This window comes from Peromyscus maniculatus, chromosome 10 (genome assembly GCF_049852395.1).
Source record: "Peromyscus maniculatus bairdii isolate BWxNUB_F1_BW_parent chromosome 10, HU_Pman_BW_mat_3.1, whole genome shotgun sequence".
Lineage (NCBI taxonomy): Eukaryota > Metazoa > Chordata > Mammalia > Rodentia > Cricetidae > Peromyscus > Peromyscus maniculatus.
This window is the reverse complement of record NC_134861.1, coordinates 5,800,902-5,861,849: the sequence shown is the minus strand read 5'-3', so window position 1 is coordinate 5,861,849 and position 60,948 is coordinate 5,800,902. Positions and strand designations below refer to the sequence as shown.

Here is a 60,948-nt window from a genome sequence, read left to right as displayed (position 1 = left end):
CAAAAGCCCAGAGGCAAACCGTAGATGAAGAGAAACAGGTTAAGTTATAAGAGCTAGTGGGACGAGCATAAAACAAGGCCGAGCATTCATAACTAATAAGTCTCCATGTCATGATTTGGGAGCTAGTTGGTGGCCTCAAAGGAAAAAACTGGTATGTTAACTTCAACTTCTAATATCTTTTTGTTTTGTTTTGTTTGTTTTATTCAAGACAGTTTCTCTGTGTAGCCATGGCTGTCCTGGAACTCACTCTGTAGACCAGGCTGGCCTTGAACTTGGAGATCTTCCTGCCTCTGCCTCTGCCTCATGAGTGCTGGGATTAAAGGTGTACACCACCACTGCCCAGCTCTAATATTTTTTAAATCATAAAATCAACACACATTTATGCATATGTTTTGGTTTATTAAATCAAACGTTATGCAAATTATTTGCCTTCAATTACAATATTTTAAACAAGCTACTTAGCTATGAAGAAATCTTCAAGGTGATTCATTTTAAAGACTCCAACTGAGATAAAGATTAATATTCATACAAAAGCCCATCATGAAACATTTCTATTTGTATCTTCACTGGTCAGTTGGAAATTTTCCTCATGGTCCCATGCAGAAAATAAATAAATAGCTTTAATTTCTTAGTGCTTCATGTGTGATTTTTGAGGAGAAGGTTGCTGTATGCATTCTTGGTATTTAATATTATCCAGTTAATATTGTATAGAAAAGTAGAATATCATTTTCTTTCTTTTTTTTCCTTTTTTTTTCCCCCTGAGACAGGGTTTCTCTGTGTAGCTTTGCACCTTTCCTGGATCTCACTCTGTAGACCAGGCTGGCCTCGAACTCACAAAGATCCGCCTGGCTCTGCCTCCCAAGTGCTGGGATCAAAGGCGTGCACCACCACCGCTCGGCAAATATCATTTTTCTAAGTTGGGATCTGTTATTTAACCCAGTGTGAGACAGCAATTCAACAAAATCTATTCTTTTACTTTGATGTGAAACGCAGGAACTTGATCTGTTGCTTTATACATTTTTCTATTATCAGGCAAACTGTGCATTACTTAATAGTGATAGAATTTTGTCATTTAAGTTTTTATGTTGGGCTCCATGGCACCTACTTGCCTGCCTTGTCTAATGACCTGGTCCTTAGTTGTCAGATGAAGAAACTGAGCCTTGGGGAGACACAAGGCAAGTGAACAGATTTGAGCCCGTGTCTGACCAGGAGCCATTGAGCACGGTGACTCAGAAAACACTTGATGTCATAAGAATGAAGCTGTAATCCTTAATGTGTGCACACTTAGGTCTCTACGGGTGAATGGACACAGTCTGGAAGCAGTCCTTTATTTATCCTGGAAGCTCACACCCTTTACTCCTGGATGAACACTTTGCTAGTAAGTTTGGAGGATGAAAAGACAAATGAGCCTCAGTCTCCTTTCCTAGAGGACCTCATGGTGCCACAGAGAGAAGAAAGATGGCCGACCCCCTTCACCCTGCACTGTTCTAGCTTAGAAAGATTGAGGAATGAGCAGCTCGTTCTTTCCTTGGTCAAAGGTTTTCTGTTGAGAAATGAATTTCTGACAGGAAGAGATCAAATAAGATGGACAGACTGACAGTCTTGTCCTCTGAGTATTTGCTCATTTGTTCAATTAGATGCCGAAGCTTGAAGGTAACCTCACTAACTCTGTCTTTTGCCCGAACAATAGCTGCATCAGGGCCGCGTTCTCAAACTCAATGACGTAAGTGGATGGCTGTATAAACGGAAAAAGTGGGGCCCTGCCGTGCTTTTTAGAATGGTCTCAGTCTCTTCCCTTGCTTCTCTTTGTGCTGTTGTCTTCCCAGTCTCTCTCCCCCTGATTTTCACAAGCGAGGTGTCACACCATCTTCATCTGCCTTTTTGCCCACACTATCAATCTGTTCTCTAGTCTATCCAATAGTCATTCTTATAATAACAATGAATTGTGTGGTAACCCGTTGACCTGGAAGTATATTTACACCTTCATGAACATCAAATTTATGGTCATGTAAATGCCTCTGGTGCTGAGAAAATCTTATGAATGCTCTGGGGAAGTCTCTCTTTACATAGAGCTGAATTGTGTATGCTGAAGTATAGATGCTCTTCATCTGTTCTTAACACATTTAGAAAATAGCCAATCACCCATCTACCGTGTAAGAGTTTTCTTTATTAGAATTCCATTATTAATTCAGCCTTCAGCCTTCACTTGGTTTCAAGCCTGAGTAACCACAGTTCTTTTAACCTTCACTCACAGCTCTTAGTTTTCAAACCCTTTAATCAACTTTATGGCTCTCTTTTGAATGCCTCCCCAGCTCTCCAGCTCCCTCTGTGGTTGCTACACTGAGATCTGGACACAGAACTTTAATAAGTTTCCAGTCAGTCTGAGCGTGATGGCTCTGCATACCAATCTTATGCTTGAATAGCGATATTGTGTTCAGCCACGAGCTACACAGGCATGGAGTCACCAGCCTCCTCCCTCCGAATGACACAAACCATGTAGAATTAGATTCTAAGCAAATGATGTGTTCGCCAGGTGAATGTGAAGTAGAATGTCCCTTGTGCACCATATAACTTGGATAATAACACCAAGGATTGAGAATTTCGACAGTTTATTATTCTCTATTTTCCAGTCTTAATTTTAATAGGTATACTAAAATTATGCACTCCTAAGGAAGAAATAAAATGGTTAATAAAGATGAAAAATATCCATTCTTACAAGTAATAAAAATTCAAACTAGAGTGAAACATCCTTTGTTTGTTGTTGTATAGTTAAGGACTTAAAAATTCTTGAATAATATGGAGAAATAAACACTCTCCAAACACTGTCGGAAAAACTGGGCAACTGTTACAGGCAGTGTTGTGGGATATTTGTACACTATGTGGAGATATATTGCTGTGGTTGTTTTAACAAAGAGCTGAATAGCCAATAGTTAGGCAGGAGGTTGGTGGGATTTCCGGGAAGAGAGAGGAAGTCGGAGGAAATGATCAAGGCACAAAAGAAGCCAGGAGACACAGAAAGGAAATAGGAGAGACAAGATGGGAGAGAGGGAACACCACGTGATAGAACGTTGATTAATATAAATGGGTTAATTTAAAATATAAGAGCTAGTTAGGAACAAGCCTAAGCTATAGGCTGAGCTTTCATAGTTGATAAGAAGTCTCCATATCATTATTTGGGGCTGTCAGCAGAAAAGAAAGTCTGTCTACAGGCAGTTAAGCCATGTATGTTGAAACCTACAAAATATATAATCATTGCCCTAGCAACTTTACCTATAGAAAAGTATTCTCTGAACATGCGCAAGTACACAATATTTACTGTACTACTGTGCTAGCAAAATCGTGGCTTTGAAATAAAGAACAAACAAGCTAAGGAACCGTATGTAACAGCAAAAGAAACCAAGAAACAGGCACCATTACTAAAGATGTCCAGGCACTGGTGCAGGATGTGTGTGCCTCACTGTCCTAGGCTGTCCTCAAACTCTTAATCCTCCATGTCTGCCTCTGCCGGGATTACAGATGCACACCACATACTGATGCACACCATACTGATTTATAGGAAAAGCCTTTATAGGATACTACTTTTATAAAAATCAAAAGCATGCCTTTAATCCCAGCACTCGGGAGGCAGAGGCAAGTGGATTTCTGTGAATTTGAGGCCAGCTTGGGCTACAGAGTGAGTTCCAGGACAGGCTCCAAAGCTACACAGAGAAACCCTGTCTCAGAAAAAAAAAATCATTGTAAAAGTGCACACACACACACACACACACACACACACACACACACCTGTGTGTGTGTGTGTGTGTGTGTGTGTGTGAGAGAGAGAGAGAGAGAGAGAGAGAGAGAGAGAGAGAGAGAGAGAGGGAGAGAGAGAGAGAGAGGGATGTCACGGGGGAGGAGCCCACTAACTTAGGCTTCTCAAATTATCCTCCAAGAGTTGAGCAGAAATATTGCATAAGAAAAGCAAAAACTGAGGGAATTTGTCATGGGTAGAACTGCCCTGTATGAATGTTAAAGGGAGTTCTCCAGAGAGAAGGATGGGGGCAGGCAGGGATAAAAATCTATGTAAGAAAAGGTGAGGATTAGAGCAGGAATTAGTGGAGGTAAAATTAAATTCTTCTTGTTCTTCATTTACCTAACAGATAATAATTTGTTCAGATATTAGCAACAATTTACCTAATCATAATGTATGTATAAGTGAGAATGATATCAAAACCAGGATGATTGGGAATACTTAGCTTATACACGCTTACACATGATGTAAAGTAACAAACTGCTATTTGAAGTGGACTTGGCTTTGTTTTAAATGTGTATTGCCAGTTCTGGGACAACTTAGGAAAGATTTTAAAAGTTGTGTATTGATACACTTCAAAAAGGAGAGGCAGGGCTGCGGAGATGACTTAGCCGTGGAGAGCACTCACTGCTGTTTCAGAGGGGCCAGGTTTGATTCCCAGCACTCACATAGCATCCCACAATCAACCATAACTCCAGGTCCAGGGGATCTGACATCCTCTTCTGGCCTCCAGAGGCACTAGGCACACATGGCAAAACACCCAGGCACATTAAAATTTAAAATAAAAAAATATGGAAGGAACTGACAGGTGGTCAAACGCAGAGAGTGAGTGTGAGGGACTGCTCAGCCAGCAGTGGAACTTTCATATCACATCCCTTCCCTGCAGGACTCAGGTCCAGCATGGAAGAAGGGGCAGAAAGACGAGGAGCCGAAGGTCAGAGGTGACCAGAGGAAAATGAAAGCTTGACATAGCAGTACTGCTCCGCGCATGAACTCACTCAGTGGGTTGCCTGCACAGGACCTGCACAATAGCAAGCCAGTTGACATCCCAGGACAGAGTGAGGCTACTGATGGTTTCTGGGGAAGAGAGAGTCGGTTTTCTTTACGAATGTGGCCATGCTCCAGAGGATGGCTCTCCACCCACGGGTGTGTTGGTAACACAAATTACACTCAGTGGGTTATAAAAAGAAAGAAAAGAGGACACAAAGTTGGGAGGGATGGGTGCGAGAGGAGTTAGGGGAGGAATGGTGATAAATTTAGTCAAAATACAACTTTTACATGTATGAGATTCTCAAGGACTTAATAAAAATATTAAAAGAAGAGGAAATGAGATTCTAGAAAGTGCTATTAAAACCACATAAAACGGTGGGGGGTGGGGCGGGTAGAGGGGAATAAAAATTAGAATGAAGAACAAGGGCAATCATAGAAAACATTAACCTAGTAGATATTAGTCCCAAACTATATCAATAATCACTTTAATTGTCAATGGTCTAAATACATCAATTAAAAAACAAATTGTCGAGAAGCAGAGTCAGGTGGATCTCCATTAGTTCGAGGCCAGCCTGGTCTACAGAGCGAGTTCTAGGACAGCCAGGACTACAAAGAGAAACCCTGTCTCAAAACAAACAAATGAAAAAGGACAAATTGTCAAATGAATGAAAAACAAGACTGGAGAGCTGGCCTGGCGCTTAAGAGCACTTGTTGCTCTCCCAGAAGACTTCGTTTAGATTCCCAAGACTTTGGTTAGAGACCCATATGGCGGCTCACAACCATCCAAACCTCCAGTTCCAAGGGATCCAAAGTCCTATTCTGACTTCTTTGAGCATCAAGAACATGTGTTGTGTACATACATACATGCAGGCCAAACATTCATACACATAAAACCGATCTTTTAAAAATTCCATGTTCATTTGAATTTCTGATATTTTGTTTCATATTTGAGTCTCTATATGGTCCTTTTTCATGAATGCCCAATTCAGTACATACTTTTGAATGCTTATTGTTTTGGTGTGTAAAGAAAGAGCATACTTGGGTTTAAACATTTCAGTGTTGTCATTGTTGACAGAATGACATCACGTAAGTCATTTAACCGCAGACCACAGCTCCCTCTTTACAGTGGGACAGGACTATTGGAAATGGAAATGGAAATCAGATTGTAAGGTTTATATGGTCCATAGCTATTGCTCTTGTTGGCTCTGCTCATCCTTCTTAGCCTGGTTGTTGATCTAATGCCAGAAGAATAAGCAGATGTTCAAGGCTGGAGACAGAATACACTACTCTGAACATGTTGTCCCAAGCAGAAACGGGGTTCTTGGGGGGTAAGATAGACTTTTTTTTTTTTTAAGACAGGCTCTCACAATGTAGGCCTGACTCACCTGGAACTTACTATGTAGACCAGACTAGTCTTAAACTCTTAGGGATCCCCTGCCTCTCCATCTCACCATGCCTGACTTGATAGGACTCTCAAGGGTTCTGAGACTGTAAGAAACATTGAAACTACAGCTGTTACTTGTCATTTTATCTCTAAATGAAGAGAAACTTCCTGGAAAAAATCAGGCCTCTGGAACAAGAATGTTGTCACTATCCTAGTCCAAGAATAGAATTGGGAATGTATTAGGCCTATAATCTATGTTTGTTGAACTATTAACATAACAGATTGAAAAAAAAAATCTCTTTTAGGAGGCAATGTTGTTTCAATCAATTGTGATTATTCTACTTTTTTTTCCCGCTTTTTTTTTCTTTTTTGAGACAAGGTTTCTCTGTGTAGCTTTGTGCCTTTCCTAGAACTCACTTGGTAGCCCAGGCTGGCCTTGAACTCACAGAGATCCACCTGCTTCTGCCTCCCGAGTGCTGGGTTTAAAGGCATGCACCACCACGGCCTGGCTCAAATGTGATTTTTTTTAAAAAGAGTTAGAGGCTTCCTGTGTTTCCCAGGATGACCTTGAGTTTATGGGATCAAACTCTACCTACCTCAGGTTCCTGAGCATCCAAGACTACATGTGCATGCCACCGTACCCAACTCAGGGATCGTGTATTTTAAAGAACTATTCTCTTTTGTCTTTTGAAAATGGTAAACTGGCTTTGATTTTTTTTTTTTAGATCAAGGGAAATAAGTATTGGAGATGCTTTAGGACAGTTTATTCCTGGGGAAGAAGAAGAGAAAACAAGGCTTTGATAGAGCAAGCGACACTGGAGCAGGGAGAAGATGACTGTCGTGACTTGAGTTAGGGAAAAGATGGTCCCAGTGGAACTGTGTCCATAAGGTTAAATGTGCTTAGAAATAGGCCAGGACATTCCTAGTCCATCTTCAGTGTGAACTTGAGGCTGGTGTCCAGTGATATAATTTTTATGTAATGGATAATTAGGTGATCAAATGTGTAGATTGGACTTGGGTCAATTAATGATCTGGTTAGTTTTCATGAGAATGAGACTTTGCCGTTCCTACAAGAGACTTCTTGCTCTCTAGAGAGACAGCTGTCCTGTTCCACGAAAGCTCAGCTGCATCCTGCTACCTCTGAACACAGCTGCAGCACAACTGTGCATGAGTTGTGACTGAGCCATGCAGAGCCTTTGGGCTGGCACAGCTGTGAAGTGGCGGTCGCTGTTACAGCCCTCATATCGACAAGGCTTTCTAATGACTGTAATTGTCGGTGACAATCAGCATGTAAACTCGGCCCTGACTCCAGATCTGCATCTGTCAACCATGATGACTTTTATGTTCTTCTACTGGCTCCCACCAAGGAAGAGCTGTATGACCAGCCATCCAGAGGCTGCTGCCGTGCTCAGGAAGGAGTCTCTTGAATGATAGAAAGGAGACAGGAAGGAGTCTCTTGAATGATAGAAAGGAGACAGGAAGGAGTCTCTTGAACGATAGAAAGGAGACAGGAAGGAGTCTCTTGAATGATAGAAAGGAGACAGGAAGGAGTCTCTTGAATGATAGAAAGGAGACAGGAAGGAGTCTCTTGAACGATAGAAAGGAGACAGGAAGGAGTCTCTTGAATGATAGAAAGGAGACAGGAAGGAGTCTCTTGAATGACAGAAAGGAGACAGGAAGGAGTCTCTTGAATGATAGAAAGGAGACAGGAAGGAGTCTATTGAATGACAGAAAGGTGTTTGGTGTGACTGTCCTGCTTCAGTGGGGCAGCAGCTCTCGCAAAGCTGACGGGGCCTCATGCATCACAGTGACCTGTGTGAGTTTACCATTTGATTTCTCAAGTCACCTGGAGGGTAGGCTCCTTCTGCATTTTTGTTACATCTGTCTGTCTATCTATCTATCTATCTATCTATCTATCTATCTATCTATCTATCTACCTACCTACCTATCTTCTATCTGTCTGTCTGTCCGTCTATCTGTCTATCTACCTACCTATCCTCTATCTATCTATCTACCTATCATCTATCTATCTACCTACCTATCATCTATCTACCTATCTATCTACTTATCTATCTACCTATCATCTATTTATCTACTTATCTATCTATCATCTATCTACCTATGTAACTACTTATCTATCTACTTACCTATCTATCATCTATCTATCTACCTGTCTATCTATCATCTATCTACTTATCTATCTATCTATCTATCTATCTATCTATCTATCTATCTATCTATCCATGCCATGAAGTGTGAAGGTCAGAGGACCTTACCAGGAGTTGATTCTTTCCTTCCACCATGTGGGTCCCAGAGGACAAACTTGGGTTTTCTGGCCTGGCAGCCAGTGCCCTTCGCCCCCTGAGCCATCTCTGACCCTCTTTCTGCATTTTGTGTCGTGCTTTTATTCAGTACTATGTCAAAGACTGTAAATGCCAACTGATGCTCGGGTAGAGTTTTTATAGCTAGAGTCAGGGACATGGCAGGTGGATCTTCAGAAAGTGAACAATGGAAAAGGGTATTTTACTAGTCATTGTAGGTTGTCAATAGGCACAAACATTCCCAAACAAGGAACAGGTCCGAAAAAGTCATGTCTGTCTGTGTCCCACTGCTGTATCTTGAAAGCCCTTGGAACAAAAATACAATTAGAAGACACAGGAAATAGGTGATTACTGCCAAGTTGAATTTATTTATATCTTTCAATTTGTGTGCACTGTCAAATACTGTTAGTTTAAACAGCTTATGCTACCTTGGTGCCTGGGTGGCCTAGCAGAGTAGAATAGATTTCACTCTCGTTGACTGACTGTTTCACCATTCAGCCTCAGTTTCCTATTTTGAAAAATGAGGATAATACCCATTTACACTTTAGAGTTATGGGGACTGTTGAAGTCTATGAGCCACGTGTAATGGCTCATGCTTGTAATCACAACACTTGGAAAGGTGAAGCAGGAGGATTGCCATGAGTCTGAAGCCATCTGAGCTACGTTAGTAAGTCTCAGGCCAGCCTGGGCTACAAAGTGAGACCTTTTATCAAAGCAAACCAAACAAAAGCCAGGGCCGGGGAGGTGGCTCCCTCGGTAAAGTACTGGCTGTGCAACGAGGACCTGTGTTTGATCGCTAGCAGTGGTGTGAAAAGCCAGGTATGGTAGTATAGACTTATAATCCCCGTGCTAGGGGAGCAGAGACAGGAGGGGCCCAGGCTCACAGCTCGTCTAATTGGCATAATGCAGGCTAATGAGCGACCCTGTCTCAAACAAACAAGCAAACAAACAGGTGGACAACACCTAAGAAACAGCATTCAAGGTTGCTTTCTGACCTTTACATACTAGAACACATGGACACGCATACACACCAAAGGTTTATTGCACTTTTCTACATGGGGTGTAAGCTCCATGTAGGCCAACATGGAGACACGGTAACTCCTGAACTGTCCAGTATCTCTGGTGATTTGCCATTTATAACTAAACTCCACACCAGAGTCATAGCATCATACTTAAAATGCCCAATTTAGAGTTGCTCACCCTGTGAAGGACCAGGAAAATCTCAACCTGAATGAGAAAAGGCACTTACACAACACCAGCACCAAGATGACACTGCTGTTGGAATAACCTGACATGGATGTTAAAGCAGCTGTCATAATTGCTTTAAACATCACTACAGACAGTCACGAAATAAACGGAAAAACAGAAATTATGAAAAGAACAAGATTAGTGAGGCTGGGAAGAATGGCACACACCTTTAGTCCCAGCACCTGGGAGACAGAGGCAGGTGAATCTCTGTGAGTTTGAATCCAGCCTGGTCTACAGAGTGAGACCCTGTCTCAAAAACAAAAACAAAACAATAGAATAGTGCCTTATTCAATCATCACCAAAGAAGCTTCCTGCAGCAGACTGGAACAGATGCAGAGAATCAAAGCCAGACATGAGAGAGAGAGAGAGAGAGAGAGAGAGAGAGAGAGAGAGAGAGAGAGAGAGAGAGAGAGTTTGGAACATATGCCTCTATGTGGGATGTCTCCATTAAATCCCTCCCACCAAAGCTTAGGAAAGCCAATGCAAGAGGAGGCAGAAAGAGTGTAAAAGCCAGAGGAGATGGGGATGGAGGACACCAGGAGAACAAGGTTCTTTGGATTATCTGAACAAAGTTCATGTGAACTCACAGAGACGGATAGCATGCACAGGGCCAACACAGGTCTCAACGAGATCCTCTGTGTATATATTATAACTTTCAGCTTAATATTGTTATAGATATATGTGAATGAGTGTGTGAATGAGTGGGTCTCTGATTCTTGTGCCTGATCTTGGGGCTCTTTTCCTTCTGTTAAGTTGCCTGGTCCAGCCTCAGTGTGATAGTTTTTGTTTTATCTTATTATGTTTTCTGTTGTCATATTTGGTTGTTATCTCTTAGAAACCTATTCTTTCTAATAAGAGACAGAAAGGGAGTGGATCGGGAGGGGAGGGAGAAACTGGGAGGCGTAAAGTAAGGGGAAACTGTAAACAGGATACATTGGAAGAGAAAATAATACATTTTCAATAAAAAGATAAAATAAAGAACAAAATAAACATATTAAAAAAGAAAAAAGTATTTAAATTTAGGAAAACTTTACCCTCCTGAGTAGACCCAATGATGATGAGAAAGAACCAGTGAGGAAAACTGGACCAGTGCAGGAGTGGGGTGGGGTGGAGGGAAGAAGTCACATCTTAATGATAGAGAACAGTGTTTTCATAGAGCCTCACAGACTATGGAATAATGATCAAAGGTTTAAAATTTCTGAAGCCCCAGGGGACAAAAAAAAAAAAAGAGTGTAAATCCAGGGGGAAAATGGAGAAAATAATTACTAAAATCTCTTCGAATTTTGTAAAAGACATAAACTTACAGATTCAAGGTGTTTGGGGAACCTGAACAGGATAAACCTCTAAGACTTCCATCTCCACATGCATCACAACCAGTGTCCAAAGTTAAAGACCAGGGACCACCTGGGAGGAAAGGAGTGCGTGACGAATGAACGGGGCGTCAGAGATGATGAATGACAGACACCAGGAGCATGCGCACCAGCCAGTGTTAGCACATGCTTCGACACCGAAAGAGCCCTACAGACAACACAGTGTCCTGGAGGACAGTCCTAGATCAACGGAAATTTAAGATTAGGAAACTCAAGGACCAAAGAATTGTTTTGTTTTTTTCTTTATTTTTTTATGTACTGGGATGGTCGTGTTGGAGGAGGGAGAGAGTGGGAAAGCAATGAAAGATATATATATTAATAGAGGGAGGCATTATGGGACTAAGGTGAAACCTGATGCTAGGGAAATTCCCAGGAATCCACAAGGATGACCCCAGCTAAGACTCCTAGCAATAGTGGAGAGGGTGCCTGAACTGGCCTTCCCCTGTAATCAGATTGGTGACTAGCTATCCTGTCATCATAGATCCTTCATCCAGTAACTAATGGAAGCAGATGCAGAGATCCACAACCATGCCCCACACTGAGCTCTGGGAGTCCAGTCAAAGAGAAGGAGGAGGGATTATAGGAGCAAAGGGGGGTCAAGATCATGATGGGGAACCCGCAGAAACAGATGACCCAAACTTGTGGGAGCAGATGGACACTAGACCAACAACCGTGGAGCCTTTATGGGACCAACCTAGGCCCTCTGCATGTGGGTGACAGTTTTGTAGCCTGGTCTGTTTGTGGGACCCCTGGCAGTGGGACCAGGATCTATCCCTGGTGCATGAGCTGGCTTTTTGAAACCTATTCCATATGGTAGGATGCCTTGCTCAGCCTTGATGCAGGGAGGTGGGGCTTGGTCCTGCCTCAACTGCATGTGCCAGGCTTTGTTGACTCCCCATGAGAGGCCTTACCCTTTCTGAGGAGTGGATGGGGGTGGGCTGGGGGAGGGGAGGAGCTGAGTGAGGGGAGGGAGGGGGAACTGTGGTTGGTATGTAAAATGAATTTAAAAATTAATTTAATAAAAAAAATTAAAAAGAGAAACTCTCGGACACTTGGGTTAAAATAATGCTTACATTCTTGGTTGTGAGCCTGGCTTTTAAATGACTGAGCCATCTCTCCCAGGCCAAGTTAAAAGAATTCTTAACCAGGCACAGTAGTACATGCCTTCCATCCCAGGATCTCACTGTATAGCCTCGGCTGGCCTGGAACTCACTATGTAGACTAGGTCGGCCCCTAGAGGTCCCCTGATTTTACCTCCCCAGCCCTGTTCCACAGCACCACACCTGCTATTCTCCACTTTTTAAAGTGACTGACAGTTGAAAGCAAAATTGCAATATTGCTGTGCCTTTCTGTGTCTAAGGAGGTAATATTTAAAACAATTAAAAATTATATAGTTAAGGTTTTATTTAAAATGATAAGATATTTATACTAGGAGATACTAATGAAGAACAAAACTATAGAAAGATACAGTGAAAAGCATTATAGATAAAGCAAAGTAAAATATAAAATGTTCAAGCAGCCCACAGATAGGAAATGGAAAACAGGAGACAAAAAAGAATGAAAAGAAAATATAATAAAACGGCAGGCATAACTTCTGCTATTAATAGTTACAAGGTGTGTGGTATAATCTAAACAGGGACGAGACAAAGATTGTTAGAATGGACTTTAATGACATGGCTACAATGCAGTCTATGGGAAAACCATTTTGAGCACAGCGCTGTCAGGAGGCAAAGAAGTAAAAGACTTAAAAAAGCTGGAATGGCTCACATGCAGTGGACATCAGAGCGGAAAGTTACTGGGGATAAGCGACCCCACACAGAGGTAGAAGAGACCGAAGTTCACCAAATGATAGCGCTTCCAAACATACGGGGACCAGTGACAGAATCCAAGAAAGAACCAGGCAAAGTGACGCTTCCGCAGCCCTCTGAGTACTTCATAGACCTGGACAGGAAGCCAACAGGGACAGGGAACCGCAGCAGCAACAGACCCGCTTGACGTGTGGAGATCACTGTGTGCAAGGCCACAGGAGAGCGTGCGTTTCTTCTCAAGTACATGGGGAACACTGGACAATTTAGGCAGCAGGGCCCCGAAGGTGGCAAACCATTCTGCTGAGGGTGTTGACTGCTCCTGGAGAAGAACTCACAGCCAGTGTGGAATTTCACCTGCCAAACATGACCCAGGGGTCTGTTGCCTGTCTGCCATTCCCAGAAACGTCTGTATCTTTCCTACCGAGTCTCGTCCAGAGCCTTGCTGTGTATGGAATCGGGGGTCTCCATTCCTCTAGCACCAAACCCCCCACCCCGTGGCTCACCCTTCTGGCCGCCACCCGTTGGAATGGTTGGAGTGCCACTGTTCTGACAGTGGCCACACCTTATCTTCGCAGGATTTGCTCATTGCTAGTCCCACAACTGCACAAGGAGCTGTCCTTGCCAGCACGTTTGTCTCTGTGCGTGCCTCTTGGGGACAAAGTACGCATTCATCTATGCTCTTGGCAGTGCTAGAGAGCAGGCGACATTTTATTCCCCTTTAGTCTAACCTCCAGCCTTGTAATAAGCCTGGAGCAGGGCTTGGCTATGTGGTAGATGATAGATCAGGGCTTGGCTATGTGGTAGGTGATAGAGCAGGGCTTGGCTATATGGTAGATGATAGGGCAGAGCTTGGCTATGTGGTAGATGATAGAGCAGGCCTTGGCTATGTGGTAGAGGTTCAGTAAATATTTGTGAGTCAAATGAAAGCATGTCCTAAAGCGTATATGCTCAATGAGGGATTCTGAACTGATGAACGCCAGTTTGACCCTCTTGTTAAAATGCCAGTGTTCCTGGAATATCACATTATCAGAAGGAGTAGAGGATAGTTTCTGCTTGGTTTTGCCCCGATTTTTCTGGCCCAAAGCACATTCCACTCCACTCCCCTCCTCAGGCAGGCAAGAGTTAACAGAGGATGGTGCCATACCCTGTGTGGCCAGCAGATGTCAGAAGAGAAGCATTATTTATGGGAGGAGGAAGCCAGGGAGAGAGAGCGCAGAGCGAACCCCTTGAGATAGAAGCTTCCACACACTGTCACCTGTGGACACGGTGCCTTGCCACTGTGCTCACCACATGGCAAGCGCTTCAAAACACATGGAGTAAAAGACACTTTCTCCCCCATACTTTCACACTCTTCTCTGGCTCCCCCCCCACACACACACCCGGTTGCCCTGTCCATTCTTAACAGCTTGAACTATTTAGGAGGCCCCCAGGCAGTGGAGCCGGGACCTGTCCTTGGTACATGAGCTGGCTTGTTGGAACCTAGGGCCTATGCTGAGACACTTTGCTCAGCCTTGGTGCAGAGAGGAGGGGACTGGACTTGCCTTAATTGAATCTACCAGGCTGGCCTGAATCCCCAGGAAAGTCCTTGCCTTAGAGGAGGTGGGAATGTGGGGTGGGAGGAGGGAGGACAGGGGAATCTGTGACTGATATGTAAAATTAAATTAATTATAAAATAAAAATATTTATTAAAAAAAAAGAAATCTCACTGCAACTTGATATACCATGGCTGGTTGATATTCATGGTTGATATCCAAAGCCTGCCCTTTTCTAAAGAGAAACAGTGGAGGAGGAATGGATTGGGGTGGGCGTGGGGGGGATAGGGAAGATGGGGGAGGAACTGGGAGAAGAAGAGGGAGGGGAAACTGCAATGGGGATGTAAAAACAAACAAATATGAAAAAGAAATGAGAAAAGATCTCCAGATCGCAAACAAAGGTGTTTATCTCAGAGGTTCCAGGCAAGGGTTTCTGATGCTGGGCTTGGCTGCAGTTCCCTTAGTCGACAAGTCCTATACTGTCCCCTCTCAGCTGCCAGCAGGTGAGCAGGCTCGAACTTCTCAGACCTCTCTGCACTCAGGGCGGCCTAGCACTGAAGACACACCCGCTTCTCCATCAGGCTTAGAGCAGGAACTCCGAGCCAAGTTAGCGAGGTTGGAGACAAAGCCCAGAGGTGGGAGCCAGCCTTGACAGGGCGCCTGCAGCAGGCCAGAGACATGCCAGGGGCTTTCCTGCCCAAGGCTGCTGGGTCTGCTGCTAACCAAATTGACTCAACGTCACCAGTTACCAGACAAAGTGCCTTTAAAGTAGTTTCTGTTTCTAAAGTGGTAGATTTCTCAGGTCCCTTGTGGTCCGTGTTTAGTCCTAATGAGAAAAACATACTTTGATGACTGGCTCTCAGGTCATCTCATGAACTTTCTAGAACGGCGCATCTCATGAGACTCCACATACAGCTCTTGCTGTATCTGTAGGGCCTTGGGACACAGTCTTAGGTTTCAAAGATTCTAGATCTTTTTTGTTATTGTTTGTTGTTTTTTGGGTTTTGCTGTTGTTATTGATTTCCCCCCCCCCCCCCCCCAGATGAGGTTTCTTTGTGTGTTCTGGCTGTCCTGCAACTCACTTTGTAGACCAGGCTGGCCTTGAACTCACAGAGATCCATCTGCTTCTGCCTCCCGAGTGCTTGGATTAAAGGTGTGCGCCACCACCGCCCGGCAATTCCAGACCATTTTAAACACGCATTTGCATCTCACTAGTAACTTCAAAATTAAGACAGGCGCATATTTGTGATCACGTGCACTATGGAAAGCCAAGGCGTAGCACAGGCTCTGCGTGCTTTCCAGTTCAGTGGAGCAGGGATGTGAGAACACAGAACCTCTGTTGACAGCAGGCGGCATAGGCATGCCTGACCGACTCCAGTCAGCCTGGTGAAGCCGTCCCTGGTGTGTTCACACAGCAAACGGAACTAAGCCAGATCCTAGCTTTAAACACAGGGGTTCATAACATGTCACAAACAACAATGAAAAAAGTAAGCATACAAAAAATGTTTCCATTAAAGGGACTTTTAACACTAAACGTTAGGAACTCTATTTTATAGGACATAAGTAAATTGTCTGGTATATCCGGAAATGCAGTAGTAATTAGAGATATGAAGCTGGGGTGAGCCTTCAGCAGCTGGACTGTAGTGTGCCTGGGTGTGGCTCCCTACATTCACCCTCCTCTGGACTCTCTGAGCTCTTGGAATCCCGTCGGTTTCCAGATCTCTTTGTATATGGCCCCTGTTGCCTTCTCTACCTTTTTCTCCAGGTGGGCTTCAGGCACGAGTGTGGTCGTCTGCCTGGCTCTGCGTCTCTCACACTCTTCTGATTTCTCACTCCTTTTCCTGCTGAGGCCTCTTCCAGCTCGGCAGTCCAACCTCCTTCACTAGGGTCTTCCCGCCGGCTCCTACTGAATCCATGCCGCGAGTTCCTAGTTCCAGATGTTGCTGTTTCCCGTTCTTATGGGTATATGTGAGTTTATCTTAAAGATTCCAATAGTTAAAATTCCCCTTATTTTCATCTGTTTCCCAGTTTTCTTTGAGTGGTTAAAACTCTTTAAGTCCCTTTCTGAATTGTCTGTATATCTTTCTCTATTGCCTGTTTGTTTTTGGGGTCTTGTAATTTGATGTTTTTCTAAGCATGCCTCATGCCTCATGACCTGATGCATTTCAAAGTTTCCTATAGTAAACATTGAGTTGCAGAAGCTGAACTCAGTGTTCAACCTTCATGGAGTGGTGCCTGGTGTGTGTGTGCGTGTGTGCGTGTGTGTGTGCGCGCGCGCGCGCGCGCGTGTGTGTGTGTGTGTGTGTGTGTGTGTGTGTGCGCGCGCGCGCTGCACCAGAGTTGAGAAAAGAGAGGTTTGAAGGCAAGGGAGGTTAGCTGGGGCGTGAGAAGAGCCAGCGCGGTGAAAGAGGACTCCTGGACAAGCATGCAGCAGTCAGAGCACTGAGCAGCACACTGGTCTTGCCTCTCCAACCACTCCAGGCGCCCAGGGACCCTTCAGCTTGTTGTCACAAGCGTGGGCAGCAGGCAGGATGGACAGATTACTCATCCCTCTTATTCCTTCATGGCTCCTTGACATCCAAGTTGAAAATTCACGACTTACTAGGGAACTGGTCAGCGTGCCAGGATTTTCCCAGGTGTGCACCTGCCCAGAGCACACTGAGCAGACACTGGCGTCTCCTGTGTGCTAGGCTCAGCCTCATAATCCAAAGGCGTATCCGCTGTCACATGGTCTCCATTGTTTTTCAAGCCCAGAGAAGAGGTAGAGGGACATGCTCAGTGTTAGATGGCAGGACTGAGATCTGGAACCAGGGTCGTGATCAAAGTCCCTGGCCTAACGCGCAGCATCTTCCCTCAGTGGCTGACAGGAAAACTGAACTGTTCAGCTGTCTTCCGTTGTGTGCCTTCCCGTTTTGCATGCTCCGAGCTCTGCTCCCATGCTTGTTGCATTTGCTTAATATTTTCAAACCAGATTTTAGTCTTGGAAACAGAACACTGAATGATGATCAAGGTGAACTGAAAGAATTTAATATTAATTAATAGAAGAGAGTATGAAAATACGTAATCAGTATTTGTGAAGACTCATGCTACATTTAAATTCTATTTTCTCCTTGCATGCAAATCGGGAAATTTGGTGTTGATTCTGACTTGCATGTTGGGAGACTTGTAGGACTTTCTATATGATGTTGAAACTGCTGGATGCTTGTGTCCCTCTCAGAAGCAGAGTGAGGCTCACCTGTGTAGAAATGCGCTTGCATCTGGGAGCACACAGAAATCAATGTGGTGACAGGTAGATGGCCAAGTCTGGTTCTGTGAGGCATGCCTCCCTCGTGGGACTCCCTCCCCACTGGTACAGTAGGCTCCAGAAGGCTGAGTGCTTGTAGACTCAGCTGGTGGCCTGCTTTACAGGACAGGTCAGAATTCCCCACATACACTCTGCGTATTCAACCACAATTAGCAAGCTAAGTGACATCAGAGATTTTCTGCTTGAGGGGAAATCTGACAGCCCAGAAAACAAATCAAGCTTGGATTCCAAGGTGTCAGAGTAGGCTTCCTGTATTATAAATTATATAATTCACCCTCAAGGCAATTTTCATGTCAGTTTTTCGTAACTCGATAAACTATCACAGGAAGAAACATTTAGTGTTATGCCCACTGCTGAATAATACAGACTTTGAGAGATTAGTGTGATGCCATAAAACGACGTTGTATCTCAGCCTGCAGTAGAAGAATCCATCTTACCCACCTGCTATCAGCATGTCCCTTGGAATGTCTCCTCTTGCTCTCCAGCATGGAAATAAAAAGCAGCTGAAAATAGAAAGCTAAAACATACATGTGTCTGCATTTCCATCTCTATAACCTTAACCACTCCTGGTGGCCCTTTCTTTGAAATGGACCAGTTCCAAGGGACTGCTTATTAGGCGTTTGTATTTCACTGAGTAATTCTGTCAAGTTGATTTGTGTAAGAAGTGACATATAGTACCTACACTCGGGCAGATAATTGCTGCGAACCCCAGTGAGCCAGAGAAAAAGATATTTGGACCTCGGGGCCTTTGCAGAGATGATGATGTCAGAGGTCCTTGCAGCCTGCTGGCTTTTAAGGATGTTGAGGTGTGCTGATAGAGTGACAGTTATTGTCAGATCAGTCGGCTGGGGGAAGCCTGGGTACCCTGCTTTACAAGGATCCTAAGGTGGAGCCCAGAGCTGGCCTTAGTGGCCAGCCTGAAGTTTTTTGGTTGCCCCCACTGCGTGGCAGGAGGTGGAGGGGGGATGAGCAGAGGGAAAGGGAGACTGATGTGGGGTGTGGGAAGAGGACGTGGAAGTGTGGAGAGAGGAAGGAGCCATTGTTTCTGGGACTAGAGTGTTTGAGAAACTCCCTAGCTTGGCAGCATCCTGGGACCCTTCTAATCCCCCGGGCTGATAGTCCCATCTCTCTGCACTGAGAAGTGGGAAGAGCCTGGATTTTCAATTTTTTTTGTTTTGTTTTGTTTTAGAGTTGTTGTTTTTTTATTTGTTTTTCGTTTGTTTTGTTGGTTTTTTGTTTTGTTTTGTTGAGACAGGATTCTCTCTACATAGCCCTGCCTACCTGTCCTGGAACTCACTCTGTAGACCAGGCTGGACTCAAATTCATAGAGGTCTGCCTGCCTCTGCCTCCTGGGTGCCGCCATGCCCAGAAAGAGCCTGGATTTTACTCATAAGACAGTCAGTGACAGTCCCTTAGTGAACTCTGCTGTAGGTGCCCTAGAGAAACAGCTCTTGATTTTGTTTGTATGGCTTTTAGAAGGAAGTGTGCCAGGCCTCTCTTGGCAGCCCTCCTTCCTATTGTCCCCATCACTACTGTTTCTGAAAGTCACATTGCCTCTCTTGACCAGTAGCAGCTCCTTCTCTCTGACTCCTGTCCTTGTGATATAATAACATTAATTCTTTAATATAAAAATGTCAGTGGAGCCAAGGGGATGATTCAGTTGCTGAAAGCGCTCAGCACGCAGGACACAGGATTTGAGTTCAATCCCCGGGTTTCACGGAAGAAAATCAGCTTCCAGAAATGGTCACCTGACCTCCACACACGTCACCATGCCGTGTGTGCGCCTCCCCATCCACACACACTTGCTACTAGTAGTAAATCAAACTTGAAGGGAGTATCGATGAAGGTGTTTGCTTTCTCAAGTGTCATTGCTATAAACTTCTTCAGAGGAAAAAGCCAGTTTTCTAAAATCACCCAGAAATAAGAATAATGAGTTCATTTCACTCTCTTGTATACATTAAAAATCTAAGAATAGTTTTTCTTAATTTCTTTGATTAGATATTTATGTCTTTTATCTTTAAAAAACATTCTTAAAGATATTATATTATTCAGGGTTCTCCAGAGGGACAGAGCTGATAGAATGAATCTATTAAAAGGGGATTTATTAGAGTGGGCTATAGGTTGTGGTCTGGCTAGTCTAATGGCTGTCTCCTCAGGGAAAGCCCAAGAGTCCGGTTGTTCGGTCCAGGAGGCTGGAGGTCTCAGCTGGTCTTTGGTCTGTGTTCGAGTCCCGAAGACGCAGGCTCTAATACAAGCAAAGGATGCCTCCGCAGCGAGATCGATGAACTTGCCAGTGAGGGTGAGGGCAAGCAGGCCACCAGCGAAAGCTTCCTGCTTCCACAACCTTTTTATTGGCTGACACCAGAAGATTTGGCCCAGATTGCCGGTGGTTCTTCCCACCTCGAAAGATCTGGATTTAGGGTGGGTCGTCTCACCTCAAACAATCCAATCAAGGAAAAATCCTCACAAGTGTGTCCAGCTGCTTGGGTTTTAGCTAATTCCACGTGTAGTCAAGTTGACAATCAAGATTAGCCATCATAGGTATTCATATAATTATTTATTTTATTCTTCCATAGACCTATAATAGTTTCTAGAGAGCCGTGACAGATGGCTAACTGCTAATATTCCTTTGCCATTCTCTTTAAATCTTTACTAATTCCCTTAGAAAGTGTGTGTGTGTGTGTGTGTGTGTGTGTGTGTGTGTGTGTAGTAAAGTTATTCAAGTGATATTTTGCATCCCAAGTACACCTCATTTATTGTGGGTTTCTTGTTGGTGCTAGGAATGGAACCCATGACCTTGCATATGTTGGGAAAATATTCTACCACTGAACTAAGTCTTCAGTCATTTAAGCATGGCTCGGTTATCTCAGTTGTTATCATTATTTAGGGGTTGGACATTTTATCTGTTTGCTTTGTTAATAAGGGGTGGTGAGGTGGCTCAGAGGGTAACAGCACTTGCCGTGCGTGTTTGAATTAAATCTCTGGAACCCACTTGAAGGTGGAAGCAGAGAACCAACTCCCACACCTGCGTTAGGGCACACACACACACAATCACAATGTCCTGGCCTTTTATTTGTTCATTTATTTTTGCTTCTTTTCTTTTTCTCAATTTGACACAAACTGGAGTTATTTGAGAAGAGGAACATCAGTTGAGAAAAACGCCTCCATCAGATCGTCTGTAGGCAAGACTGTGGAGCATTTTCTCCATTGATAACGGACACAGGAGGGCCCAGCTCACTGTGGGTGGGGCCACCTCTGGGCAGGTGGTCCTGGGTTACGGAATAAAGCAGGCTGAGCAAGCCCTAGGGAGCAAGCCAGTAAGCAGTGCCCTCCATGACTTCTGCTTCAGTTCCGGCACCAGGTTCCTGCCCTGCTCGATTTCCTTCACTGACTTACTCGGTGATGAAATGTGACTGAGAATTGTGAGCTAAAACAAACCGTTTCTGCCCCAAATTGCCCTAGGTCATAGTGTTCTGTCACAGCAACGGAAACCTGAACTAAGACACCATCCCTGCTTCAGTTCTGTGGCTTTCTTACTTTGGGAAGTATAGAGAAAACTCTGGAAAGGGTAGTTTCTCAGAGAGTGTCCATCAGATAGAAGAAACTGGCTGTCCAGTGTGAGTGGAGGATGCTGGGAGCCCGGGGCGGCATTTCAGTGATGCCATCCTGTAAGTGAATCTTAAACGTTATTAATAAAATCACATCTGAGCCAGGTATTGGGGTGAAGGCTGAATGATCAGAAAAACAAAACAAGCCACAGCCACCTCACCTAGCCAACTTCTCAGCTGATCCTGTTTCCTCAGACTGGAAGCTTCTGAGTCCTCATCCAAATGGATCTCAGCTGAACTGTGCTGTTCCAAAGCCTAAAAGTTTAACCAGCCTAGTTCCTGGTTTTCAAGCCTTATATACCTTTCTGCTTTCTGCCCTCACTTTCTGGGATTAAAGGCTCACTTTCTGGGATTAAAGGCGTGTGTCACTGTGCCCAGCAGTTTCCAATGTGGCCTTGAACTCACAGAGATCCAGACAGATTTCTGCCTCTGGAATGCTAGGATTAAAGGCGTGAGTGCCACCATTTTCTAGCCTCTGTGTCTAGTGGCTGTTCTGTTCTCTGACCCCAGATAAGTTTATTAGGGTGCACAATATTTTGGGGAACACAATACCACCACACCATCCCACACCCTTTCTTCTCATGTCTCCAGTGCCCACCCCTCCTACCATCTCCACGTTCCCCCTTGCAGTACCGCAGCCTGCCCGGCCTGTGTATCACCTGCTGTTACAGAACACAGCAGGGCCGTCATGCACGATTCTTTTACCTTGTGTGCAGCCGTCTGCAGCCGCTAAACACCCAGTGTCGTATGGCCAGTGGACTGAGCAGACATCGGCACAGGTACCAGGTCACATGATTTGGCCCACGTGCCTTCAACTACCCTGCACTGTTCAGGGCATGACAGGGTCACAGACCCTCTACAGGACCTTCAGTGTGGCTTCCCTCCTCGTTGAGCTCTTCCCTTCCATGGGCTAACTGGAATGGGGTCAATTACTCAGATACCTCTGGAAGGCAGGCCAAATATTGATCTGTATTTATGTTACCTTGTCAATAGACAGGTCAGTAGGTGTCCCTTGAACCACTTCCACAGAGGTGAATCTGAGGGCCTCTCTCTTCCCACTCCTGCCTTCCCACCTCTCACTGATCTCTGTTCAGAACTCTCCTGGGGCCCCATCCAGCGACAGGTTCTGTGAGGGAAAGGAGACAGATGTGGCGGGCATCTGGCAGAGCCTCCACCAGACTCGGTGTTCTCATGGATGTTGGAGACTCCATAGCAGCTCATGATCTTGTGAGTCTGGTCTCGTACCTGTCATCATCAAGTCCATCTGCTGGAGTTCAAATATGCCCTACTGACACCTCCCTGGTCTTCTTTGGGGCTCTGGGCTCCTGGTGTGATACACCCTACTGATATCCTGGGACTGATCACTCCAACCCTGGTGTCTCCTGGGTCTGTTCTCACGGCTTGTCAATGCCAGGGCCTAAGGCTGGTGTTCTGTGTGTGTCTTGGCTGGTGACCACATGTTCCTGGGGACATATCCAGTACAGCCTCCAGGCTGTCTTATGTTCCTTGCTCCAAAATTCCTCTGGTGTTGCCTTCCAAGGAACTTTAGAGAAAACCTTTGTCTGTCTTTCTTCCTTCCTCCTTTTCTTTCTTTCTCTCTCTTTTTCTTTCTTTCTCTCTCTTTTTCTTTCTTTCTTTCTTTCTTTCTTTCTCTCTTTCTTTCTTTCTCCTTTCCTTTCTTTCTTTGTTCTTTTTTTTTTAATTTGAGACAAGATCTCACTCTAACCCACTATGTAGCCCAGGCTATCCTCAAACTCATGGCAATCCTCCTGTCTCAGCCTCTTAACTGCTTAAGGAAAACTTTTAATGAAGGTTTCTCAGATCTCCATGCCGCTCTCCAGACTTGTGACCCTGTGATCTTGGTTCATGTTCAAGAACTTTCCATGAGAATAGGATACCTAGTGGTAGGAAGTGGGCCTGGCACTGACTCTGGAAACCTCAGGGGTAAAGCTCTCCACCAGTCAGAAGAGTAGTCCACCAGGGTCCTCTTGAAGCAAGAAGGACATGGTCTTCATAGCCAAGCTGGTGGAACAAGGCTGGGAAGATATCCCTGGAGTGCCCCCAGCCTGGCGTCAGATGTTAGAGTGACTTCAGAATTCAGTGGGAGGGGGAAGAAGCAGTCCTGACACACAGAAAAGGGCCTGGCAGGTCAACGTGAGACCTCAAGGCCATTTCAGTTGCGTCTGGGATGTCTACAAAGCTCATGTGTTGAGGCTGGTTCCCTAGTGTGGCATATGAAACGGTGGGACCTTTGAGAAACAGGGCCTCTTGGGAGTCCCTAAGTCATTGGGAAGCATCCGTGACGGAGGTGACAAGACCTTATTATCACTCCTTTCCTTTCATGCCAGGAACAAGGCCAGTGGCTTCGCTCTGCTGTGCCCTCCTTGCCATGATGTGCTACCCCATCTGGGGTCCTAAACAGTAGATCTGCAAGATCATGCACTGAAGTGCTCCAAACTGAAACTAAACAGTCCTCCCTCTATAAATTGGTTGTCTTGGATACTTTGTCACAACGACAGAAAGCAGACACAGGGGCATGTATGAGGGTAGGGTGCCTGCGCTCAGGTTCCAAAGAAGTGCCTGTTCATGGCCAGCCGAGTTGTTTCTCTGAAGGAAGGAACAGAGCAAGGGCCCCTGTAGCTGTGACAGATCTCCGGGTGCTGCTCTGAACATCTCGCTATGTCACGCCGTCTATGTGTGGTAGAGTCTGGAATGAGTTAGCGCTGTTTTCCTGGTGCTTTGTCTGACCGTTGAGTCCTCGGCACAGGTTCCATGAGCCTGCCTCCTCATCCCCGGCTCAACACCCAATCTGCAGCCATGACATTGCTGCAGGTACTTGTGAACGTGTGACCTCTATTTGTACATACCCATGAGCACCTCTGCCACAGGGTGTCCAGGAAAGGCAGGAGCACCCGCTCTGGCATTTTTCAGGAACACAGCCTTTATTCAAATGCAAAAGGATCAGTGACACCAGAGGGCCAGGTTTCTGAAACTGTCCCTCTTCATCTATTTCTCCTGTGGTCACCCCTGTTTGAAGCCAAGAGCAATGTGAAGCTGCATCGTTGGCCTCCAGGAGCAGGTGCATTGGCAGCAGATGTGAGGTATCTGACAACGGTGTGGTTGTGGGGTTCACAGGCTTACAGCATCCTCTACCTGTTCCCAACATGCTTGCTCTCTGCATCAAAGGCAGCCTCCCACCACAGTAATAAGTTACACAGGACGTTGTGTAGAGCAGACCACGAGCCTCAGGGATCACGCGGTGGGAGAAGCAGCCTGTCTCTTACCTGCCACTGAGGACCTCTGTGTCCAGAGCATTCATCAGTCCAGCCATGGTGGGAAATGGTGCACAACTGCCCAAGTTCCTATCCCTGTCTGCCTGTGCCTCCCAGGAATGCTTTGCAGCCCAGATCTGAGTCCAAGGCTTGAGGGGACCCTAAGGGATGGCTACTGGAATCTGGGTTTAGACACAGTTATCGGGGGCGCACTCAGCCTCTTCTTCAAGCTCGGGGCAGGGGGTCCCATTGTTAGCAGGCTGAACACGGACATAACGAGTTCTGCTCTTGGCTCCCAACTTTCCACATGGTCCTCCACACAGTCCCCAGGATGACCACAGGGAAACCTCGCAGTCCAGGGGTGTCTCTGGAGCTGGACAAAGCACAGGGGAGACCCAGTGAGTACTCTGTAAGGAGACACTTGGACAAAGCAGAAGTGATCATCCCCACGTGTGCACCCAGCCCAGGAGACAACTCTGCTCCAAAGTCTGAAAGAAAGGCTTTTTTTCTCAGGAGCGTAGAGCAAGATGCATGATGGGCATCACTGCTATAGACTCAACCAAGCACCAAATGACTGGCTGGAGTTGTTCCTTCCTAGACATGAACTTCAGGAAACCTTGGGTAACTGCGGCAGCCTGAGTCCTAGGATCCCCCCAGCTATGGAAGAGGCATACAACAGTGAGGACCTCTCTGAGGGGAGGTGGCTCTCCAGCCACAGTGACCTTCATAACTGACATTTCTGAAGTCCTACGAATGCCAGAAAATCCTTTGGGTTATGGGAGCTTACCTCCCCAGCCGCCTCCAGGAGGTTCAAACATTTTCAACAGTGTTCCTTTTTATTATATCTCCTCTGCTTCTACCCATAGTCACAGATTTAAAAATAACCCGTTTGGAGTTATGGCGAAATAACCTGGTAATTTCCATTTCCTTGAGCAAAATGCAAATGTCCCTATATCCAGCACATGCTAAACTAGCCAGCCAGCCCCCAGAGGACAATCACCGACAGGAGCCCAGGAGCCCAGCCACCGCCACTGGAGTCACAAGAGGACAGTGTGGCACTGGCGGCAGCAGCCAGGCTGGCAGCTCCCAGGGCAGGACCCCATTTTTTATGAGTCCTGGTGCTGCTGCACTCAGTGTGTGGGACTCCCAGAAACAAGTCAGATGCTGGAAGAATTCAGAAAGGAACAGAAGGAGGTTGGGGATGTCAGATACAGTGTCTGGAATATTCTAGTAGATGCAGTAGGCCACTCCTGAAACAGCCCTCTCCACGGAAGAAAGGGCGTAACAGGGCCTACAAAGACCCTTTGGAAAGACGAACAGACCCACTTTTCGCCCAGAACCTTGCCTGAGAGGGAGCGCTCATTCTCCTGCAGCCAGCCTGGATGAGATACCTGAGCCCTCATCTTCCAGGTGGGGCTGGAAGCCTGAGTCTTCCCCAACTTCCCGACAGTGAAGCAGCAGCCAAGGCTCAGCTTGACTGGAGGCTTGCAGCAGCCCTGGTCTGCAGAGAGAGCCTCCCAAACGGGGCTCTTGGACCCTGCAGAGCCCTGTGAGGAGCAGACCTGGGATGACCCGTGTGTGATCAAGAGTGAAGCAGGTGCAGGCATGCACCTGGTGGGAGCTTCCTGGATACACTCACCTCGGGCAAGGTCTGCTGTCTGCTGCTGGGGAGCCAAAAGTAGCAAGAGAGACTCATGTAGGCCCTGCCGGGTATTCTGCCCTTACTCCACTGACAGACGGGCAGTCTTGAGGACATGAGGGAATTAGGTAGACCACATCAGGTGGGCAGATGTGAGCAGCCCCAGCTACAGGCAATGGCTTTTCGGGACGCGGAACTCCTTGGGACAATGTACCATGTGCTGCTCGGATACACCGGGTGGGGAAGTGCTCGGCTGGCTCCTATGCCATCCAGTGGTAACTGTGGGTAGAATTCCCTAAAGTTCCCCGTCACCAGAGAGGTGGTCCCCAGCCAGAGCAGAGGGCTGCATCCACTCCCACCCTTTCCTCTCCACGTCACCCTCCACCCGCTGTCCTTGCCTGTCCTTCTTTGGCAGTGTCCCCTGAACTCCCAGCATGCCACCGTCCCACACCTGATTAGATGGCTAAGTGCCCCAACGGTGAGGCGAAAGGACCTCTCCAGTGGCCTGCCTGCAACTGGCTCTTCCCACAAGACTGTACCATGTCTGTCCAGGTGATGCCACTGTCCAGGGTTCACAGGACTGTCCGTCAAGATTGGGGGTGGGAGATACACAGCTCAAGTGCCTGTGCTACACAGCCCATCCGCAAGCTCACCCTCCTGCCAGACGTTGGCCTGGCCAATGCATCAGGGCAGAGACCGTCCTAAGTGGCCAGGAAAATGACCTGGCTGCTGAGCCTAGCCTCCTTTAGTTCCTGCCAAAGGTAGAAATGGCTCCGAAGCTTGGCAGGTCTTGGCTGATTCCTGCTCCTTAAGGAAGTAAGTTGTGGCTTTCTGAAGGGGTTCTTGCCCATCCTGGGGCCTACTAACAGATGAGAGGCACACTCGACCCTTCCAGTGTTAAGGACTGGGGAACCACAGCCTCAAATGGTCCAGTCCTTCTCTGCACCCTAATGCAAGTGGCTGCTGGGCATCTGACTGGCTGGAGGCTGCTGTGCAGTGAGGGAACTATGATTCTCACCCTCAAGGCACAGCTCTCTCAGCTCCAGCTGATACCCCTGAGGGATGAATGCCCAAGGTACCTATTAGCAGACTCTCAAATTGTTCATGGAAAGATGAGAACTCTAGACTGGCCCTGGTGAATTGGGAACTCTGCACTGGCCACAGCCAGATCGGGCCCAAGCCCCCATGGGAGTGTCCTGCTTCCTCCAATACCCTCTACCGTCTTGGCCAGTGGAGGCACAGCTGAAACCTAACTCAGTGGATTTCCACTTCTGTCTCCATCAGCTGTGACAGGCAGGTCACCGGGTGCATTTCTGATGCATACTGCCTCCTAACTATATCTGGAGTCTTTTTCCATTGTTCAGGGTGCTTCAACAGTAGATATTGTCAGTTTTGTCCACATTATTTGAATCCACCAAATCCTAAACCTTTGAAAATTAATACCATCTCCTAAAGAGCAACAAGAATTCCCCTTTGAAATTGCTCAGGCGACCTTGGAGGCCAGGGAGAGTCTGTAGACTCAAGAGACTGTGCTAAAGGCAAGGGCTAACCTGGGACAAAAGGAACTCACATGTGCCTTGTACTGGGCTTTAGAACCTAGTATGACCTTGGATGACATATACCCCACAGGTTCCAGGGCACACATTCACTGGGGCTTCTCTCCCTGATTCAGCCAGCGGTGACATGAAAAAGGACACTTTCCCAGCCTGTCCACCTGGGGTTAGCACAAGGTGGGAAACATGGAAATTACCTGAGAGGCTGTCGAGAATTTCATTGCCCCTGCTGGCCAGGTCCAGGGAAGGTGGGGCAAAGGCCCTGGGACTCTGCCGGAGTCGCACGAAGGTCACTTTGGCAATGGGAGGCAAGGACTTCAGGCGCGGGTAGTAGAATGAGTTTGCCGGGTGACTGGGCGAGGAGGATGTTATCTGGATGATGGAAGAGGAGAGCTGGCAGGGGGTGGTCTGGGAAGCCCGCTTTCCAGTGTGTGTTTGGCCTCCGGAATCCGTGCCCAGCATCAAGCAGGACAGTGCCAGCAAAGACTCCCAACTTGGGTCCCATCTGAGTGGCTCTCAAGCCCAGCATAGCTGGAGGTGCCCACAGGACCTCTCTCCAAGACTGAGGAAGACTGGCCACTCCTTCTGTCTCCCAGAGGCAATGCTGGAGACATTTGTCAGCTGAGACATTTGTCTCTCCAGCTCCTCTTACACACCAGGCAGGACTACATATGCCTCCTCGCTGGAAAGGAAGAACCTGCCAGGCCCCCATATCTGTCTCTTCTCTCTACAGTCCTTCCAGATCCCAGGCAGAACAGCATTTCACTCTTAACCAGCAGGCACCAGAGACAGGATTACTCTCTAAGGAGGGGCCAAAGCCGGGGGTGCCCAGAGGTCCACCTGGGGCAGGCCAGAACCCTTGCCCTGTCTTTACAAATCCTCACAACCGGGCCAGCCACCCTCTTTGTCCCACGGAGTCCAGAGCTGCCTGCGTGCAGTGGGGGGGGGGGGGGTGTGACTGTGCAGCCCATGCAGCAGGGGAAAGGCTGGGAACTACTCACCTCAGTCACTGTGTCCTGTGGGATGGTGGCAAAGTTGGGGGAGGAGAAGGTGAAGCCGCTGTCTGTCCCTGCATCGTGAGGGTAAAGATCGAGGACCACCTGCTCCTTCCAGCGGCCTCCCTCACACAGGTCCAGACTGTCAATGCCCACAAACCAGTCAGGGCTGGGGACGATGCGCACCACGAAGGACACCTGGAGGGGACCAGAAGGCTCAGCAGCTGCAGCCTCAGGACATACCCTCTCCTCGGCTAGCCGTGACTTACCAGCGAGTGTCTAGGGTGCACCTCCAGCTCTGCAGAAGTCTGCCCGGTTCCGCTGGGGACAGCAGGAGCTGAGAATACCGCGTGTACACTCTGGAGTTTCTCTCCCGCGGCTTCGATCTCTTTCATCAGTGCCCAGGCCTCGCCGCGCTCAGCAAAGTCCCTCAGCCCATTGCTGACGTACTCGTTCTTTCTCCACATGCTGTAGTCAGAGCTGTGCGCTGCCCCTGTGCAGAGGCCTGACTGCATGAGTAGCTAGCTGGGATGGGGGGGGGGGGGGCTATCGACTTCAATCTCATGTGGCTGCCCCCAGTGCATACCATTTTCCCCCCACCCCAAATATCAGCTCCCAGGCTGAATGGCCAGGAGCCGCACCCACTCCTAATACAGAGAGACAGTAATATCCTTTATACTTATATTGTTAGGACACACCTGGCTGGGTGATTGGTGTCCCACCAGCCTTCCTGTGACCACTGTGCCCTCCACCAGCCATTAGTACAGTGGGTATTTAGCAATGTCTTTTGTGTTGGAAGTTTCTTAGTTGAGAATGACCCGTGCTGTGTGCTGTGAAACCAGCAGGTACTGCCCTGTAGCCTCCCGGATAGGACAGAGAAGGAAAGATGCCCTTACCCAGCAGGGAGGACCACTGTGCAGGGGGCCGGAACAGAGGATACTGCTTGGGGAATGCTGTCTGGCTCCACTTGCCAGTGAAAGTGATGCTGTATCTAGCCAGGGGCCGGGCGGTACAGATGGATTCTCCCCCCAGCGGCTGGCCTGTGGTGGAGCCTAGCATGGCCAGGAGGAAGGCCCAAAGAGCTCTGTCCAGGGAAAAACTCACGTTTTCCATCACCTACAGTAGAGGGAGAGAAATGTTGGCACCTTTAGTCCCAGGAAGGCTCCTGCCCATCCAGCCCCAGAAGAGAAAAGAATGAACTCCCACATTGGTGAGAGCCTGCAAACGCATTCCTGGGTCCCCAAAATGTTCCTTCGAGAGTTTCCCAGATTCCATCCAGGGAAGAGAAGGGCACCAGGTCATGGGGTACGTGGTTAGTTTCACTGCCCGTCTACAAGAATCTCCGCGTAACTTGCAGACTTACAGTCCCCAGAATCACGGCCCAAGGCACAGAAAGAACCTCAGCAGACTTAGAGCTCTGTCTGCTGAGTGCAGCGTGCAAGAGCCGCACACCTCCCGACCGCCCCACACTTCACGCACTAGCTGTGCGCATGACCAGATCAGCAAAGCTCAGGTCATGGCCAGCCCCCGGGGTAATCTCCGGAGTGTTACCAACTCCTGCTCCAGGAGCGCCAGGCCCTCTTTCAATGTGAACACCACACTCACCTGGTGGGAGCAGCCAGGGCAGGCTGCTGGGCTGGCCGCTGTAGGACTGGTCCCGGAGCCCCACAATCCTAGGTGTGCCCAAGGTTAGTGCCTCTGGCCTACAGAGAGGTCCCAGCTCCTCCTGTCTTCCGCCTCAGTGCCGGGGCCCAGAAAGTGGCAGAGGGCACCTGAGACCAGGAAGCAAGAAGCTTTTCTGCTGGAGTGCTGCAGGACTGTTCTCCAGCGTCCCAGAGTTCTGACTGCAGTGACCTGCTCCGGGCTGAGCTCACTCTCCGCCCCCTCCGGCTGCCTGCTTCCCTGCCGCACCCCTCTTTGTCTTCCCCTCTCTCTCCGCCCCCCTCCCTCCTCTAACAAGCCTCTTCTGGGTGGTGGTTGCAAGGAGCTCTGTATTCAAGGATAGGGGTCTGGGGCCAGAGACCACACTGGCGCCCGTCTGAACTTTGCCACAGATGTTACCAGAATGTGGCCCACACTTTTCCACTTGACAAGTGTGTGAGTGTTGGGGGTGAGGTGCTGGGGAGCCCCAGGTCTACCAGCTCAGTTGTAGTAGGCTCTAGAGCTCTGGGTTTGAGGCAGCTTAGTGACTTTTTTTCTCATCAGGGTCTGGGCTACACAGCAGTAAAGGCCCACACTGCCAGCCAAAGGAAATCTGAACGGCTCAGGTTGTCAAGGCTCCTCTCCGGTGTGCTTCCTCCTGGCCTCCAGGCCACTGTCCCTGCTTTGGGGTAGTAGATTCTGGAGTTTACTGTAACTCAGTGTCAGGAAAAGACTTTCAAAACTACTGTGGAGCCTAGGAACTAAGCAGAAGGGAGAGTGGAGACATCTTACTCAGCCTCTGCCGGGTCCCCCACACACCAAAATATCCAGAGAGCTGATCCAAAACACATTCTGGGTTTTGGAACAAGTTAATGTCTCACTGTCAGACAGACAGTGAGGGAGAATAAATAGAATCCACAAGGCTAGAATGCAAACAGAGCAGATGACTTCACCCTCATTTCAAACAAATAACGCCGCCGCCACAGAGCGCGAACTGTGAACACAGCACTTAGGCCCCAGGCCTAGAGGCCAAAGACAAACCACTCCGGCATTGCTCAAGCTGCTGGTGGTTGGCACTGGTTACCAGGCTTGAAAGTCACCAAGTCACCTAAGACTTCTGTCTGTGTGGGTTCTAGCTCTCCACGCTTATCAAGTCACAGCAAGTGCAAAGAAAACATAACTCACTTAAAATAGCAAAGCTATTCTATGTTAGCAGAAATTGCACAATGCCTTAAGCTGAGCACATACATTTCACAAATTGATTAGAAATGTAGCATGGCTCATCAGCAGTACCAATCCCCAAGAGAAGATGGCTAGACCACTGGATCTACCACAGCTCAATGGATGAGAATGCCGAGTGAAACCATGAAGACAACCCAGCCTGAGTGGACATTAGGACAAGGACTTTCTGCCCCTTTTCAGATAAAGGTGCCCTAAGGCAGCTTGGAAAATCCCACAGTCTCTTGACAGAGGACAGGCAGAGACAGACAGATGCTCTTCTGAGATGAACTTGACCTTATGGACCCTGAAGGATCCATACCACTCCACACAAAGACTGACCTTTGATTCAGAGGCCTCCTTCCCCTTACCCCGCCTTGTGTTCTGTAACTAGCTATGGACCATGCTTGTCACAGGATCCAGGTTTCTCACTTCCGACGGGAGTTCCAGGGGAGAGAGGGCCAGGACGTCACAGTGTTCCTGGAGGGGGGCTGTGGGGGCCAGGACGTCACAGTGTTCCTGGAGGAGGACTGTGGGGGCCAGGATGTCACAGTGTTCCTGGAGGGGGACTGTGGGGGCCAGGACGTCACAGTGTTCCTGGAGGGGGACCGTGGGGGCCAGGATGTCACAGTGTTCCTTGGAGGAGGACTGTGGGAGCCAGGATGTCACAGTGTTCCTGGAGGGGGACTGTGGGGGCCAGGATGTCACAGGGTTGCTGGAGGGGGACTGTGGGGGCCAGGATGTCACAGGGTTGCTGGAGGGGGACTGTGGGGGCCAGGATGTCACAGTGTCACTGGAGGGGGACTGTGGGGGCCAGGACGTCACAGTGTTCCTGGAGGGGGACTGTGGGGGCCAGGATGTCACAGTGTTCCTGGAGGGGGACTTAGGAGGCCAGCGCTGCTTGGGTTTTTTAAGCAGGTAGATAGAGCATGCACATGAATAAACATACCCCATTCCCTTGTGTGCGGAACCCTTAGGAGCAGCTACAGGGCTGTCCCTAGAGCTAGCCAGGCCGGTTCCACTAACAGGAGCTTAGGCTCCTAGGAAGAGGATTGGAAAGGACGCCTGCCCAGCCAGGAGTCACTGTGGGCAACTTGAGTCCAGCTCCTTCCCCAAGCCCAGCTGGAGGCCCTAAGGCTCACTCCATTCCATAGGACAAGACAGTAGTGAACAACCCAGCCCAGGGCAGCAAGAGGCTCTTTTCCCAGCCTCCAGTCCACGAAGTCGGTGTGACTTGGGGATCCACTGGTTTGTGCAATGAGAATGGGTCAAAGCCAGTCACCCCCAAGCAGAGTGGCAGCTGCCAAGCCAGGGCTGCCCCAGGAGGGCCGGGCAGGAAGACAGCCAGGCAAGAACTCCCTTTAGTGGTGGCAGTGTCCCCTTGGGGAGGAAAAATGCCTCAGAAGTTTCGTGGACATGATGGGACATGGGAAGGGTTCTGCCACGGCAGGACAACGGCTCTTTCAGAGCCTCCCTCCACCCCTCCCTAGGTGTGGCACAGGCCCCTAGGCCTGACCTGGGCAGAGACATGCTCCCGAGCCACATCTGCTGACTCAAGCTTGGGATCCCCACCCACGGGATAGCTGTCTCCTGCAATGCACACAGGCTTCAGGCATGCCTGGCTGCCAGGTGCCCCGGCTGTGAATTCTTCACCCTCAAATAACACACATGCCAGTCCCCACAAACTCACTGCTCACTGGCTCCAGCCAGGGCCATGATCTCTGCTCTGTATATAGATGCTTTCTAGAAGCTGCCTCCATCCTTGGGCACCAATGGGGCCACCAGTGAGCCCCCCCTCTCTTTCCTGCTAGGCGCTGAGCAGTCCCAGCACTGGGTCTTTGCTTGAAGTCTCTCTACCTAAAGAGAGCTCCCCCAATCTGGCTTCATGTCCTTCGGGTCTCAGGAAAAGCCCTGCAGCCAGCCCAGCCCAGAGGAGAATCTGCTCATTCACACTAGCCTTTTAGACCCCTTGAGGGCTTTACTTTCCATCTCCTGCAGAGGGGGACATCCATCCCAGCCTTGTAAGCAGCCGGAGTTTTGCTGCAGGATGTTAAGTGCTCACAGAGTCAGTAGCAGGCTGAAGGCAGACTCTGGACTAGGCTTCTGGGCACAACTTCTAGAGCTATGCAGGCCGCTGGGCTGCAAAGATAGTTGCTGGCCCAACCAGCTCAGGGACAAGTCCCACGGGGCAATGCTGCCCAGCTGCCTCCCTCCCTCCATGCTTCCCGCTCCCCTTTCCTGTCTCCCATGCCACTATTCTAGGTCAGATTTCAAATAGCACCTCTGACTCAGGGCCTGAACTGTATCCAGTAGCCAAGTCCTGCGCTCAGCCTTGTGGCCTTTGCTTTCTTGGAAAACACCTAAGAAGAAAGTGGGAACGAGAAACCCTAACACCCCTAGCACCCACCCCTATCGGCTGGCCTCGGTCTCTGAGCTAATGCAAGCGGGGCCACGTCCAGCTGCTTCCCGTATGTGAGTGTGAGCGCTGCAGCTGTATAACCCAGGAAGGAGCATTGAACACATGCCCTCCCAAATCAACAGAGCAACTCTTCCCCTCCTGGTGACCTGAGTTCCGTCCCTAGACCCATGTAAAGGTGAAAGGAGAAAACCATTCCAGAAAATTCTCCTTGTGAGATCCCCATGGTAGAAACTAAAATAAAATAAATGTTGGTCTGGCCATCTCTAGTAGCATTTGCACCGTGTCTCTTCATAGCTAACGTGAGATGCCAGGACCTCAGCATTTTAAACAGCGGGGCTTGGGAGGAGAGTGAGAGTCCCTGAGAATTCTCTCCATCAAAGCAACAAGAAAACTGACAGAAATGTCTGGACAGAGCCAGCGCTTGGTATATGCAAACTGATGACATGACTGTTCCGAGGTGTGGTTAAGTGGAAGGCTTTGGTTGTAGACACGAGAGAGAGAACGGCCAGAGGCATCTGGAAGAGTTCAGAGCAGAGAGAGAAAGGAGACTGAGCGTGGTCAGCCGAATGGACATGGCTGTCTGTGAGAGAAGGGGGAATAACAGGGGATAGAGAATAGGGAAAATATAGTGAGAGAAGCAGGAGGGGAGAGAGAGAGGGAGAGAGAGGGAGAGGGAGAGGGAGAGAGAGGATAGAGGGGGAGCATAGTGAGAATAGCAGGGTTATATGGAGGAGGAGGAAGAGGAGGAGGAGGAGGAGGAGGAGGAGGAGGAGGAGGAGGAGGAGGAGTTCCAGGTACTGAAGCCCATGAGCTAGATGGAGTTTAGGGTGGGGGAGGAGGTGAGGAGGACAGAATGTAAGCCTGGGCTTTGAAATGTGCAACAGGTACTTGTGACACTGAGGGAGCCTAGAGGCCAGCATGGGCTTTGATATGCTGATAGGCGCCACAGGTAGCCAAATGTTCCTCCTGCCAGAGGTAAGGGAGATGACTCTTTTGGTAGAGGAGAACCAGATTTACAAACTCCCGAGGAATGCTGCCTTTAATCTAGCTCCAGAAATCCTCCTATAGTCCAGGTTGAACTCATTTCTGGATATTTGGACTGCCTTTTGGAGTTTGGGGAATTGTGTTTCCTTTGGACCTGTCACTGAGGAGGCCAAGGCAGTGGAAGCTCAGCCTGGTCTACATAGCAAGCTCCAGGCTGGCCAGGACTGCATAGTGAGATTCTGTTTCATAAAATTAAAAAAAAAAAGGAAGAAATGTCTGGGCATGGTTTTTGGTACTCTGGAAACTAACCAAAGGCTTGCAACAGAAAATGTGAAGTTATTTTGCCAAGAAAACAGGGAAAGCAGTAAATGTTTAATTGCCTCACACCCAAACTTTCTCTCCATTAATAGTGAAACTATAGTCTCAAAGCCTCTGCACTGGATAGATAACATGGGACAAAGAACTGGAGCCTTCTCAAAACCTCATTTCCAGAAAGTTTTCTCTATCTCCCCTCTCTGGTAACCCCCTGGAAGATCCCTCTTGGAAAGCTGTCTTTATTTGACGTGATTTGAAAACAACTACAGGTAATGATGAAGGCAGTTGCCCAAGGGCTGGTTCAAAGTCGAGGCCAAAAAAACTAGAATGAAAAGCTCAGAGGCAGGAGGTACACAGGAAACTTAGAGAACTTCCAACATATCCCTGAGAACCTAGAAGGTCACACATTCCAAGGAACCAGGAAAGTCCAGTGCTCAGGAAAGGCCTGATGAGGCCACTGAGCACTCCCCCCTGACTGACCTTGAGACTCTTCACAAGCAGGAACTGAGGACTAGCACCCTTATTAAGTGCCTAGCTAAGTGTGCCGAGCATGTCCCCAATACACATAGAGAGTCCCACAACTGGGAGATTAACTGATTCCAGACATCTTCCATCCAGTAATTAACTGACCACCACGTTAGCCAAAGAAAGACTTCACTGCCATGCATTGCAAAGAACAGAAATATCTCAAACTCAAGTCAGAGAGTCACTAAAGAAACCTCAACAAACGAAACCCCTGAAGAGGGGAAGGATCTAATTTCCAGAGCTGTCAAATTAGACTCTCCAAACTGTTCAGTTCCAACACAAATGTACAAAACATGCAAAACCAGAAGGAAGCCCAGGCCATACACAGGGAGTAAGAAAGCAGCTACAAAAGCTTGCTGAGGAAGCCCAGGCCTTGGGTACCCCAGATAAAGACGTCAACAGTTGTTAGTATGCTCAGAGATGTAAGAGCAGGCTTGGCGGCTCACACCTCCAGTCCCAGCACTTGGGAGGCCAGAGCAGAATTGCCACAGATTCCAAGCCGGGCTTTTCTACTTAACAAGCTACAGGTCCACCTGGACTATGTATTAGGTCCTGCCACAAACTGCCTCCATCCCACAGAGGAAGCCATATCTGATAAAGTGTGAAAGTGACGCTTCCCCAAGGAATGATGTCAGCAAATAGTAGAAATTACAAAACCGCGGAAATCTTGAAGTTGCAAAGTATGAAAACTGAATCAAAAAATTCACTACAGGAACTCAGCAGGAGATCTGAGGAGATGGAATAAAACGTCCATAAAAGGAGTTGAGATTATCCAGTCTGGGAAAGCAAACAGGGTAATGAAAACCAAACAAACACTAGAGACTTTCAGGGACCATCAACTACAAACAACTGCATAATTGAAGTCCCAAGGGGAGAAGAGGAGATGCAGAGTGTCGATATAAAAGTTGCAGTTCTCATCTTAAAGAGAAGAACAGATAGTTTATTCTGGAGCCATTTTGAGTGACCATGGCCCAGGAACACAGATTTAGGTTACCCCAAATTCCGAGTTCCAGTGTGGAAGTAGTTTCACAGAGTTTTTATAGTTTTACAGAACAAAGAAAGTCGTAAGTCAAGGCAACTTTAAAAGACATTGGTGGGTGCACCAGATGGATGGGTCCAATGAGACGGGGAGGCTATCTTACAGGACCAAGATGGCGTCAGACGACTTTCTTAGTTCTCCGATCGGTGGCAGCTAGTGCTGTGCTAAGAAAAACCTCAAGAGGTTTTCATTTATTATTACAAGATGTTAATTCTAAGTTAGTAGCTTCTAAGAGGTTTTTATTTATTATCAGGAAGTGTTAGTTCAGATACAGAGTGGGGCAAGGAATGACTGTTCCAGAAGGTTAAAACTAGCTCACGATAAAGTAATTATCCTCTGAGCCTACAAAATTTCAATCTCTCCACAGTACTGAATTTCCAGTTAGCCCATCAGTCTCTAAAGACACAGGCTCTTTCCAGGAGCGTTTTCCTTCACAGTCAAGACAGTTTCTTTTCAGGAATTTTTGTTCACGAGGGAAAAAATTATGTGAAAAAAATAACAGCTGAAATTTTCCAAAACTGATGAAAAATGTAATCTCTATATCTAAGAAGCTTAACCGATCCTAGAACATGCAAAAAGACCCTCCTGGAGACACAGTTAAACATTCACAAGCTAAAGAATCCTGAATCTGCAAGAGAAAAGTAATCCATCACATGCAAGAGTTACTCCATTAGATTTCCTACCTCACCCTCACCAGAAGCCATGTAAGCCAGCAGGCGACGGGACGGTGAAATGAACAACAACAAAAGCCAAGAACTCTTGATCTGAAAAGACTGTCGCTCCACAATAACCCAGACCAGAATTTGTCATTAGGAAAGCTTCTCCCAAAGAAATACTCAAGGGAATCAATCCTTCAGGTTGAAATGGAAGGGACAGTAACTCAAAGCCATCTGAAGACAGAAATAGCCCCTCAAACAGTAGTGAGCCAGGAGGCCTGGGGGCAAGAGGTTCAGATGGTGAGCAGGAAGCTGTTTCCAACTTGGAAAAATGCAGGAGAATCTGGGTGGTTGGAACTGTGAAGTCTCTTGAAGGTATGCAACTTCCAGGGAGGCTCAAAAGTGAAATGCAGTTGCTTTCCATATTAGCAGCTGCTCGTCTCCCCCGCCACACACACCCTGCAGGTATGAATGTATTCCTGGTAAGTAGCCACAAAGGACTCTGTCTTCCAGAATGTCTGTAACCTGTACTCAAATCTCTAACCAAGACTGTGATCACAGAAGTTCACAGAGATGGATGGTCATTGTTGTGTCTCAAATTGCTGCAAGCCCCTGTGATGAGTTGAATGTAAAATTCCTTTCATAGGCTCTTGTGTTTAGACACTTGGGTGGTGCTGTTTAGGGAGGTTGTGGAACATTTAGGGTTTGGGGCTTCGCTGCGGAGGTGGGTTACGACAGGAACGTCTTGAAGGTTATGGTCTGGGGTTCTCCTGTCTGTTGTAAAATGCCTCCACCACAAGCTTCTGCCGTCACAGGGCATCTCTGCCATGCATTCCCCACCATGGGAAACCGCTAGGCTCTGTGTGTCCTTGTCTGTAACAGGCATTTTAGTCACAGCAGCGTAAAGTAGCTACTACACCCCACCATTCCAGCTGGTAATTTCCAAGAACTTTAAAGGATTGAGGCCTCCTTCTCCCCACCCCCATTCAGCATCCTCTTTTGGGATCCCAGACATCAAAGATTAAATTATTAGTGGGGAACTGTACATGTGGGAAAAGTTAAAAAGTGATACCATGAAGGAGAAGGGCGGAGTCTGGAGTAGCCCGCCAGATGCAGAGGGAGCTGGAGCTGAACATGCCATGCTAATAAAGGTTCTTGGTCCTCACCACTCAATTTCAACTTCCCACCAGCTCTGCTCTGGCTCTTGCCTAGATCTGTAGTTGCCAAAGAGCATGCCTAAGACCCCTGAGCTCCCAACCTGCTTTCAAGGTGCCTGTGAGAACGACACATCAGACCAACATTCAAAGGCTCTTAACCATCTGGCCTCAGGGCAGCAACTCAGAGGCAACCGGCTTCTGTGTCACCTCTAACACCTTCCAAAGAGAGGGACAATTCCAGAATCTGTGCTCAAAGTCAACCCTGAGACACAGAGCCCACCAGCACCGATTGGACCAAGAGTGTCAAGTGGACCAAGAGCGGCCCCCTCAGACACAGACGCCACCTGCACCGAGTGGAGAAAGAGATGAGCAGACGCCAGTGCAAAAATACAGTCAGCAACATAAAGACCTATATGGCAACACCTGAACCTAGTAGTTCTACATCAGCAAGACCTGAACATCCCGATGCAGAAGAAATAGAAGAAAGAGACCTTAAAAATGACTTCAAGAAGATGCTAGAGGCCCTTGAAGAGCAAAAGCGAAATTCCCATAAAGAATTTGAAAAAAAGAAAAACAAAATGTTGGAAGAATTGAATAAAGAACTTGAAGAAATGAAAAACAAAATATTGGAAGAACTCAATAAGGAATTCAAGGGAACAAACAAAAAATTGGAAGAATTCAATAAAGAATTTGAGAAAAAGGCATACAAAAAAAATGGAAAGAATTAAAGAATTCGAGAAAAAGACAGACAAAGAATGGGAAGAATTCAAGAAACAGAGAAACAAAAAATTGGAAGAATTGGAGAAAAAGACAAACAAAAAATGGGAAGAACTCAAATCCTTTAAAGAAAGCCAAGAAAAAGAAATTAAACAGGTGAGGGAAACAATTCAAGATTTGAAGACTGAAATAGAGGCAATGAAGAAGACACAAACTGAGGGAATGCTGGAAATGGAAAATCTGAGAAAATGAACAGGAACTACAGATGCAAGCATAACCAACAGAATGCAAGAGATGGAAGAGAGAATCTCTGGTATTGAAGATACAATAGAGGAAATAGATTCGTCAGTCAAAGTCAAGTGTTTCCACTTTGGCTACTTCTTACAGTCTAACTTCAGTGAGGATGATGCTCATTGGTTTTTGTCCCTCCCAGGGCTGCAGACTTTGCCTCATTCAAATCCAGATAGTGGTGGGCTTATTACATTTAATAGAAAGTATTTCATTGAACAAATGAGTGGATGAATGAATGAATCCTTGCAACAACCAGATTGTGTTCTCTGTAAGCATTTTGGGTAGATATGGATTTGCTTACGAGATACTATGATGGATGTTTGAATCTGTTTGCTCCATGAGACGTATAAAGACATTATTTAGTGCCATTTCTGGGCTGGTAAAATAGTCTCGCCTTTATCAGTTACCCACTTTGCTCTTCATCAGAGTAGGTAGGAAGTGGCTTTGATCTTTTTCAATCTCACATTCGTGCTCAATGCACTAAAATCTGTCACCACTGAGATTAATAAAAGCAATATGCCCTAAAAAAAAAAAAAAAAGTGATACCATGCACACCGGAAAAGGTGCAGGCCTGAAAAGACCTGAGCAGACAAGTTTGCATGTCAAGCTGGTCCTTGGCCCAGAAACGACCTAGGACAAAGGAACAAGAGCAAACCACTAACACAAACAGCCAACCTCGGGGAGAAGCTGATCATCACAGTGTCATGGCATTATCAGACACAAATTCCCAATTTTAACCAAAAAAATCACAGTGCCCACAAAGAAACAGGAAAGTAGTGTACATTTCAGGGGGAAAGGAAGTAGAAACTGTCGATAAAAAAGACCCGAAGATCAACTGGCTATATATAAAAACTCTGCAACTGTCCTGAGATGGTCAGAGAACTAAAGTGAGATACAGAGAAAGCCAGTCACATGATGGAAAAATAAAATGGCAATGCACCCCTGTGCAGCAGTTCACTAAATATATGCAAGAAAACAATACAGATGAAAAAGATTAAGCTTAACCTAGGGGTGGACAACCATCACCCCAGAGTATACGAGACAAAGCATTCTGGGGGGAGAGATTCATTGCCCAGCCTGGGGTCTTTGCACAAGCCATACGCCCATAGAAAGGTACAATCCACAGTGCTGTCCCGGATCCTGTGAGAACTGGGTTTCCAGCTGCAGTGACGGGCATAGCCAGCTAAAGCAGAGTCATCGGGCCTGAGCCAATCTGGGCAACTCAAGCCAGCCTTTCCAAGACCATCAGGGTAGGAAAATGCACAATAGACCCTCAGCAGCTGCAATACCCAGGGATGAGGAGGCTGAATGGCACATGTAAAATGTCTGTGGATTATGGAGGGACAGAAGTGTCCCCAACCCATGCCACCATACTCAATGTTGCTTTTTTTGACAAAAGAATTGATAGAAGTTATGAGATCTTCTCATGTTGTATTGGTTGTTATTAACATCCCTTTTAAATATCCCCTTAAGCTACTCAAGGCCAAATGGCACTTATTTGGAATGGATAGCCCTTTAGAGATCCTGCCTCCCTTATAAAATGGTTTATTACATCATGTTAATCCTTGACTATCTTACAGATTGGTAAGAACATCTGGAAGAATAGTAAATGCTAACAAAGAAGTTTAAACAAAAGCATCTTACATAAACAGAAAAGGACAATCCTAAGAGTCATACTGTTGTTTGGTAAAAGTTTCAGTAGCAGATATCAGTTACCCCCCTATGAACTGTGGGTCAGGGGTGCCCCAGAAGCCCCACAAACCATAAGGGCTATTGCTGTTGCCATTGGCTGTCCACCAGAACGAGATGATAAGACTCTAGTGCTGAAGACACATAATTTCACTGCAGGACACAGAGGAATAAATCTGAGACTAAACAGGAAGCTCCCTCCTCACTGGCCAACTTTCAGAGTGCCGGAGAGTGCTGTGAAGGCAGCTGGAGAGAGTCCTCTCAACTATCCTCATCCGCTGTGAACCTTGTGAAATATGATACCAACACATCCAGCGCATGCGCCCACTGGTACAACAGTGGCACTACTGTTATGACTACAACCAACTGCTTTCCCATTGGATTTAAGGTCAGCTCCACATGGGGGAACTCACAACGTATATGTAAGCCAGAGCAAAGGCCTGTAGTTGGCAAGTCCATAGGCCTCAGGAGGAAGTAGTTGTTATTGTTTTGTTGAATAGATGTGATGCGCCTGGCAAACTGCCTTATAAACATTTGTGCTTATCCCAACGATTGTTGATGCTGTCAGCTGCAATTGCTTATGAAAGGAAGCTTCCTTTTTGTAATAGGTGGTATACCACAGAGATGCATAACCATGGGTAAAGATAACAGGTGACTCGCTGTCTAGTGCTACGCCATTAATGGACGTCTATACTACCCATGCTCAGGGAACATCATGAAAGAGGCAGCATAAAGAAAGATCTGGAGGAAGGGGTGGAGTGGAATGTAGCAATTTTCTCCCAATTGAAGCATTCCCTTGTTTAGAGAGAAAGCTCAAAAAACTTCAAAAATAAACAGAACTCACAAGTCTCAAGAAGTTCCTGAAACAAGATCCATAAGGCTCTTCCCTAAGGCTATATAAGCAGCAACAATTGCTGGAAAAAAGAAACTCCCCAACCTGTTCAGCCACCTGAAGTCATGCAAGAAGCTCTGTATAGCTAAAGTGTTTATGAAGATAAATATTATATTATATATACTTTACCACAATAAAAGTGGGGAAAATTGTAACATAATACAATAATAAAGACCTTGTAATTGTATTTTGCATTTGTAACTCTTTTATTCTATCTGATTTAAAAGTCATACATAAAATAATAGTTAGGATTAGGTACCGATGGATGATATACAACGATCTCATTTTTATGAGTGACACCTGAGGGGTTGTGGGATCAGAGTTGTATATAGGTAAGGTGTTTACACACTCCCGAAAGTTGTTATAAGTTAAGATATTAAAATATTAATTGTGGGGGCTAGAGAGATGACTCAGAGGTTGAGAGCACTGGATGCTCTTCCAGAGGACGCAGGTTTGATTTCCAGAACCCAGAAGGTGGCTTTCCACCACCTCTAACTCCAGTTCCAGGAGACTGAATGCCCTCTTATGGCCTCCTTGAGCACCAGCCACACCAGTAATGCACAGACATACATGCACGTAAAACACCCACACACAAAACAAAATTTAAGAAATTTAAAAGATATTAACTGTAACCCACAGTGCCACCACTAGGAAAATAAAAAATACAAAAAGAAGGAAAAACAGCAACTTTAAAACTAGTCGGTAGGTGTTTGTCTAATATGAAAGGTCAAAAGAACACAAGAAACATAGAAAACAAATAGCAATGACACACCTAAAACTTACCTTATTGAATTAAAGTATCAGTTAAACACAACAGAATAATAAACCAGTTGTGATCACACATCCCCGTAGCACCATACTCGGGATGCTGAGGCCAGAGTGTAAGCCCCTCTAGGTGCAAGTGGCCAGGCCTTACCCCCAGACTACTCTCATGTCCTTAACATCTTCCAGCCCTTCTAGATGTAGGTGGCCAAGCTCCACCCTACAGAGGAAAAAAAAAAATCTCAGACCACAAAATCCAACAATCCCTGAGTATACCCTAAGATCAAGCCACAGAATTCCACCAACCCCTGAGCTTGTCCCAAGGTCAGGCCACAAAATCTCACCAATCTGAGGCCTGAATTGTTCATCCTGGAAAGCTGCACACACACACACACACACACACACACACACACACACACACACACACCAAGAAACCCTATATAAAGCCTGCCTCCTGCTCAGTTATTTGCTGCTTCTCTCCCAGCAGAGGCATCCACCCTCTTGTGTCTTTCCTAACAAATCTCTTGTGTGAGGTCTGTTGTGCAGTGTGACTCTGTGGTATTCTTTGGCTCCTGGCTGCCAGGATACCTTTCTCCTCAGAGCTATAACACTTACACAGGGGATCATTTGAATTAAGAATTCAAGACCACAGCTATATCAATTAGTTAAAAGACAGCGAATAAGGGGAGTGTGGTGCCATATGCCTGTATTCCTAGCATTTGGGAGATGGAGATGGGAGGATCAGGAATTCAAGGCCAGCCTCAGCTGCACAGCAAATTCAGTCAGCCTTGCCTACAGGACACCTTGTCTCAAAAAACAAAGAAGAGTGAACAGGAACGGAGACAGTGCAATGAGGAAAAGGAAGGATAGAGGACAGGTTACCAAAACTAAAGATGCATGAAGAGACTTTGGAAACCCAGTGAGACTGTAAGGTAATTGAAACATTTTTACAAATTTCGAACAGAAGTACCCCCACATCAGTGAACAATGCTGCTTCCGGAAGACGCGCGCGCGCTCCTCAATGAAATTCTTAGTGTCAAGCATGGATTACCTTCCTATGACTTATCAGTCAGGCAGGCCCTAGAGGCACCCAAAACAATAGAAGCCATTAACATTCCTCTGGGTTGCCCACCACAACTAGATGTTAAACTCTGTTGCTGAAGACACCACATACTTTAGTTGCAAGACACAGAGAAACGAATCTTCTTTTTCCCAATGTGATGTTTTTATTAATTATTTGGGAACCTGATAATACTTCCCATTCCTCTCAGGTCCACCCTCCCACCCTTGCACTGACCCCTCAAAAAAAAAGAAAAATACACCAGGTCCAATTTGTTTTGCCCATATACTCATTGGCCCATGGTCAAGCTCCCAGTGGCCAGCCCCTTAAAGATAACTGAGTATTTCCCCACCCACAACCACCCCCACCAGAAGCCATCAACTGAGAAGAGCTACACTTCATCATCTTTATCACAGTTTTTAAGGACTCTCTTCAATAGCTTCCTGTCTGGATTGTTTTTTTTATTTGGGGGGGAAGGGTGGTCACAGAAACCTTCAATGTCTCTCGTTCTCAGTAATGAGTCTGTAGTCGTCAACACCACTGCAAAAGGAGCTTCCTTGCCCATGGCAGCCGGCAGCAGCATGGACCACAAACATCCACACAGCCTCCAGGGGCGGCGGCGGCAGCGGCGGCGGCAGCACAGACCATGGACATCAACCTGGCCTCTGGCAACAACAGAGACCATGCACATCCATACGGCCTGCAGTCACAGCACGGACCACAAATACCAACATGACCTCGGGGCTGGCAGCAAAAAACCATGGCAGTCTTCCAGGAGGCTTAATCCAGAAAATTAACTGTTCTTCATTTCGGATATCTTGTTTTTGCTCAGAGTCAGCGCGAACACGTGGTTGGACAGCATGTTCAGGGGCAGTACCTGTGAGAGCTCCAGGCTGCTGTACATCACCTTGCCCTTGGTGCCAGCCACCCTACCCCCAGGCATGTTTGCAGCCTGTGGGCAGCGATGCCACCCCATGCTCTCCTTCCCACAGCAGGGCAAGCAGTTCAAGAAGCAGCAGCCGTGGCAGCTCCTTGCTGCAGGCTGGTCCTGAGGGCTGAGCAGCAGCACCAACCTAGTTGGCACCAAGCGGGAGGAGGCGGGCTGGTGATGGCCCTACTCAGCAATAACATGCTCCTTTGTCCACCATGGCTGTGCTCCCGTACCAGCCTCTGCATCTCTACATCTCTCCACCAAGCACGCCACTCCATTCTGCCAACTTTCCCATCTTTCTATTGCACATTCATTTATTAAAGTGGTGTTGCGATCTGCTGTGTGTCACACAGTATATTACTTTGCCCAAGCTGCTTTACATGCAAATAATTATTGCAAAGAGCCATTGATCTGGTTCAAGGTTTCTGAAGCACCATGAATACTGAAACGGATCTTGGATAACATGTTGTTGCCCAGAGTTAGGGTGATTGTGGGGGTGGGCAGTGCGCCAGCCACTCCACAGGATCCCCGGGTGTGACCATTGTGCTTACAACCCCCAGACAGCACCTCAGCCCTGCACTCTCCTCCTCCCAGGGGCGTGAGCCACTGATGGCAGCTCCATGCCCACTGCAGGCTGGACCTTCTGGCTGAGTGGCAGCACCAGCCTATCAGGTGGCTGAGAACCCAGTCTGTAACTGACCAGGGAACTCTCTCCAACAGCTAGTTTTCATATTGCTGGAAAGTGATATGAAGGTTGCTGAGGAAGAAATGATAACACTGGTCCTGCCTACCACTAGACCCTCCATGCTCTGAGCTCCACCTACCAGGTAAGATGTACTCACATCTAGATGTTTATGGGAGTTCTCAACTGTTTTGATTGGACTTAAGGCTTGCCCCACAGGAGGGAATTTGTGCCTGGTCCTATAAACACGTTCAAAATCCATGGCTAGGGAAGTCATAGGTCCTAGGGGAAAGTTTATTGATAACTGTTTTTTTCTAAATAGTCATGTTGTTAAACTGTCTTATAAATATTTATGTGTAGTTGGAATTTTCTTTGGGCTGCCAACCAGCTCCCAAATAAAGACACAGAGACTTATTACTAATTATGAATGCTCAGCCTTAGTTTAGGCTTGCCCGACTAGCTCTTTTAACTTAATCTAAACTGTTTCTATTCATCTATGTTTTACCTCAGGGATTTTTACCTTTCTTTCATTTTGCATGTCGTACTTTCCTGCTTCTTCCATGTCTGTCTGTCTGGCCCCTGGTGTCTCTTTTTCTTTCTCCCCCTTGAGCCTATATTCCTCCTCCTCCTTACTCTCTCTCTGCCTCAAAGTCCGACCTATACCTCCTCCCTCACTATTGGCCATTCAGCTTTTTAGTAGATCAATCATATGCCTTAGGCACGCAAGGTAAAATGGCAACACATCTTTCATAATTACAAAATTTACAAAATTTACAAAAATGCATCTTTGTATAGTTAAGCAACTATTCTGCAACATTTATGCGTATACCTATATATAGATATAAATGTTAAGTATATATATAGAGAGAGATTTATATTAAATATATATATGGATTTGTGCTTGTGAAGAGACACCATAACCAAGGCAACTCTTATAAAAGAAAGCATTTAATTGGGGGCTTGCTTACAGTTTCAAAGGGTGAGTCCATCATGGTGGGGAGCATGGCAGCAGGCAGGAATGGTGCTGGAGAAGTAGCTGAGAGCTACATCCTGATCTGCCAGCAGCAGGCAGAGAGAGAATGGGCCTGGTGTGGGCTTTTGAATCCTCAAAGCCTGCCCCCAGTGACACACTTCCTAATCCTTCTAATCCTTCTCAAATAGTTCCACTCCCTGATGACTACACTTCAAATGTATGAGCCTATAGTGACCATTCTTATTCAAACCACCACAGTGCTGCTTCCAACTCTGGTCAGAGAAACTTTTTATTGCAGAGGGCAGTGGTTATGACTGTTCAAAGTTAAGACTGTAGATGGGACATCTCTATCACCCTCTTTCTCCAGTCCCCATACACAGTTTAGGCAGAAAAAGAGGCAGAGAGAAAGTCAGAGCCAGAGGGTGGGGGAGTGTTGTGAAATGGTCGGACATGACACGGCCGTTACACACATCAACTCACAGCTTCTTGGTGACCTGCAGAAGATGAAGCCAGTTAAAATCTACAGCAGAATAGGGAGGGCTTCTCTGAGAGGCTCCACTCCTAGCTGAGGTGCTATCGGACTCTGGGAGAGAGAGAGTCACTTTTCTCTAGAAGTGTGACTACTGGTAGGTATTAGATAAACCCATGCCCATGTTCATATGGGTAGCACTAATTGGACTCAGTGGATTAAATAATTAAATTGATCGATTATATAGGAAGGACCAGCACAGGTGACTGCCCTTATTTCCAAGTGCAGGTAGAACATTCTAGCTAAGCTTCCACCTAAAGAAGCTAGAAAAGGGAAGGAGATGGGAAGCAAGCAAGGGAGACAGGAAGTATCCCAGTAGAATTAATGAGGATAGAGAGGTACATGAGAAAAATCAATAAACAATGTTGAATCTTTTAAAAAAAAATGAGAAATTGAATAGCTAGACCAAGTTGGGGGGGGGGGGATGTGAGAAGACGCAAACTAGTCAAGTCAGGAGTGACATAGGAGACATTATCAATGGCCTCCCAGAAGTAAAAATGTATGAGGAGCCCCTATGAATAGCTACGTGCTACCTAAGCAGACTAGTGAATGCATACATTCCAAGAAAGATACAACTGTCAAAACTGGCTAGAGAAAACAGAACATCTGAACAGGCTTAATTAGAAATAAAGGAATGGGCCTAACAACAAAACAAAACTTCCCATGAAGAAAAGCCGGGAGTCAAAAGGCTTCATGGGGACTTAATCAGACATTGGAAAGAGAATTAACTTTTCAAGTCTTCTAGAAATAAGAAAAGGAACAATTTCTAGCATACTCCTTAAGTCAATGCTATCCTGATACCCAAACTGGACAGAGTCCTCATAAGGAAGGGAAACAACAGGTCAATATCCCTTGTGGCTATAGAAACAAAAGTGTTCATCAACTCAATCATGTAATATCAAAAAAGATTATGCACAATGAATGCAAGACTGGTATAATGCATGGAAGTCAATCAATGCACTATATCATATTAACAAAGGATAAAAACCACACGATCCTATCAGTAATAGCACAAAGCATTTTACAAAACTTAATACATTTCATGATTAAAAAAAAATTAGGAACAAAACAGAATTTCCTTAATCTCAGAAATGGCCTCTTTGGGAAAAATTCACTTCAGCATACCTAATGCTGAAAGACTGAAAACTTTCTTGCTAAGATTAGGAGCAAGACATAAATTCTACTGTCATTATTAGCCAGAGAAATTAGGCAAGAAAATGAAATTGAAAGCAGATTGACAAAGAATTGGGAGAATTAGTAATATTAAAATGGCAATGTTCCCCACAGTGATCTGGATTCAATACTATTCCTGAGAAAATTTCAACTTCTTGCTAGGCATGGTGATGCCTCCCTATAATCCCAGTGTTCACGAGGCTGAAGCCAAAGGATCACAAGTTCAAAGTTAGTCTGAGCTACAAATAAGACCCTATGGGGGGGGGGTGTTTGTTTGCAGAAAGTGTAAAAACTGATGTTAAAATTTGCAGTCCTTCCAGCGAGGCATGTAAGAGAAACTCCAAGTGTCAGGAGAGCCAAAATAATTCTACCCATAAATGTGGCAAGACCTCTGTAAACATTGTTCTATAGCCTTGAGAAAAGGTGAGGGCAACCTGAGCTTCCAGAATCTACCCCACACTGTCCCCAACACCAGCGTCCTGTCTCCTTCATGTTGACTATGCTGAGGATGCTGCCTGTGACTTTTGTTGTTGTTTTGTTTTGTTTTTTAGACACAGGGTTTCTCTGTGTAACAGTCCTGGCTGTCCTGGGACTCGCTCTGTAGACCAGGCTGTGCTGGGATCAACAGTGTGTGAGTGTGAGTGCTCCTGGTGAGCCTGAGGGTCTTGTCATGATCGCGTTAGCCTCTGGATGTCCTTCATGCTCCTATCCATCTGAAGCACTAGACTGCTGCCTGCCTGCTCCCCCACCCACCCACCCACCCCCTGCTCCCTCTCCCAACCTTTTGACTGATAGGAAGTTCTTTGTAGATTGTAGATATGAGTCTTTGGCAGATACATGTAGAGAAGACATCATCTTGAGTCACCTCTTCAAACTTGCATATGCCTTCTGTTGAACGTGAAGTTTGATTTTCATATGGACCAATCTGTCCATTTTCCCCTAAGAGCACCTTCCTGACCAACCACTATGTGAAGAAATGAAACTATTTTCTATACTGCCAGAGTCAGCTGTGAGCTTTTCTCAGTCCTGGTTTACCATCCGGGCCCTGGACCTCATTCTCACAGCTCTCTACCCTGGCCAAACTGATAGTGGGGACACCCCCACTATCCAGCTTATATTCAGGAGCTGGCAGGCTGCCTGTGGATCCTCTTCCCAGAGAAGAGCCATTCTGGAGAGCCCCGGGGACACATGAGGAAAACAGTGAGCTGGACAGTTCAGACCCCAGGGCAGGAACAGCACCCAGATCTGGACAGGCAGATCTCCTGCCTCAGGCTGCTGTTGAAATGTTTCCTTCCAGCACTTTTCTGGTCTCTGGAGATCAGCAGTCCAGGTTCTGAGGAACTGCTGGAATGTGTGGCCTTTATAGGGCGGGATATGTTCTGAATGACCACTGCGGCCTGGGTCACCAGTGAACTACACTGCCATGCTCCAGGCCACCATTCTGTCTCTGCCGTTGGCAACACCAGAGGAGAGGCTTCCTAGTTAGGTGTTTGGAGAAGGTCATGGCAGAGGAAGCCTTGGGCCATCTAGAAGACATGGACCTGAGTGAGAAATAAACCTTTGTTATTTATTGGCCTCTGATATATGGAGGCTCCATGTTGCCTCTTATAGCCCAGCCCAGCCCAGGCAGCAGATGACCAGAGTAACTGGGCCAGAAGTGTTTCATGTTCTCTTCCAGCTGGTTCCTCACTCTTATTCATGTTAATATCCAGGGGTGGGGCAGGCGGTTTGGTATCTCCACAGTTGGAGTCACACAATGTGGTAGAGTGTCACTAGATACTCTTTCACTGGCCAGCGTCTTCCTTGACTGGGATCTAACGTCTCACAAGAGCCCTGTGAACAGTCTTCATCCCACCTTATGACGAGGAAGTCAGGGCAAAGATGCTGAGCATCCGATCCAGGACACTCTGCTGACCTCTAGAGTGCTGCATGGCTCCTACCTGTTAGATACAGTCTCCATGCTGATCCCCTCCCTTCCAGAAACATCCACGGAAGTTTCAAGACCAACCAGCACAGAGACAAGCATTTTCCTGGTGGCCTAAGGCAGCCAAGCACTTTAACAGCACAGACTCCAGCTGAGCTCAGAGTCAGAACCACAGGGACTATTTGTAGTTTCTTGCTGGCTGACCAGGATTGGTCATGGATCTTGAGAAGGAGACTTGGAATCTGCAGCAGAGCTTCAGTGTGCCCAGTAACTCCATTTGTGATTCCCTGAGATGTGGATGGTCCTTACTGTATCTGAACCTGAGCACCTGAGTGTATGGTGCAGGCAGAGGCAAGGTTCCCTGGGACAGAGATCTGCCTGTGATGCACTCTCCTTGCTTCTCAGTCTCGTCAGTGAGGAGGACAAGGATAACTCAAGAGCCCACAAGAAAGCTCTGCTCCCCAGGCCACAGAGCATTCTCTTGCTGTACCCAACACACGCCAGGGGCCACACACTTCAGTTCTACCAGCAGGTAATACCACCAGGGTGCGGGAGGCTGGCTGAGGCCACAGCCAAGGCCAGAACTTGGAGCAAGAGAATTGCCAGCCCCAAAAGTCAGCCCTGTGTCCAGGTGTCACGATGGCCAATATGAGGCAGGCACATTGGGGTCTACCTCTAGGGGAACCTGCCCCCCAAACCCCAGGGAAATAAGCACAGCCACTCAGGGGAGAGTAGAACTAGCTATTCTGTCCTTGTGCCCTGGCAAGGACCTCAAAATGCAGGGTTGGGGCATACAGAGAACCACAACTGCCCCCCACCCCCGGCTCCCAGCTCCTCTGGCTTGGCTCTGTCTACCCCCCTCCCTGGCCCAGAGAAGCCCAGAGGCCTAGGGAAGGGCACTCCCTCCCTAAGGACCCACTTCCCAGCCTGGAAAGTCTGAGCTGCTGCATCTGGCCTCCCACCTCCGCCTGCCTCCCACCACCCTGGCTCCAGACTCACTGGTGTCCTACTTTCCACCCTGCGCAGTGGAAATATGGGTCAGCATTTGCTCACCAGGCCTGGGGCCAGAGCCAGTGAAAGGAAAAACACCAGGCCCAGCTGCCTGGCTAAGCCCCAGCCCTACAGCAGCCTCCTGCCCACATTCTGGGTCGGGAGTCAGGGCTGTGGGGAGGATGCCCCAGCTCCCGCTTAGCTGGCAGAGAGAGCTCTGAATGTAGTACAGCCCGAGCCCATCCTATGGGCCATCTCCCATCTCCAAGGCTCTCAGTCTCACATTCATTTTCTGGCTGCTTCCTCCTGAGGCAGCCCCAGGAACAGGGCAGATGATGTCCATATCTTCTCTGTCCATATCTTTCTCTCCCTAGAGGCAACTGGACCAGCTGCTGGCCCCTTGCAGGCTCCTGACAGCACAGCCTAGGATGATCGGCCTTCCTCTTACCATGTCTGCTCTCCAGCTCCCTGCTCTGGGGCCTTCACAGCTTCCCAGTGCCCTCAGCCCCTCAGGGCTGCCCATGGGTGCCTCACATCCAGGCTCCAGGCTAAGATCCACTTCCTTAATGGAAAGGAGCAGTATCCTGGTCCCAAAGCAGCTCTTAAATAGTGCCAGAGACAGCACCTTCTGCGGGGCCCTCATTCGTCCCGAATGGGAAGATGGACAGAGCTGTCTAGACAGATGCCTGAGGCACAGGGGACAAAGCCTTGACCTGGGTCAAACCCAGGGTGTTCCCCGCAGCTGCTAAGCCTGTGCTCTGTGCAGCATCTGGCTCCCCTTCCTTCTAGGAATTCTCAAAGAGATGTTTTTCACTTTATTTTCTTGAGACAGGGGCTCACTGTGTAGCTTTCCATGGGCTGGAACTTTCTATGTAGACCAGGCTGGCCTGGTTGGAACTCACTGAGATCCACCTGCCTCTGCCTCTCAGGTGTTGGGATTAAAGGTGTGCGCCACCACAGCTGGAAAGGGTGTTTTTAAAGGTGTAAACAGTAAATTTTTATTACTAACGATTCAAAGAGAGGGCTGCCCGCCAGCCCAATCCCGCCTGCAAGAGAATTATAAAGTGGTACCCATACCAACGCTGCCTCCTGTGCATTCGGGCTGTCGGCACAGCCTGCTGGAGGCTGGAGAGACAACTCCATCTACCTGGCAGTCTCACAGGGCAGATGCAGAAGTGAAGTCCCTTTTGCCCCTATTCTGGCTGACATTCCAGCCCTGGCCCTAAGGAATCATGGTCACTGGGAGCTCCTCCTGCCTGTTTTTTTGTTTCATTTTGTTTGTTTGTTTGTTTGTTTGTTTGTTTGTTTGTTTCTTTCTTTCTTTCTTTCTTTCTTTCTTTCTTTCTTTCTTTCTTTCTTTCTGTGAACCATTAAGCACACCCATCAGGGTACTCTGTGCATATTAGGAAAGGGGCAGGTTTTTTTTTTCTAATCCCTTCCTGGGTACACTTTCTCAGAGGTCAGAGAGATGAGAAGATTTCAGCTTCTTCACATACAGCTGTGTGTCCTCAAGAAGGTGACTTTGCCTCACTGAGTCTCAGCTTTCCCTATCTGGGAACACGGGGCACTACCGAACTATATATTTCTAGTGTTCCACTGGGACTTTCCAGTTCTTCTGTTATATGGGGAAGGCAGCCATTGTGAAAATGCACAGGACGATGTATGGCCATGTGCCCACTGAAAACCCCTAGGAATCCTTGCAAGGATGAGGGATGGGGGAGTAAGCCTGGGGAGGCTGGGTCATTACTAAGAATACTATACTTCCCCTCCCAGGCCTTCCAGCATACGGGGGAAATGCTCTCACTTGCCAACAGAGTGAGCTGTGACCTCAGAAGCTCTGACACGGTCTGGAGTTCCCATCCTTGGACAGTGGCATGTCATCTAGGGATCAGGCATCCCACACCAGCCCAGAAATGTCACCAGGAAGCACGAAGGAGAATCTCTAGCACGTGTCATCCGTATGCCCAATCCAGCAAAAACAAAGAGCAGCCAACCCGGTGGCCACAAGCCAGAGAGCAGAGCAAGAACCTAAGCAGAGCCACCAGTGAGCATGTGCTGACGGGAGTCGCTGTGACACAATGCGCGAGGCCATCGGGGGCTGGGATGCCAAGGGCGGGGTCTCGGTGGAAACAGAATGACAGACAGGTGTGTAGCACAGTAGTGCACATGCAGTCACAGAGGAAAGAAGTCCACATTTGCCATGTCAGTGAACTGAAAGTGGTTTGATTTAAATGATCTTATAATCCAGCAAAATTTAAAATAACCAAAAATGTCTCCAACTTTAACCACTCAGAAATGAAGTAACACACTCCAAGTGACCATTTATTTAAAGCAGAAACTCCAATCTGCTTCTAGAAAGCCATGGAAATGAACAGCCAGAGCCCCAGCACTGGGTGGAAATAGATAGAAAGGATCCTATATTCATCTTAAAAAGAATGAATTGGCCAGGTGGTGGTGGTGCAGGCCTTTAATCCCAAGACTCGGGAGGCAAAGACAAGGTGGATCTCTCTGAGTTCAAGGTCAGCTTGATCTACAGATTGAGTTCCAGGACAGCTAGGGCTACACAGAGAAATCCTGTCTTGAAAAAAAACAAAACAAAAAAAAAAAAAAAAAAAAAGAAAGAAAGAAAAATGAAAGAAAAGAAATGAAGCTGCATGTGGTACACCTTTTTTCCCAATACCTGAGAGGTAGAGGCAGGTGGATCTCTGTGAGTTCAAGGCCAACCTGACCTACACAGTGAGTTCTAGAACAGTCATGGTAACAACAGTCACATGGTGAGATTTGTCTTAAGAGAAATAGGTTGGAAACAATAAATATATCATGAAAATGAGAGGATGATGAGGGTAAAAGAAAGCAATGGAATAGAAAACCAGAGGCAAAGTAATTGCTTGTTCCTGAAATCAACTGTCTTTGTCAAAAGTCCCAGTGCAGGATGACCACCACTATCCAGAACTTGCTAAATGTTAGCACTTAGATCCACATACAATCAGGGACAAGAAGGGAGTCATGAAGAAGGAAGACTCCAGAAGGGGTCACGATGTCAGAGCTGGCAGCCCTAAAGCTTCCAGGAAGTCTGCAGCACACAGGTGATCCTCGGTGGATTCAAATGGCCAGAGTTCCTGAATCAGGAAGACACAACGAGGTGAATACGAGCAACTGGAAAGGCACTTGCTTAGAAATGATCAGTCCAGGAAGCACTGGAGAAGCAGATGCTCACACTAGTCAGGTCTGACTCTGAGCTGGAAGTCAGCCTGGCATCATTCCAGCCCTTCCAAAGCATGAAAAGATGGAAAATCTGCAGCTCAACTCATGACTCCAATGTCACTTAATACAAAAGCCCTTCATGGAGAAAAAGAGAAAACCAGATAGGCATCAGTTCTAAATGAAGACGCAAAAACAACCAAACCGAAAACAGTAACATCTGCAGCATCTTGCGTAAGACCGTGTAGACCAGGGCAGGCTCTTCCACCAGCTCAGATCACTTCACTAAATATAAGCTCAGAAACCTCAGAGAGACAAATCCATATTTCCCAAAATAAGTTTGACCAACTAGCCATTATTAACAATAAAATTAACAACAATAACAACAACCCCCTAGCGGTTCCTGTCGTGGTTTATGTACGAACTGCCCTCCCAGGTGCATGTGTTAAATGGCGGGCCTGCAGCTGGTGGTGCTGTTGTGAGATGTGGTACAGACTCTCTTTTAAGATGGAGGAAGTGGGTCACCAGGGATGTGCCTTGTCCTGGGCTCCTCCTGCACCTCCCCTCTTTCCTGGATGCTGTGTGAGATGGGAAGCTCTATCGCGCCTCAGCATAGGCCCACAGCGAGGGAACCAGACAAACTTGGGCTTAAACCCCTCCACTGTGAGCCAAAACAAACCCGTACTCCTTTTCAGCTTTCTTTGGGGTGTGTATCACATGAAAAAGATTCTGACACAGCTGTGTACCCTTCAGTGGCCAAGACAGTAGTGTGGACCACTGTTGCTGCTGTCCGACACTTTCTTAGAAACCCTAGCAAGTGCAGGGGTCTAAGAAAACAAATGACATAGACATTGAAGAGCATCCAGAATGATTCTGGTGATGACATGATTACAAATCTAGAAACCCAAATTTTATTAAAAAATTAAAACTCAAAAGGCCCCTCCGATGGCTCAGAAGTTAAAAATACTTGCTACCAAGCCTGAAGACCTGAGTTTAATCCTTGGGGATCCACATGGTGGGAGAGGACAATGCTTCATCCCATAAATTAAAATGTAATAAAAAGTTTTAATTAAAGAATCAATCAGCACACCTGTAATCCCAGCAATTGGGGGTCAGAGGCCGGCGGATCTCTGAGTTCAAGTCTAGCCTGGTCTACATAGTGTGTTTCAGGCCAGTCAGAGCTATATCATAGGACCCTACCTCAAGAAAAAAAATTAAAATTAATATGAAAATTTAATACAAGATAAATCTTTTTAAAATATATTTTTATCTAGCAATGAACACTGTCCTAGTTCATTTGCTGTTGTGATAAATGCCAAAAGCAACTTGGGGAGGAAAGGCTTCATTTTATCCTAGAGTTCACAGTCCATCATGAAGGGTCAGAGTAGGGACAGGAGCTGGAGCAGAACCACCACGGAAGAATGCTGCCTCCAGGCTTGCTCTCCACGGCTCATCAGCTGGCTTTTGTACACAACCCAGGACTACTTGCCCATCCACACCAAGGAGAAAATGCTGCACAAACCTGGCTACAGGTCAACCTGATGGAGGCATTTCCTCAGTTGAAATTCCCTCCCAGGCCACCCTGGATTGTGACAAGCACCGAGCAAAAAAAAACAAACAAAAAAAACAAAAAACAAAAAAAAAAACCAAAAAACAAAACAAAACCCTGCAGCAGCAAGGCTCCATTGACAGCAATAGCTGGTGGAAAGGGCAGCAGAGAGCTAGGACCCTGCTACAAACAGCTCAAACAGGCCAGGCCCATAAGGCCAGACTGAATTCTCCCCATCAGGGCTGCTCGGTTCTGCAGGTGCTCAGCTTCCTTTCTCCAGACCTCAGGCTGTGGTTCTCAGGAAGGATTAGCAAGGTTGTAAAAATGCCCATGAGCAGCTCTGGGGGTTGGGGGTGGGGGTGAGGGGTGAGGGGTGCGCTGCAGAGAGGGAGCCAACCAGACCATGCTGTCTAAAGCAACAGAAGTAGCCCTGACTGCGTTTGCCTTGTGGTCAGAACATCATCGCCTGACTGCTGGCGACAGAAACATCGTCCCCTGTGCGAGGAAGCCACTATTTCAGGAGAGTTAGCAGCCGTCTTCTCCAGACCAGAAAACAGGTGAAATACTTTAACAAGAATGATGGAGATTTGGCATGAGAGCCATAAATCAGTGCAAGTCAGACAGACAGGTAAACAAAAGGAGATCCAGCATACTCTTGGGAGGACAGGAGTCCCTCCTAGAGAAGGAACAGTGGCTTCTAGTCAGCGCAGCAGCTGGGATTCCATGGATGAATGATTGACAAGTGAGCAAGAAGACCGTGCATCTGTCCCTTTTCCCCGTTTGCTCTCCTCACAGTGGCCCATGGACATGTACGACTGCCGTCCAGCGTCACTAGTGACTATGGTCATGAAGTGCCAGGCAGCAGGGCTGGAGGAATGGTTCAAGGGCTAAGAACAGTTGATGTTCTTCCAGGGGACCTCAGTTCAGGTCCTAGCACCCCACACTTGGACAGCTCACAACTTCCTACAATTCCAGCTCCAGGGGATCTGACCATCTGTTTTGGCTTTTACGGGCACCAGCACACACACATAAACAAAAGAGAAAATAATTTTTTTCAAAGGAATTTATGCTGGGGAGATTGTTCAGGGGTTAAGATCACTTGCTGCTCTTGTAAAAGACTGGGGTTTGAATCCCAGAACCCATGCTGGATGGCTCACAACCGCCTGTAACTCCAGCTCCAAGGTATCTGACACCCTTGTCTGGCCTCCGTGGGAACTCACACTCACATGCACATACCCACACACTGACCACACACACATGCTGTCCTCCGTGGGAACTCACACTCACATGCACATACCCACACACTGACCACACATATCCTGTCCTCTGTGGGAACTCACACTCACATGCACATACCCACACACTGACCACACATATCCTGTCCTCTGTGGGAACTCACACTCACATGCACATACCCACACACTGACCACACACACATGCCTAAGTTTAAAGCCTTTAAAATTGAAGACAAAGTGCCAAGGAAACACCAGGTGTCGGCTCCTATTGATGAGTTCTTTGCAGGAGCCCAGGCCGTTTAGGAACCTGGAAAGCACTGGGGTCCATGTTCTGCTACCCACACTCAGATCACCCCGCACTCAACAAAGCTCCGAATCTCAACAGCTTAGGAACGGCAAACGTGGAGTTAAAGACAGGTGAAAAACTTGCTGTGAGGGAAGGCAGTGACAGATGGTACGGGTAGTGCTGACAGAAAGGCAGAAGCGGAGAGGCTATCAGATACCCTGCAGTATGGCTACAGCAAGCAAGACGGTAGAGAGAACCCGTCGGGCTTTGTGAAAGGCTGCTATTATGGAGGGGCCGTCAGGCGGTTTTAATGTCTCAGTGCAATGGAACAGTTACGGTTAGAACTCACTGTGGTTAGCAACAGCCCAGCCTTGAGGCAGCCACAATTTTGTCCTGAGGAAAAATGGCTCAGAAAGCTCATCATCCTAAACCAGCATCCACAAAATGGTGCTTGGTTGTCACAAATAAATACTTCTGGGAAATGGAGCGAGTAAGAGGCCCTCGGTGGATTTCCCGGGGTTTGTCTGAGGCCTGGCTCTCAGGAAAGGTGCTGGGAGAGCTGCAGGCTGAGTGGGGGAGACCCTACCATGGAGGACAGGGTGGGTGGCACCACTAGAAAGCCAACTCAGAGCTAGCAGCCTGGGCTGCCAGTGCTGGACGACCCCAAAGGCCCCCAGAGTTCTGGCATGGGCAGGGCTTGGCTCCTCAGCCCGATGATGCTTCCAGCCCTGAGCTTCTCTCCTTTCGTGACCTTATCAGCCTTCTGGGATGTGTAAACCATGAGCTAACTGTGTGGGAATGCACTTTCTGCTGGCTGCCCCTCCGTCTGCTCGCCCCCATCAGCCCAGTGCTGACCTCCACCTCTGTCCACTCCAGTTTTCCACTGAGAACCCCAGGGCTGCAGTGCTAGAGGCCAGGTGTGACCAGCTGCTAGTTACAGCTCTCCCTGAATGGGGTACAGCAGGGTACCCTCTGCTCAGAAGGGCCGTAGTTCCTGCTTCATGTCTGCTTTTGTGGTGAGGTATCCCTCAGATCCCTAAGGTAGGGTGGAGGCTTGCCTGTCTAAGTGCCTGTAGTTCAGCTAGAGATGCCTTCTTACTTAAGCTGGAACCACAGGGTCACGGTCCTCCACCAGGGTGTCTGAATTGGGCCTGGGTCCCTGGGATGCTGGCCTCTGCTCTGTTGCCCGTAATGGGGATTAAGCATTTCCTGCCAAGAGTTATCCCTTCCAAGACCGTGGAAGACCCTCAGCTTGAGCTCACCATTTGAACAGGGTGGCCTGGACCCTGCGGCTTAAGAAGGGCTGTACCTGCCTCTCTTGTGTGGCTTCCACAGTGACACCAAATTTGGGGGGGGGGCAGCATGTGGCCTTTTTCTAAAGCCAGCTGTGCAGTATAAACGCCACCCCTTCACAGTGAGCAACTCAACAGCATGTCGACACTTGCAGCCACCTCAAAGATAGCCCTCTTTTCACCCCCGGAAGAGACTCCATACCCGAGCGGCTGCTTCTGCTGTGGTGTGGAAGTGTGTCTCAGTCTGTGCTGCCATGCGTGGTAGCTATTTCCTAAGGATGGGCCATCCTATCTTGCGGCTATGATCACCTGCACTGGGATCACGAGATCCAGCCTGCTACCATTCCCTTGTGAGAGGAGGACATGCGGGCTAGTTCTAGGTCACCTCCACACAACTCAGAGTCATTCGGAAGAGGGAACGTCAATGGAGAAAACACCCCCACCAGACTGGCCCATGGGCGAGCGAGCTGTGGTGCATTTTGTTTATTGCTAACTGATGGGGGAGGACCCAGCTCACGGTGGACAGTGCCCCCTCTGGGCCCATGGTCCTGGGAGCTGTAATAAAGCAGTCTGGGCAAGCTAGTAAGCAGTAAGCCTTCTGCTTCAGTTCCTGCCCCGAATTCCTGAGATACGGACAGGTAAGTAAAATAAACCCTTTCCTTCCCAGGTTGCTTTTTAGCCATGATGTTCTATCACAGCAATAGAAACCCCAATGAAGACCAAGGGAGAGGCTTATGAGACCACAGGGCTATGTGTCCTTCACAAAGTCCCTCCCCTCCCCCATTACTAATTGCTACTGTATGGGGTAAATTATTGGCTGGGGCGGAACAGTAGTGTGGCCACCTGCAAGTTCCTCAAGCTCGTGTGTGTAACTCTTCTTGAACTTGTTGACTCACTAAACTGGGTCTAGATGGAATCCTTTGTTTAGTCTGTCAAGCCCTCCCTTTGTGGAGTGAATAGACATTTCCTTAAGTCTTCCCGGGAGGCACGCTTTAACTGAATGACGGAGACTAGCTTATTCACAAGCAGTAAGTTGGTTCTCACAGTGCTAGAGGTGGGAAGTCCCGAACCAAGGCATCCACAGGTTCCACCTTTCTCACGACAGTGGCCTGCTCCATGTGTCCTCACTTAGCAGGAGAGCCAGCCTGATCAGTGCTAGGGATCCAGCTCATGCCTATGTGTGCTAGACCCCGCTCTACCACTGAGCCACCCTCCCAGCCCCACGGCCTTCCTAACGAACAGGGAAGCCCTTACCTAATCACCTCCTACTTGCTTATTCCTCCATAGTAACAGTATAATGAGTTTACCAGATCATAGAGAAATCCTTCGTTGCTCTCCTTGGCGTTATTAGACCAATGCATTGGCTTAGAGTGAAGCTATGTTGCTGTGTGTCATGGAAGCAGTGTGTCACTGTATCATATAAGCCAGGTGCCTTTCTATTGCTGGGCCCCGCCCTGTGTGCCACAGCAGCCTGTCAGGATTTCCCCTATAGCTCTGGCTTGCTACATTTGTTCCCAGTCTCTAGTTTCTATCACTGTTGTCTACCGTACCTGTCCACATTGTGGCCTCTCTTAATGGAAGTACTTGAATCTGAAAGGGGTTTCCAGATGTTAGCTCTGCGCACAGCTGCCTTGCTGAATTCACTGGTCCCCTCATAGCTTTCCTGGGGCCTACCTGAAGTCCTAGTGGGTGTGTTATGCCCACGGTTGTGTGTGTGTGTGTGTGTGTGTGTGTGTGTGTGTGTGTGTGTGTGCGCGCGCGCACGTGCTTGCGCTTGCACTTGCGCTTGCGCTGAGCCTCTCTGGCTAATCACTGGCTGAGACAAGAGACCTTACCACCCAGCACTGGATTTCTCCCTTAATTCCACCCAAGCTGGGCTCTGGGGCCTAAGGAGAGTGGACTGGCTATGGGCGAACAAAGTACCCCTGGCGAAGATTCCAGGGAAGACGCATACTCCACACGCCCGAATGCAGAGTGTCTGGCTGGGTGAGGCCTAGCACAGCA

The 60,948-nt window shown here is 47.5% G+C and overlaps 1 protein-coding gene and 1 pseudogene across 2 annotated transcripts; both read right to left on the bottom strand.

The window, feature by feature from the left end:
- Nucleotides 1–445: 445 nt before the first annotated feature.
- Nucleotides 446–16,359, bottom strand: LOC107400700 (transmembrane emp24 domain-containing protein 11-like; annotated as a pseudogene).
- A 7,919-nt stretch (nucleotides 16,360–24,278) lies between these two features.
- Spon2 (spondin 2) lies at nucleotides 24,279–30,662 on the bottom strand. Of its 2 annotated transcripts, none has more exons than XM_006972897.4 (6): nucleotides 30,420–30,662; nucleotides 29,711–29,930; nucleotides 29,084–29,307; nucleotides 28,821–29,012; nucleotides 28,017–28,191; nucleotides 24,279–25,000 (listed from the first exon to the last, which is right to left on the bottom strand). In XM_006972897.4, the coding sequence occupies exons 2-6, from the start codon at nucleotides 29,925–29,927 to the stop codon at nucleotides 24,816–24,818; spliced, it is 993 nt and encodes a 330-aa protein (XP_006972959.1). In that variant the 5' UTR covers nucleotides 29,928–29,930; nucleotides 30,420–30,662; the 3' UTR covers nucleotides 24,279–24,815. The 2 variants fall into 2 exon arrangements, with proteins under 2 accessions (XP_006972959.1, XP_076401867.1); XM_076545752.1 differs by lacking the exon at nucleotides 30,420–30,662 and adding an exon at nucleotides 30,178–30,283 and having other exon boundaries at nucleotides 24,666–25,000.
- Between the last annotated feature and the right edge of the window lie 30,286 nt (nucleotides 30,663–60,948).

Bases quoted from the DNA above. Each gene is read 5' to 3' on its own strand.
- Spon2 (XM_006972897.4), bottom strand. From the start codon at position 29,927: ATGGAAAACGTGAGTTTTTCCCTGGACAGAGCTCTTTGGGCCTTCCTC. The intron at 29,308-29,710 runs GTAAGGGCATCT...GCCTCTGCACAG, and splicing joins ACAGTGGTCCTCCCTGCTGG to GGGCAGCGCACAGCTCTGAC. The intron at 29,013-29,083 runs GTAAGTCACGGC...GGTCCCCTCCAG, and splicing joins TGCACCCTAGACACTCGCTG to GTGTCCTTCGTGGTGCGCAT.